The sequence below is a fragment of the Neolamprologus multifasciatus genome, chromosome 16 (genome assembly GCF_963576455.1).
Source record: "Neolamprologus multifasciatus chromosome 16, fNeoMul1.2, whole genome shotgun sequence".
Classification (NCBI taxonomy): Eukaryota; Metazoa; Chordata; class Actinopteri; order Cichliformes; family Cichlidae; genus Neolamprologus; species Neolamprologus multifasciatus.
This window is the reverse complement of record NC_140454.1, coordinates 25,278,683-25,350,771: the sequence shown is the minus strand read 5'-3', so window position 1 is coordinate 25,350,771 and position 72,089 is coordinate 25,278,683. Positions and strand designations below refer to the sequence as shown.

The following is a 72,089-nucleotide window of genomic DNA, read 5'->3' as shown; positions in this document are numbered from 1 at the left end:
GTAAAATAATGTGACAAGTTTATTCTTGGACTGAGCAGTGAAAACAGAGCAAGGAGTGTCATCAGTATCTAGACTTAGTAGACCTAGTATGGACTCATGTTGGTGTGTTTTTTATCAAAAGGATAAACTTGTTATTATATTGTAAGTGATACTAATTTAAAATTCAATGGCATCAAAATCCTTCTAGTCCTGATGTCGAGCGCTCTTTTTCACTAATGTGTTGTTGTTGTTGTTTATAGATTGTAAGAGCAGGATGGCTAAGAGAAAAGCCAGTCCTGAAAAAAAGACCCCCATAAAAAGAAGGAGGGTCACTGAGCAGGCTGGTCCTTCCACCAGCTCAGATGCTCATGTGGTCAGAGGAGTCAAGCGAAAGGTCCAACAAGATGAAGCGGGGACAACCAATACAGCAAAAAAGTGTAAACTTCTTGACCATATGAGCGGTGACAAGGGGCAGGCATCTTCCTGGTTGGACACTGGTAAAGGTAGGCTAATTAGTTGAGTGAGGGGTAGATTAAGTGTACATCTGGTTGCTAGTTTTAAGATATTAGTGTTTGGGAGATATTTGTGTCTATTAAGCTGATGTGCTTTTGGTGTTTTCCACATCTGCAGACTGCAGCATAGAGATTTCAGAGAGCTGCAGTAAAAACAAAAAGGCTGGCAAAAGGAAAGCTGCGGGAGACAGCAGGGACCCACCTAAGAAAAAGAACGTGGACCAGGACAAAAGCAAAACTGTTGCCAAAAAGTCAGTGGCTGAACAGAAACGTAAGTAGCAAGCAGCTTGGCTTTTATATTCAGGTGAAGAGCAAAATGAACATTTAGGGTACAGCAGAGAGTAATTTGTGTGACAGCTGTAGTAAAACCCAATTTGTGTTTGTCTGTTTAGGTGACTTCCGAGCGAGATACGTGGAGGAGCACCGGCTTGGAGAAGGAGGATGCGGAGCAGTGTTTGCTGGCTACCGCATAAAGGATCATTTACCAGTAAGTGTTCAGATGGTGGTAGTAAGACAGGCAGTAATGCAGATAAGGGATAATATCGTAAGCTGTGCTGTTTTACCCCTTTAATTATGTCATACTGAGGAAATGCTCATCAATGCCCTGTGTCTTTTAGGTGGCCATCAAACACATCCCAAAGGAGAAAGTGTACTGCAAAGTGACGGTAAATGTGCAAGACTTGAATTGTTTTTACATTAGTGGATTGCATGCAGCGTTCACCTGTGGAACGTCTGTGCCTCATCATCCACTTTGTTGAAATATTTCAGGATGATAACGGGAAGCATCTGTCAGCGGAAGTTGCCATCATGCTGAAGCTTGCAGCTGAAGCAGATGGATCAGTGGTAACATCAGCCCCAGTGTCTCTGTTGGAGTGGTTTGACTTTGGCAGAGAGCTGATCCTGGTGATGGAGAGACCTGTCCCCGCTGTGGACCTGGACAAATACATAAAAGAAAATGGAGGATTTTTGCCAGAGGACAAGGCCAAGGCAAGTTGACTTGCCTTAGAAGAGCCTTAGACTGTACATCATTCAATCAAAGCACAGAGTATTAGAGAAACATTAACCCATTGATTGATTATTGTCTTTTTCATCATTTCCAAGTAGGGCTGGGCTATATCATACCATTCACGGTAATACCGGTGTAATTTTGGGCAACGATAGGAAAATGAAATATCGCGATAGAATATGAGTAAAACGCGCATGCGCAGTGCCTATGTTTACATACGCACATGGCGGTGACGCAGAATGAGAAGAGCGAAAGTGGATCGTTGAATGAAGCGGATGAACCAGAACTGGTTTGTAAAAATGCTGCAACTGGAACTGGTTTAGCTTTCGTCCGTCAGATACACAACAAAGCACAATTTTTGGTAGAGCATGCTAGCGGGCCGTTGTTATTACCGTGTTGTTTGGAAAATACGGCACACTTAAAATCAATCCTTTGATTTTTCTCGACAGTGCCCCTTATAATCCCGTGTGCCTTATGTATGAATTCTGGTTGTGTTTACTGACCTCGAAATGATTTTATGTACACGGCGACTTTGCTAAGCTACGAAGCCGCACCGCTCGATGGATTGTCGGAGCATTACGGCTATCGTAGGCAGGCGCCTCGCGGAGTGATACGTACTGCGCCTCAACATTATATTACTATATTACTATATTATTGTGTGTGTATAACCTCTTTTTAAGTTTTGTGGATATTATACATGGTTATGCTGAGGATTTCCGCTGGAAATGCCTTTTGGTTAAACTGTCAGCAAGGAATTTGCACTGTTACATTTTTATATAACTTTAATGGACATAAAAAAACAGCTGCTTGTTTAAGTGAAAATACATTGATGGGGTTTTTTGCACTAATAAAGTTGTGGAGTTGTAAAGTATTTTGTCTAGTGTCAATTATATCGTCAGTTATATCGTTATCGCAACTTTTCAAATGTATATCGTGATAAATATTTTTGGTCATATCGCCCTGCTCTATTTCCAGGTCATTTTGAAGCAGCTGGTTGATGCTGCGAAGCACCTGGAGGATAAACACATCTTTCACCGGGACATCAAGAGTGAGAACATTCTCATTGAGACCGGCTCAGATGTACCGCGTGTTCGTATCATCGACTTTGGACTGAGCTGCTTTGTTAAGGAGCGGTCGCAGTACCGCGTCTTCTATGGTAACATATTCTGCTCTTGCTCTTCACAGATGTCACAATTTTCGCCTTTTGTTTTAGAAGAAATTGCAATTGTGTCTGTTTATTAGGTACAGACATTTACTCCCCTCCCGAGTGGTACAATCACAGTTGCTACAGGTGTGGACCCACCACGGTGTGGCAAATGGGAGTGGTTCTGTACGAAGCGCTTCATGCGGGGGACTTTAACACCAGGAGTTTCCTCAACAAGCGCCTGAAATTCAAAAGACATCTGTCCAAAAGTAAGAAAACGTCACACTTCAAGACTGACTAATGGCTTGGACCACTGGAACTATCATCTTCATGTTTTTTCTCTTTCCTTTCTTTCCAGACTGCCAGGATTTCTTGGACGCGTGTTTAACCAAAGTCCCGGAGATGCGGCCGACGCTGGAGGGCCTACAGCATCACACTTGGCTGAGATAAACCTATCGCACACACACACAAACACACACAATTCAGACATTATCATTTATGTGTGATATATGAATGACCTTTCTTTTTTTCTGTTTGACAGGAAATAATTTTTTTAATTGCCCCACTTTAAATTTCAGTGTTTTGGAATTCCTGTAACCCCCCAGCCATCCCAGGAAAGGGGATCTCTCTTTGAATGGGCTTTCCCGAGGTTTCTTCCCGTCAATCTGGCCCCCCCAGGGGAGTTTTTCCTCGTCTTCATAGAGAGCTTGGGCTGGGTCAGGAGCTCCATCAAAACTGTCTTCATTTAATTACTCTAATGTAATCATATACTTTAAAGTAATCAAATAAAAAACAGTAAAAATCTGAAGACTTGAAGTAAACTTCCATTAAAATAAAACTTGTTTAATTCATCTTTGCTGTGGATACTGTGTTATTACTATCTCAAGGATTGTATTTTACCTACCACCTGTATTTTGAAAAGTAAGAAAATTAAAAGGTAAATCAGGTTCAGGTATATACAAAGAAAGTCACACTGCCACTGCTCTGAAGGGGTGGCTGTAGCTCAGGGGTGGCTGTAGCTCAGGTGGCAGAGCGGGTCAGCCACTAACCAGAAGGTCGGTGGTTCGATCCCCGGCTGCTCCAGTCTGCATGCCAAATATCCTTGGGCAAGATACTAACCCCATGTTGCTCTCCGATGCATCCATCGGAGTGTGAATGTGTACGAATGTTAGATACTCAGCACTTAAACTTAGAAGTGCTTGTGTGAATGGGTGTGGTTGGGTGAATGAATTAGCTGTATAAAGCGCTTTGAGTGCTCGGACAGAGTAGAAAAGCGCTATATAAGAACCAGTCCATTTACCATTTACTTGCATCTGTTGCCCTAACCCCCAACCAGTCTTGACAGATTTCCTGGTTCTAGCAGAGGTTGCAGCAGTTTTTCCTTCCCACTGTTGCTGATTGTTTGTTCATAGTGGGCTGTCTGATTGGTGGGATTCTTTCTCTAATATTGTGGGCTCTCTACCTTACGATGTAAAGCGACACTAGACGACGGATGTGATTTGATGCTATAGTTACGATTGTCCGTTCAAGAAAGGAAGTTTGATATTTCTTAATATCCATCTATACTTGGTGTGAACTGTGAGCTGTTTGACTGATCACCTAATGTGTGACAAAAGAATGCTCTGTGATGCTAATGACAGTCTGCGCTCTCTTACCTGTCTGCAAAGGTTGGCCACAAAATTACTGGTGTAATTTATCGGAGATGTGCAGAAGCAGGCAATTTACTGGATTTAAAAATGATGTAATTCATGCAATATCGGTTAAGCTACTGTTAAGACAGCTGTTACTGTTAACGTAATAATTTAACAAACTGTGTTTATTTATTTATTTCTATAAATATTTCTATATATATATGTGAATTCCACATTTGTTCTTTGTACTTTCATTAACCTAAATATTCAACATCCTCACTGAGGACTGAGATTGACAAAAACAATCTCAAAAGCTATATCTCAATCTGAGCTTGGACTGAATTTGCGTGTATGTCCGTTCACTGAATTAGTCAAGTCAGGTGTGACATTTTAAAAACAGAACAGAACCACTGTTGTTAAGCTTTATGCAACAGCTGCCCTAGATTAACCGTATTGGTGAGTTCAAAATATGTCTTTATGTTTCTGTAATAGTTAGATCAAAAATATAATGCTTAAAATTAAGGAGCTTGGAAAGAAAAGCGTCTGGACTTCTTTAAGTTGCTTGAAGACGTTTCACCTCTCATCCGAGTGTCATGGTCTGGGTGAGCAGCTGGGATTTTCCATCAGTGCCAGAGCACCCTTGGCTCCGCCCGTGGGCAGGACTTCCTCAGCTTCAAGCATCTGGAGCTAATTGGGGCAATCAGGCCAAAGAGGGATTTAAGCTCTGCGCTGTCATCTCCTCCCTGCCAGTTCGTCAACTACCTGATGTTGGTAACCGGCTCCCACGTTCATGTTGCTAATCTCAAGTTGTTTGACTCACGCTGTTTCTTGTGCTTCAGGACCTATTCTCCAGTGTCGACTGCTGCTCACCGCTTGGATCTCAGCTCCTTTCCACCTCACTGGGAAATATCTCCAAACCTCACCTGCCTGCCCTCCTGCTCACTCACCACTTTGGATCCAACGAACCCCAGGTCAGCCGTTTCACCTCCCCCTCGATACCACACCTCCACCTCCTGCAAGTAAGTTGAAGAGACTCTCATAATTACCTTCTCTGGTAATCCACTTCAACCCAGCTCTAACTCCGCTCTCCTCTCTCCCCAGTGTGACCAATACTTACCTGCCTAGATCCAGTTGTCCTCACGTTCATGCCACGCTAATAGTTCCACGGCTACGTTTCCACACCGCAGTTTGCCACGTTATTGTGTTTTCACCCATATTATATATTCATCAATAAATTGGCCCTCTTGCCTCCGCTCTGTGTGTCTGCGCTTGGGTTCTGTTCAAGTTGCTGGCCTCCGTCCAGCGTGACACCGAGAAACTTCTTCAGTTCTAACAGTCAAATGGCGGAGAGTCCCAGATTTAAACCCAGTGGGAGTATCCCCCTAAAGAGGGACAAAGGACCCCCTGATGATCCTCTACCTAATCACATGAGCCAAGGTGTGAAAACTAGTGATGGGTCGGTCGCGAACGAAATGGCTCTTAGAGCTGGCTCTTTGACGTGAACGACGCAAGCCGGCTCCTTAACGCGAGCCGTGGTTTGTTTTTTCTTTCTCTCACCCTCTCTCTCGCACCGCTTCACTCCGCACTAGTGATGTGCGATACCACTGATTTCCTTTCCGTTCCAATACCAAGTAATGTCCAGGGTGGTATCGACGATACTGATCCGATACCGATACTTTGTACAAAAACTTATTTTATTTATTGTATCTCAAATTATAGCGTCATAATGATTACAGGAAATCAGATTACTTGTTTTTATCACTTAATAATGCAGAGTTTATCATATAGAAATTAAAAAAAACTGAAGTTGTGCTCTATTTGAACACCTTGTCTGCCTGCAGCACTAAAGGACTCTGTGAGAGACGTCTGTCTCGCCCTAGCAGCACCTGTCCCTGTCCTTCTCTTCAGTTCGCCTCAACATACGCTCGTCATATTCTGTGATATGATTTACCCTGAGGTGTTTGACAAGGTTAGTGATGTTGCCACAACCATACATGCCAACCCTCCCGATTTTTCCAGGAGAATCCCGAATTTCAGTGCCCCTCCTAAAAATCTCCCGGAGTCACCATTCTCTTGAATTTCTCCCGATTTTCCACCCGGCCAACAAAATTGAAAAACCATATTGCAGAATTCATAGCGCAGCCCAGCCAATTCCAGTTTCCAACAATGGCGGCAGCTACTTCGTTTTAATTTTAGTCTTATTTCTCTTTCTGGGTCGCAAAAAAACTTTTAACATATTTTCAGGTGAGAATGTAGCTGTGTAAACTTCAAATATCTTAACTGACTAGTGATGGGTCGTTCGCGAACGAAATGGCTCTTAGAGCCAGCTCTTTGACGTGAACGACGCGAACCGGTTCCATATCGCGAGCCGTCACGTGGGGTTTTTTTTTTTTTCTTTCTCTCAGCCTCTCTCTTGCACTTTTTTTCTGCTTCACTCAGCACGCGAGCCTTGTGCTTTACGCTGGGCAGAGGGGGGAGGGGCGGTAGTTACACTCAGTAGCACAGGAACAGAGCCAGAGGGAGAGAGAGAGAAATAGAGCCAGGGACAACAACATCACATTAGCAAGGTATAGTAATCATCCACAACTATTTTCAGTTGCAGATGATAAAGGATTCAGAAAGGTTATTCATGCAGGCCCATATGACAGAGAATGTGCAGCTTATTTTTTTTCATGTTTTAATTTATATTTATTTGTGTTGTGGTTTTTGCAGTGTTTTGTGTTGTTTCACTTTAAATTTGTAAAAGGAAATAAATAAAAGTATATTTACGGTGGCCCCTAGAGACAAATCACGTACAAACTTCAAATCACGTACAAACTTCAAATCACGTACAAACTCTGAAGCACGTACAAACTCCAAGACACGTAAAAACACATACAAACTCCGAAGCACGTAAAAACTCAAAACACGTACAAAAGACAACAGAAGTGCTCCAGGATGCTAGGGGCAGTGTTGAGCTTTTGTTACCTAGTGGCTACACAAGCCAGCAAGTACCAACGACCGGATTTGGTGTGTGGTAATAACAGGTAAATGAACATTTTTTTAAAAATTATTTGAATATATATGAGTGCCTGTGTATAAATACCCAAACAATACACACATGCTTTCAATTGTGTAATTTAAGTGATCTAGTAGCTCTGCTTTGGAAGTTCAGTTCATGCTAGAAATGTGTTTTGGAGTTTGTACGTGTTTTGTCTCTAGGGGCCACCGCATATATTTATATATAAACATATATAAATAAAACCACTTTTTTACGTTCCTTTTGTTCCACAAATTCCTTTTGTGCATAATTTTATATTATTGTTAATAATAAATTAATTAAAGCAACAAAACAACCTGAAGAGCCGGTTCGGAGCCGAAAGAGCCGGCTCTTTTTAGTGAGCCGAACCGAAAGAGCCGGTTCTCGAAAAAGAGCCGGAAATCCCATCACTACGACCGACACATCGTCTTCAAACCCCCGCGGTAGTTACACTCAGTAGCACAGGAACAGAGCAGGAGGGAAAGACAGAGAAAGAGAGCCAGGGACAACAATGTCACATTAGAAAGGTATAGTAATCATCCGCAACTATTTTCAGTTGCAGATGATAAAGGATTCAGAAAGTTTATTCATGCAGGTCCATATGACAGAGAATATGCATGTTCTTTTTGTTTTCATATTATAATTTATATTTAATTGTGTTGTGGTTTGCAGTGTTTTGTGTTGTTTCACTTTAAATTTGTAAAAGGAAAAAGCTGAAAATTTAAATTGTTAAAAGTTTACATGTGAATAGTTGATTTTTGTATTATATGATTTATTTATTACATTTTATGTGGAGTGAATAAATAAAAGTATATTTACGGTGGCCCCTACAGACAAAGCACATACAAACTACAAAGCACATACAAACTTCAAATCACGTACAAACCCTGAAGCACGTACAAACTCCAAAACACGTAAAAACTCAGAAGCACATAAAAACTCAAAACACGTACACAACACAACAGAAGTGTTCCAGGATGCTAGGGGCAGTGTTGAGCTTTTGTTACCTAGTGGCTACACAAGCCAGCAAGTACCAACGACTGGATTTGGTGTGTGGTAATAACAGGTAAATGAACTTTTTTTTTTTTAATTATTTGACTATATATGAATGCTTGTGTATAAATACACGAACAATACACATATGCTTTCATGCTTTCAATTGTGTGATTTAAGTGATCTAGGTAGCTCTGTTTTGGAAGTTCAGTTCATGCTAGAAATGTGTTTTGGAGTTTGTATGTGCTTTTTGGAGTTTGTACGTGTTTTGTCTCTAGGGGCCACCGCATATATTTACATATAAACATATATAAATAAAACCATTTTTTAAATATATTAGTAATTCCTTTTGTGCATAATTTTATATTATTGTTAATAATAAATTAATTAAAGCAACAAAACAACCTGAAGAGCCGGTTCGGACCCGAAAGAGCCGGCTCTTTTTAGTTAGCCGAACCGAAAGAGCCGGTTCTCAAAAAAGAGCCGGAAATCCCATCACTAGTGAAAACAGGTGTGGATCACAATCAGCCAGGGTTTCAGGTGAGCTCATATTGAAACCTGGCCCCACCCTATCATGTGATATCAGAGAAACTCAGGAAAGTTTTCTCCAAGCACGACATCCCGGTACATTTGAGACCCAGCAACACACTCAAACAAAAACTGGTTCACCCCATTGACTGTAGAAAACATGGACGACGCGACCCCGCCTCCTACCATTGTGCAAAAATGAAGCCAAAATACCCCGCTTGTGGAGGCTGCCATCTTGCAAATTTGGAGCCAGAGTCTGCGCAGTAGGGACTTGAGGTGGAGCGACTGTGTAACGCTCCCGCCCACACACCTGCTGGACGTGACCGCAAACACGCCCCCCTACACTTTATACTTAGCCAGGCTGCTCGAGTTTTTTTGCTGGTTTACCGCAACTGACGAGTCGTTTAATTAAGGTAAATACAACCATGTCACTGTTATAAAAAAGACACACAGCTTATCATCTTATAGTTCTAAAATCATTCTGTTGTTAATTTGTTAGTTAGCTTAGCCGCTAGCATACGCATTGTGTTGAAGGCTTGTTGCTAGCTAGTTAGCGATGCTACACACCTGCTACTCTTAATAGTCTTCAACACTTATGTTTTTTTAATCCATTTTTAGACAGCGATGAGATCAGCTGCACACTCCACAGAGGCCCAGAGTTACTGTTAATATCAAAAATATAATGCTGTCCTTTGAGATTTTGACATAAGACTGTGAGTGTAATGGATCTAAAACTGTTTAAATCTTCAGCCCTCTACAGCCTGGTAACATGGAGACTTTAAAAACATCAGCAGAACGTTTCAGTAGTGTACTCTAATTTGTTCTTTTCATTTAATAATAGAGTCCATATTATATCAACAGCTAAATTTACCATGGAGATAAACTAGTGAGGGAGACCATCAGGACTAAGCTGGGTTTCCTGGGTCCAGAGGTTTGGAGAAACTTCTTCCCTTTCTTTCATCACAGCTGTCCTGTGCCATAAGTTCTGTTGACCCACTGAGAGAGGCATCATTTAAGAAACACCAGGAAGACTGAAGCTCATGGCAGTGATCAAGCAGGACTCATGATCTTCACCAGCAGCTCCCTCACAGGGAAATCTTCAGCACTCCTCCCCAGGAGATGGATAAACCCAGCATTTCATGAACACTGTGATGAGACCTTTGTTTTGTGTAATGTTATAAATACTCAGATACTCACCAGAGGCTCCAGACTTTTACATAAAGATATTATATTCAGTCCTGTAGAAAGTTATATATTTAAAAAATATGTGATCCTCTCTGGTTACTCTGGTATGAATAACTCTGAATCACTTTATGGTAAATAGCACACTATGTGTAAAAAAAACTGTGAAAGAATTCCAGATGACAAGTTTGTAGTTCAACATACAAGTGACGACCTTTGACCTTCATCAGGTTTTATTTAATTGTGTTAGACAAAATCTCATATGCTCTTCGTGCAACTTAGTACATCAAGTGTTTAAAACGGAAGCTGTGCAGGTCTGAGATCAGCAGCTTTAATGCTGATATATAGTGACACAGTTACATGAGTGATTAATCCTTTTGTTTTTTTGTCTTTAACCCTTTAAAGCCGGTCAGAGCGGGCACGCTATGTTTTGCGTAACTATTTTTAAATCCCTGGTAGCACTGCAACCACGTAAGCTAGCGCAATAATTTTTTTTGCATATGAAACTGGAGGAGTTGTACTTACATCTTATGCCATCAGCTTGTCCTAGGTCACAGTTTCCTTCCACATAAAGCTTTGCAAAAACTGCATAAAAAGTGCTTGCAGCAACAAAAACATAATATTCCAGAAACACGCTTTGCCGATCCGATCAGCTGTTTGTAACACTTCTACAACCATCAGCATGAACTATCGTGTGTCCGCCATGACCTGCCTGAAACCGGAAGTGACGTCATTGTTGCGGAAATGTAGTTTTTTTTTTACCATCAGGGCCTCATGAGCCTATACTGGTGTTTTTAAAAGTTATGTTTGACTTTATGACTTTCTGTGTCGTTTCTGGGATGCTTAGGACTCATATTGCACTGCTGGAAATAGTTTATTTTGATGCATATGCTGTTTTTTTGCAAATTTGCAGTATAATATTTATTTTTGTTTTTCCCGCAGTATATAAAAATTGGTGTATTTCAAAAATAAAACTATGAAGACACTCAAAATAAATTTCCTGTGGTGGGAAACTATTTTGTGCAACTTTTTTGTATTTACAGTTTTGAGGGATAAGCCTCTTAAATTTCTCTAACTAGAAATATATGTTAAAAAAGCAAAAACGATTTTCAATTTTTTGTAGTTTATTGCACTTTTTTGCAATTTATGTAATTACTATGCACTTAATGCAGACATATTATTAAAATCACGGCTATAATGGTTGTATTGATGTATAGCAACTTAAAATGCTCCCAAAAATGGCACTACAGCATGTAAAAATATAATATAAGCTCTGGCCGACTTGGTTCTATGGTAGGTCTTAAAGGGTTAACTTAATAAAACAGCTGCATCTTTCACTACAGCACATGTGGTAATTTAACCTTTGCACTGTTTTCATCAGTTCATTTTACAGTTAACATATGAACATGTTGGATGATCTGACTGCTGTCACTCGATGGGGCTGAGGTCTGAATCTGAGGGCAGCTCCTGTAATCACAAAGACAACAGAACCATCAAACTCAGATATAAATAAATAAATTGTATCCCTCAATATTGAAATAACGCTGATTCTTCTGTCCTCACACACTCAGGATCTGAAGTTCTTCTCTTACATTTTTTCAGTACAGTATTACAGTACACTACAGTACTTTAATCCATAGTTCCTGATTAATGAGGAGTTACTGAAGTACAAGCTTTTAAAAAAAAATTGTTACTGTCTTTACAGATGTGGCAAGAGACTGAAAACATGCTGTTGTTTGCACATATTTAATATCCAGCTCTGCACAGGAGCTGAAGCAGGGTGCAGCCTGTTGCTTTTACAGTATACTTATTATACTTATTATACTTGTAATAAAAGTACAGTAACAGTAATTAGTGACTGAGCAGCCCGGGGCGTTTCTCTTGATTTTTTCAGTAAATTCATTCACCTGCACAGATTAGCTAAACGAACCCTGACAGCCGACTGCTCATTTTAGCTAGCTAGGTCTCAGGAGCTAGCTATGGACGGTAGTTACGGATTAGCTTACAAACACATTTAACTTACCGAAAAAGTGCAGCGGGCCCTCGGGTCCTTCTGTCGGGTAGTCCAATTTACTGAAGAACACCTCAGGCTGTCAGGGTAAAACACTCGGTGGTGTTTTCGTAGCGTAAACGCTGGGCGCGTCCTCCCAGAGCCTACGCTCTATCTGCTATTCGTGAACAGAGATACGCAAGTTTCTCCGTGACTGCAACTGTCAGTCAAAGCTCTTATGATGACGTTTCACCCCAATTTAACATCACCGCGGTAAGAATTAGAATCAAACTTATGGGAAAGGAGACCCCTTGAACATCAATCAGCGTGATGAGAACTATTGAAAACAAAAGAAAGAATCTTTGGAAAAAAAATTATCTAAGGAGAATAAATTTATTTTAGTCTGACCCCAGTCCCATCCGCTAACATGGAGGAGGCGGGGTTTATGACCTATACTGCAGCCAGACACCAGGGGGCGATAGAGACGTTTTGGCTTCATTTTTGGGGACCTGTCGCGTCGTCCATGTTTTCTACAGTCAATGGTTCACCCGAAAGACAAAACTCCAAAACACAAACTTAACAATGTGGTGTATGCTGTACAGTGCAGCGAGGAATGACCAGACCTCTACATTGGAGAGACCAATAAGTACACCGTTCCAATGGAGCGGTAGGAACAAACTGAAACACACTAAAAGAAAAGGGTTATTGTTTAAAATTGTGTTTTAATAAATGTGTTAATGTTAATTAAGTGTTCATTGTGTGCTGGAGGTCCTACTGGTCCCATGGTGGAGCAGCTACTACTTCTCCTTTAAGAAACTAGCCTCTGATGGGATACAGATATTTGGGACACATTTTAGTTAGCTCGTTAACGTGTTGGCTGTCCAGCCCCACGCACGGGGCGATCCGCGGTAGCTCGTTAACGGAGATTTGCCGTGTTGTCCCGGGGTAACCCACGTCCCGGGGCTAGTGACTTTTCCAGTCGGGCTACCAAAATCTATTTCTGCCCTGCCCGTCGGCCTATCGTAGGAAGGAAAAATATATGTCAATGCTTTTGCATTCTTTCGGAAATGTAGCTGGGTAATTATGTCATTGGCATCGGTGAGCCACTGTCAATATGTGACATATTGAAATCGCGTTTGAATTTGCGCTTGTTTTTTGCTTTCACTTTGCAATCGCGCGAACTGTGTATAGAGAGCGACAGCACTGATTGGTGAGTGATGATAATTTGCGCACCAATTCCTCTGACATCGTCTTATCAATCGTTAGCTTACTATGCAAACATGACAAGTGAAATCTCCCACAGCAAGCTTAAACATGTGAGAGGTTGATCGCGCAGAGAATCGCTGAGCGTTATGTGAGTGCGTGTGTAAAAGCAGCAGGATATATATTTTAGTTCTGCTGAGCCTAATAAGACAGGTCAGGGTGAAGGAGTGACAGCCAAAGAAAAGCTTACCACAAAACGGAAAAGTTATGACAAATCAGACTATAAGGCAAAAAGAAAGTGCAGCTTTATGGTTTCATGGACAAAAGAATTTCTGTGGCTGCAATATGACGAGCTAAATAACCAGGGCTGCACATAAGTGGTCCGCAGGTGCGCATTCGCTGTCAAAATAAAAAACACGCACAAGATAAGAAGTTGCAACGCGTGCTTGCGCACATAAGATTTTCAGGAGGAGGACAGACATTTGTTTAGAACTCTTAAAGATGTCGAAGAAGCTCCTTTAAGCAATTACTATGATGTTCCTCCACCTCCAAAGAAATGTCAGAAGGAGTCCGAACCACAAAAGAAGCACGTACTCTCGGAAAAGTGGTTGCAGGAGGTGAGCTGGCTTCAAACAAATGATGAACGCACAGAGATGTGGTGCAGAATGTGCCGTGAAAATTTAATAAATGACAAATTAAAAAGGCATGAACATTTTTTTTGTATCGAAAAAATATCGAACTGTGACACCAAAGTATCGAACCGTACCGAACCGTGAATTTTGTGTATCGTTGCACCCCTAGTAAAGACCTTCTCTTCAAAGTGAACGCTGCAAAGGTGAGATGCAAGTTTCAAGTACAGTACATTTCAAGTACATCCTTCTTATGTTAGCTAGCCACTAGTTCAGTCTCTGTGCTACACCATCACCTACAGGACAACTGCAAAAAAAACCCAACAACAACAAAGAACAAAAAAACAAAACATGTAGTTAAGATGATGGTTTTTAATTAGCTGCTGTAAGACAATGTAATAACAATAAATAAATGCAACATGACATTAACTGCTTTTTAGGTAAGTACTATATGTACTTTTGGAGAACTGTTAAATCATCCATGTTTTCTACAATCATTGGTTTGCTGGACAAAGTGGCCCACCCAGAGGTCCTTGCCGTCGACCAGCAAGCCACCCTGGCTGAGAATCATCTGGTTGCCAGGGCAGAAGGAGCAGAGCCTGCCAGGCAGTCATGGAGGTACAGCATTCTAATAAGGTGTCAAGGGGGTATACACCAGGCTTTGGTGGACACGGGCTGCACGCAGCTCCTGGTTCACCAAACCCCGCTTTGCCCCGGGACATTATTGGTGTTGCAGTGGGTGGAAGTTAAATGTGTACATGGGGGCATTCACAGACAAAACATGGAATAAAGGCTGCAGTCAGTTTGTGCCTGTGGCGTCTTCTAATTTTAGGAACACGTTGGCAGGGATTTAATAAACTTCTGGTGCAGTATGTGGGGTTCTGATCACAATATTGAGTAGTGTGTAGTGTCTGCGTGGCGCTCAACGGTGATGCAGGGTTGTCCGACGCCGATTCCGATGATTCGCCCCACAGAAGATTTTCCACTGGTGACACCCTACGCTCAGCCTTTGACAAAGTGATAGAAATTGATGATCACTTCCTGCCGCGTGGACCTACCCTCGCTTTGTACTATTGAATGATCCTAACAGAAAAAAATAGAGTTAACACTGACTTAATAAAAAAGTGTTATATTTTATCTCAGATAAACTAGTCAGTGTTTATTAGTGTTTGCTGAACTAGAAGTCTTCATAGTAGCATCCACATATCAAGTCTTTAAACAAATAATGAAAGGATAATGAAAGAAAGTTTAATGTGAAATTACTGAATTATATGAAATATTATGGCTTTGAGTGTTTTTCTTTAAACTACTTGGGACACTTTTACTGGCAGTCAGTGATGTCACTAAAAGGCAAGGTTCTAATGTTGTGTTGCCATAGTCTCCGGAGTTTACTTTTAAAGCTCACTTACAGAACTGACTTCTACAGCTTAGTTAGAAAAGTCAAGCATCCAGACATTTGAAGGACTATTCACTCATTAAGGCGACATTTTCTATTTTAAAAGTTCTCAAAAAATTAAGATGAAAAAGGAAACAAGAAAAGTTACGACTGAGGCAGATAAGAAAGATCCAGGAGATCAAAGTAAGTAAAAAAAGAAAGAAAATCTAGCTCAAATCCCCCAAATAACAGAATCTACATTTCTAACAATGTTGAGGCTCTGTGTATAAAATGGTTCATTTTTAGACGATTTAAATCCTAGTTTTGATTGAAACTAGCGTAAGTGCAACATGTCTAATCAAAGAAAGGTTACTGGGGCACTTTGTCTTTTGGTAAAATAATGTGACAAGTTTATTCTTGGACTGAGCAGTGAAAACAGAGCAAGGAGTGTCATCAGTATCTAGACTTAGTAGACCTAGTATGGACTCATGTTGGTGTGTTTTTTATCAAAAGGATAAACTTGTTATTATATTGTAAGTGATACTAATTTAAAATTCAATGGCATCAAAATCCTTCTAGTCCTGATGTCGAGCGCTCTTTTTCACTAATGTGTTGTTGTTGTTGTTTATAGATTGTAAGAGCAGGATGGCTAAGAGAAAAGCCAGTCCTGAAAAAAAGACCCCCATAAAAAGAAGGAGGGTCACTGAGCAGGCTGGTCCTTCCACCAGCTCAGATGCTCATGTGGTCAGAGGAGTCAAGCGAAAGGTCCAACAAGATGAAGCGGGGACAACCAATACAGCAAAAAAGTGTAAACTTCTTGACCATATGAGCGGTGACAAGGGGCAGGCATCTTCCTGGTTGGACACTGGTAAAGGTAGGCTAATTAGTTGAGTGAGGGGTAGATTAAGTGTACATCTGGTTGCTAGTTTTAAGATATTAGTGTTTGGGAGATATTTGTGTCTATTAAGCTGATGTGCTTTTGGTGTTTTCCACATCTGCAGACTACAGCATAGAGATTTCAGAGAGCTGCAGTAAAAACAAAAAGGCTGGCAAAAGGAAAGCTGCGGGAGACAGCAGGGACCCACCTAAGAAAAAGAACGTGGACCAGGACAAAAGCAAAACTGTTGCCAAAAAGTCAGTGGCTGAACAGAAACGTAAGTAGCAAGCAGCTTGGCTTTTATATTCAGGTGAAGAGCAAAATGAACATTTAGGGTACAGCAGAGAGTAATTTGTGTGACAGCTGTAGTAAAACCCAATTTGTGTTTGTCTGTTTAGGTGACTTCCGAGCGAGATACGTGGAGGAGCACCAGTTTGGAGAAGGAGGATGCGGAGCAGTGTTTGCTGGCTACCGCATAAAGGATCATTTACCAGTAAGTGTTCAGATGGTGGTAGTAAGACAGGCAGTAACGCAGATAAGGGATAATATTGTAAGCTGAGACGTGTGCTGTTTTACCCCTTTAATTATGTCATACTGAGGAAATGCTCATCAATGCCCTGTGTCTTTTAGGTGGCCATCAAACACATCCCAAAGGAGAAAGTGTACTGCAAAGTGACGGTAAATGTGCAAGACTTGAATTGTTTTTACATTAGTGGATTGCATGCAGCGTTCACCTGTGGAACGTCTGTGCCTCATCATCCACTTTGTTGAAATATTTCAGGATGATAACGGGAAGCATCTGTCAGCGGAAGTTGCCATCATGCTGAAGCTTGCAGCTGAAGCAGATGGATCAGTGGTAACATCAGCCCCAGTGTCTCTGTTGGAGTGGTTTGACTTTGGCAGAGAGCTGATCCTGGTGATGGAGAGACCTGTCCCCGCTGTGGACCTGGACAAATACATAAAAGAAAATGGAGGATTTTTGCCAGAGGACAAGGCCAAGGCAAGTTGACTTGCCTTAGAAGAGCCTTAGACTGTACATCATTCAATCAAAGCACAGAGTATTAGAGAAACATTAACCCATTGATTGATTATTGTCTTTTTCATCATTTCCAAGTAGGGCTGGGCTATATCATACCGTTCACGGTAATACCGGTGTAATTTTGGGCAACGATAGGAAAATGAAATATCGCGATAGAATATGGGTAAAACGCGCATGCACAGTGCCTATGTTTACATAAGCACATGGCGGTGACGCAGAATGAGAAGAGTGAGAGCGGATCGTTGAATGAAATGGATGAACCAGAACTGGTTCGTAAAAATGCTGCAACTTCAGTGGTGTGGAACTGGTTTAGCTTTCGTCCGTCAGATACACAACAAAGCACAATTTTTGGTAGCGCATGCTAGCGGGCCGTCGTTATTACCGTGTTGTTTGGAAAATACTGCACACTTAAAATCAATCCTTTGATTTTTCTCGACAGTGCCCCTTATAATCCCGTGTGCCTTATGTATGAATTCTGGTTGTGTTTACTGACCTCGAAACGATTTTATGTACACGGCGACTTTGCTAAGCTACGAAGCCGCACCGCTCGATGGATTGTCGGAGCATTACGGCTATCGTAGGCAGGCGCCTCGCGGAGTGATACGTACTGCGCCTCAACATTATATTACTATATTACTATATTATTGTGTGTGTATAACCTCTTTTTAAGTTTTGTGGATATTATACATGGTTATGCTGAGGATTTCCGCTGGAAATGCCTTTTGGTTAAACTGTCAGCAAGGAATTTGCACTGTTACATTTTTATACAACTTTAATGGACATAAAAAAACAGCTGCTTGTTTAAGTGAAAATACATTGATGGGGTTTTTTGCACTAATAAAGTTGTGGAGTTGTAAAGTATTTTGTCTAGTGTCAATTATATCGTCAGTTATATCGTTATCGCAACTTTTCAAATGTATATCGTGATAAATATTTTTGGTCATATCGCCCTGCTCTATTTCCAGGTCATTTTGAAGCAGCTGGTTGATGCTGCGAAGCACCTGGAGGATAAACACATCTTTCACCGGGACATCAAGAGTGAGAACATTCTCATTGAGACCGGCTCAGATGTACCGCGTGTTCGTATCATCGACTTTGGACTGAGCTGCTTTGTTAAGGAGCGGTCGCAGTACCGCGTCTTCTATGGTAACATATTCTGCTCTTGCTCTTCACAGATGTCACAATTTTCGCCTTTTGTTTTAGAAGAAATTGCAATTGTGTCTGTTTATTAGGTACAGACATTTACTCCCCTCCCGAGTGGTACAAGCACAGTTGCTACAGGTGTGGACCCACCACGGTGTGGCAAATGGGAGTGGTTCTGTACGAAGCGCTTCATGCGGGGGACTTTAACACCAGGAGTTTCCTCAACAAGCGCCTGAAATTCAAAAGACATCTGTCCAAAAGTAAGAAAACGTCACACTTCAAGACTGACTAATGGCTTGGACCACTGGAACTATCATCTTCATGTTTTTTCTCTTTCCTTTCTTTCCAGACTGCCAGGATTTCTTGGACGCGTGTTTAACCAAAGTCCCGGAGATGCGGCCGACGCTGGAGGGCCTACAGCATCACACTTGGCTGAGATAAACCTATCGCACACACACACAAACACACACAATTCAGACATTATCATTTATGTGTGATATATGAATGACCTTTCTTTTTTTCTGTTTGACAGGAAATAATTTTTTTAATTGCCCCACTTTAAATTTCAGTGTTTTGGAATTCCTGTAACCCCCCCCCCCCAGCCATCCCAGGAAAGGGGATCTCTCTTTGAATGGGCTTTCCCGAGGTTTCTTCCCGTCAATCTGGCCCCCCCAGGGGAGTTTTTCCTCGTCTTCATAGAGAGCTTGGGCTGGGTCAGGAGCTCCATCAAAACTGTCTTCATTTAATTACTCTAATGTAATCATATACTTTAAAGTAATCAAATAAAAAACAGTAAAAATCTGAAGACTTGAAGTAAACTTCCATTAAAATAAAACTTGTTTAATTCATCTTTGCTGAGGATACTGTGTTATTACTATTTAAAGGATTGTATTTTACCTACCACCTGTATTTTGAAAAGTAAGAAAATTAAAAGGTAAATCAGGTTCAGGTATATACAAAGAGAGTCACACTGCCACTGCTCTGAAGACTTGCATCTGTTGCCCTAACCCCTAACCAGTCTTGACAGATTTCCTGGTTCTAGCAGAGGTTGCAGCAGTTTTTCCTTCCCACTGTTGCTGATTGTTTGTTCATAGTGGGCTGTCTGATTGGTGGGATTCTTTCTCTAATATTGTGGGCTCTCTACCTTATGATGTAAAGCGACACTAGACGACGGATGTGATTTGATGCTATAGTTACGATTGAATTTATTTGTTAATGTCCGTTCAAGAAAGGAAGTTTGATATTTCTTAATATCCATCTATACTTGGTGTGAACTGTGAGCTGTTTGACTGATCACCTAATGTGTGACAAAAGAATGCGCTGTGATGCTAATGACAGTCTGCGCTCTCTTACCTGTCTGCAAAGGTTGGCCACAAAATTACTGGTGTAATTTATCGGAGATGTGCAGAAGCAGGCAATTTACTGGATTTAAAAATGATGTAATTCATGCAATATCGGTTAAGCTACTGTTAAGACAGCTGTTACTGTTAACGTAATAATTTAACAAACTGTGTTTATTTATTTAGTTCTATAAATATTTCTATATATATATGTGAATTCCACATTTGTTCTTTGTACTTTCATTAACCTAAATATTCAACATCCTCACTGAGGACTGCAGAGATTGACAAAAACAATCTCAAAAGCTATATCTCAATCTGAGCTTGGACTGAATTTGCGTGTATGTCCGTTCACTGAATTAGTCAAGTCAGGTGTGACATTTTAAAAACAGAACAGAACCACTGTTGTTAAGCTTTATGCAACAGCTGCCCTAGATTAACCGTATTGGTGATTTCAAAATATGTCTTTATGTTTCTGTAATAGATCAAAAATATATATTTTTTCACACCTAGGCTCATGTGATTAGGTAGAGGATCATCAGGGGGTCCTTTTGTCCCTCTGTGGGGGGATACTCCCACTGGGTTTAAATCTGGGACTCTCCACCGACTCTTAGAACTGAAGAAGCTTCTCGGATGAGAGGTGAAACGTCTTCAAGCAACTTAAAGAAGTCCAGACGCTTTTCTTTCCCAGCTCCTTAGACTACGATGACCTGGATGACTGAGAACCTTCACAGACAATGCTTAAAATTAACATTTTACGAAACAAACAGAAAACATTTTAAAGCACAGCATTATTTTTTATGAAGATGCCACATTACATTCAATTACAAAAATAAATATAAAGGTTAAGTGGTTAAATTAGTCTCCGACTTCTCAGAAAAGTCCAATTTCAGCTATAAAAACATAAATATTTGTATTTTCTTGTTTTTATAACAAATTATCTTCTAAATTTGTTAGGCACTGTATGTGAACCATTTTCCTAATTAATAGAAGATGAAGTTGATAATGATGAAAACCTTTACCATTCACTAATACACTGAAATTCTACATTAGACTTAGTCATTTCATGTAACACACAAACAGGGCTTGACCCGTCACTGTGCAAACTGGAGAAAGGACGTGCTTGGACTTGAACCTCACATTTCCACTGTTTGCTGTAATTTTTATGTTTTGGTGGTGTCTTTCCTGGGAGGCTAGATGGAAATCATTTTCGAATCTATATTTTTGAATAGTATTCTCATCCCTGAATGCTCTTAAAACATGAATTTATTAGACCACAACCCAATGTAATCCCATCTAATCCATCATTTTATTACTGATGACAGACATGAAAATATTAATTAGCTGGGTGTTATAATTTTGTGAAAGTAATTATATAAAAAAGAACATGTTTTTCACTCTATTTGGAAAGATAAGAGGTACAAAACCCCGCAGCTAGTTCAGGGTAATTTCAGAGCATTATGGACAAACTGAGCTATATTAAAAAAAGGGAAAAAAATCATTATCGCTGTTTAATGAACATCCATTGTCATCCTGTGAGTTTAATATTTATACAATGTAGCAGTGATAAACAAACACTAAGAAGATTACAGATGATTATTTTTCTCTACTTTGTTTCCTTGTCTAAAAGACTATGCTTCCACAGTGTATGCTCATGACTGCACTGAATAAATTAAACAATAAAATGTAAAAATAAAGCTGTCTTTGCATGAACGTGAGTGACTCGTTTTAGATAACAAGCAATATTCATGTTGATCAGTGAGCTGATGTCATTAATGACATGGGAAGCATAAAGCAGTCAATCTACAAAAAGATATAAAGAAGTAATGGTAATTAAACATATGAGATGAAATTATGTATTAGGGAAATTTTTAATATGTTAAACACTCACTGCATTTGTCTAAGAGAGAGTCTATCCTTGAAAGACAATTGACATGCCATCGATGTTAGTGGACTCTTCGTGTTTTTGGCAAGAGAGTTAAATCCCTAAGCAGTGATGACACTGAGAGATAGCCTGAGGCTTTATCGGGAACAATTAGAAGGAGACTGAATTTTTAAACTCAATTAACAACACCGAAATGAGTGTGACAGAAAGTGCCACATTGAAAGATAACTTTCTCTTACTGCATGTGAATTATTCAAGGAGGATTTTTTTTCCCTTATAATATTGATTATTTTTGATGGAAACTGTAAAAGGTTATTATGGAGGTCTTTGGGGAGTTTCAGAATAAATGAAAAATGTGCCGTGGACATTGAATTAATCTTGATTATAACGTTGCTACAATGACCTGTGAATGGGGCGGTCAGGATTTTTTATTTATTTATTTTTTTACTACATTCACTTCATTCCCTGTTGAATGGACTTGAATTTAATAGTGATTACATTTACAGTTAGAAACTGTTCTGTATGAGAGATGTCAAAGTGTAAAAAATGCTGCTTCGTGATCTACTATTAGGCTCTTTCTATGACAAATCTTTAAGCAGCATTGACTTATGCACCCACTACAAAGATAACATATTTCTGAGCGACTGAGACCTAGAAATTTATCAGACAGGCGTTAAACTTTTAAGCTTTAATTAAAGACACCATCAACAAATGCAAAAGGAAAATTGACCCACGTAAAAGTTGATGAGAAGCAACAGAGAGAACATCATTGTGTTATAGGCCCTTATGTACTTTATTAGATTATTTAAAAAAAAAATCAACATGCTGTAGTAATCTTCGTGTTATTGTTATACTGGGAGCGTGTATCCTGCAAAGAAGGCAGGATTGTGGTTTCCTGCAGTGCGTTTTTTGCCCTGCTGTTCTGTGTCTGGTAGAATTATAATTTAGACAGATTTACACACAGTGTGACACACATACAGATGAGTGCAGTTTAGTGATTTCTAAGATATTAGTGAGTCTGCATGTTCCCTCCAGCTAGCTGAGCTGACAGTATTGTATGGTATTCATTTGAAGTTCAAAGGGTCACAGGATGTAGATAACAAACAAACAAACAAACAAACCAACAAATAAGTGTGGATCACCCAACTAAGGCAGAAAAGTCTAACAATCTAAGAACTCATCAATCATTGTGTTTTTTCCTTGTGTGCAGTTTGCCATGTCAACTAATTCACAAGCTAATGAGGGATCTCTCTGTTTACAAAGTCCAGACACTGACATGCTGCATCATTGGTGGTTTAGCTCTTCTGAACTTCACAGGAAACTCAGGGTGCTTTTAAAAACCAAGTGTTTATACGTCAGTTATTCATGTTTTGCCACCGATGGTGTCTGATGCATGAGTGTTGTCACTGTGACTGCTCATTTTTCGGTTAAAGCTTAAATGCTTAATGTGGCCTTGCTGGAACGATACTTGGAGAAATCAACACTCATCACTGCTTTCATATGAATGTAAGAGATGAATATTAATAAAATATTATTGATATCAGTGGTGTTATTGTTTCTGCTTTAGTCACCTTCTTTATCGATTCCCTTAGTCACCCTAACCCTCTGTTACTGATTAGATTTCTGTGTGAGACAAGAAAACGTATACAAGCAATGTTTGTATTATCTTTCAGTCTAAATACTGTTTGGAAAAAGCAGGAAAAAAAAGGCCCCAGTTCTACAGTCCAGAGTTTGATTTCATCATCACTGTTGTGCAATTCCCTGTTGTCAGTAAAACATGCCAGAATTGATAAGAATTAATAAGCTTGGAGATGTACATTTCAGATGGGTTAGAAAATTTGGCATCAAGTTGAGATTTGACATTCTGCATTGTGACACTTATTTGTCACTGCAGCTCTAAAGCATCTAAAACATTAGCTTTTTCTTTCAGAGTTGAGTTTTCTGATATACTGTAACTCCTAATTAAGACATGCAGTATTAACCATAAAGAGCTATAAGCAGGGGTTAAAGTGGGCCTGAACGATCCGGAACGGCATGCCGCCACCTTCATTTAATGAGTAATTAAATCTGATAGGCAGGTTAATGCATATTACTATTGAACGACTTAATTTTTCATGTGCTGCAGCCTGGCATTGCTTTCAGTGATGGCATGGAGATACTTGCTCAGTAATAAGAAAATAATGACATCCCATGGCCTGCTTATAGCCTGAACACATCCTTCACATCCCTGCAATGCGTTCATGGTGCATATGTAAAGTTGCATTCGCAATGCTTAAGCATCTGGCTAGCAATACAGAATATGAACAAGCATAAACAGAGTAACCAGAGTAAAACATGTCAGTGAAACATAGTGTTTCTGCACAATTTGTCACGAAATGTGTCTATGAGCTCAACGTACAGTTGTTTCCCCAAAAATGTTAATGCTAATACAGGACTGACAGATGAAGAAAAATATAAAAACAGAACAGAGAAAGGATGATACATTATTTTCAGAGCCAAGCACAGCTCAACAAGTGACATGAGACTGGAAATGTAAAGCTCACTTGTAATGTCTTCATTCATTTTGAAATCAGATATTGGATCTATAGATGATGTGACCCTTAATGGTTTTGTAAAAAATCATGCAAAACATATTTGAACACCCTGATTTCTGCTAATTGGAGGTTGCATGAAAATACCAGGCAAATAGTGGAGGAGTATACTAGTTTAATGCATTAATGTGATTAATTTTAAAGTGATGTACTATTTTAGTGCCTAGAGGTTGGAAATCAGGCATTTAGCGTATCTTGTTAAATTCAGATGGCTAAATCCACAAAGATCAGTGGATACAGGAATATAGAATTTACTGGAGTTCAAGAATCAAGAATTATTTTTATTTTTTATTACTTTGTTGGTAAGTTATTTCTTACATGTAAATTAAGCTAAATCACTGTCAGATGCTCTATTTTAGTCTACATCATGGCTATTCAACTAAGAAGTTAGTTGAGCCAGATTTTCAAACCAAGGAATTTATCTGGGCCAGATATTTTTTTGCAGCCAGTAAGCAGCAGATCATGATCAGTTTCAAACCCACACAACTGTATTGAAAAACAAGTAATTTTTTTAATTCCTTTTTCCCCTGTAAATCTGGTGACCTCACACAAATGCACACCAAAAGGTCCATTTAAAAAAGGGGAACTATAACTAAACTATTTTTTTTGCACATTTGAAATAATAATAATTAAAAAAACATTTTGATAATTCCCTTTCAAATTAAAATGAATATTTTGCTGACCACTCACTTTTCCTGCCATGGATGGAGCCCCATCCATCACAAGTATACAGACACGCTTCATATCCAGACCATTTTCCTCAAAAAGAGCTGAAATCTTCTCAAACATTATTTCGCCAGCTGTGTGTCCCTCTAACGGTAGCAAGCCGAGCAATTTCCCATCCAAAAAAACGGACATATATGCACAACTGTGCATTATCAGTTCTGTCTGTGAACCCATCTCCTGCTATAGATATTACATCAGTTTTCCTCAGGTCATCTAACAGCATTTCAAACTCATCTGACGCCAGAACTTCAACTCTACGAACTGTCTGACAGGGGTACGTTTTTAATAGCAGATGTCACACTTACTTTAATTTTTTCGTCACTTATCACTAGGGATGGGTATCGTTTAGGTTTTATCTGATACCGGTGCCAAACCGGTACTTTTGAAACGGTGCCGGTGCTCAAACCGGTGCTTAAATAATGGAGAACACAAAATTGGTCCAAAAACCTCTCATGTTCAGCTGTTTTTTTTTGTAAAAAGATAACAATGTTAGCCTTTTCTGCAGCTATAGGGCATATATGGTATCACTCTTGGCTGGAAGCAGTGCTTAAACAATGGAAAAAACACAAACTTTGTCCAAAAACCTCTCATGTTTAACTGTTTCCCACTTTTTATTTGGTCATTTTAGCCTTTTTGGCCAGGGTGAAGGGAGTATCTGCCATCAAACAAGAAGACAGCCGCATGTAGCTATGATGATGTTTACTAGTTCACCTTACATACATTAATGTAATAACGTGGTTAGCCTACTCAACGTAAATTATACACGAACAACATTAAGCTACTCACACAGAGAAGAACGGCTGCTGCTGCCATCATCATCCTCATCATTTCTGCTACACTGGCAGGGCTAGGGGCCAGGACTCTACTCTTCAGCTTTTTGGGGGATGTTGCTAACTCTTCGTCCGATAACAGGCACCACACCTGCAGTAGATGCGCTCGGTGTGAGGTCTCGCAGCAAGCTATCAAATACGGCGCATTTCTCGGCTTTTAAAAAAAACGCTATGCGTCGCCAGGTGTTTCATCAGATTCGAGGTGTTACCTCCTTTCCACAGTATCACCTTAAAGCACTTGTTGCAGGCTGCTGAGTTTGCATCTTTTGCTGTGAAGTACAGCAAGACTTTTGACCGCTTCGCCTTGGGCATTTTTAACCTGTAGCTCTGCTCTAAAAGAACGTACGTACCTGGACCCGCCTACTATCCCCGGAAACGTAAAATGATTGGCTAGAATTCAAAGTGTATCACATCTCAGGAAAAAAAAGCACCGAAATAAAGCACCGAAATGTGCGCTGCTTTTCGGTCTGGTTACTACCGTTTATGTCAGAACCGGTGCCATCATGGCACCGGATACCGGTACCCATCCCTACTTATCACCGCATCCACCACGGCCAGCACGCAGTATTTCACTGTTTCAGAATCTGTGAAAGGCCTTTTCTTCTTCGCCAAGAAGCAAACACGAAGGGAAGCTGCTGCAACTCTCTCTTGGACTGTACAGGACCCTCACCATGGTAGTACAACTCCAGTTGTAAGATTATTAAACTCGCAGTTAAATTGTACTTTTGCAGCCCTCTCCTGTGATTGCTCTGGAAAGTTTGTGTAGAAAGTCTGGTGTTGGTCATTTGGTACCTTCGTAAGTACAGCAACACACTCACTGCAAATTAAACACATTGGTTTGGCTTTTGGATTTGGCAGTAAAATGAATAAGTATTTGTCAGTCCAGGCAGGGTTCATTGTCAATTTGAGAAAGACGTGCTGTTGTCGCATCATATATTACGATGATTGTTTAATATGTTTACATCACAGTGCATTGTGGGTTAAATATTGCTAGGCTACTGAAGTGTTGCATTCACAGTCTACACTACGCTGTAGGATTTTTTAATTTTTTAACTTTTTAAAAATTAATTAACGAATTAAATTTTTGCGTTTTCTCTGTGTTTTTGCCAGGACCACAGGCAGGGCCACTCGCAGGTTGCTTCTGGGCCGCATTTGGCCCGCGGGCCGCCATTTGAATAGGCTTGGTCTACATCGTGTACTTTATGAATGTTTCCAGGTCTGAGAAAACTTTCAAGACTTCATACAAACAAATAACACTTTTTAGATTTTAGGTTAAATTATAATTCCAGATTTTGATGTTCAACACATCCACTAAGTATTTTGTATCAGCATTATTAACTACACACTGTTTGTAAAAATTAGATGTATCCACTGTGCAGCACTGTGCTATCAGCTCAAAATACCACATTCTAAACTTTATTCACTGAAGGTTTTAATCTCTGTTTTTAATGGAAGTGGCATTAAAGCACAGTAATTGCGAAGCTGATACCTACCTGATATCTAATATCTGGCATATTTCAAAAGCAGGTACTTTCTTATTTGCATGGGTTGTTATTAGAGACCTTTCTCAGATGTGTTTACCATTTGCAATAAGCCACTTTCCTGTCACTGCATGTTCTGTGCCAGTAAACCTCTGAGCTTCTGTTATGTACTCCAGATTTGACACTTCATAGACAGAACCCAGCTACTTGTTATGTACAAGGATGGGGTGCTCATTGTCCTTTTCATTTTAAAAAGGTTAGTGAGTGTCATTTACTAGAAAGCCGATTATGGCTTACAAGTTACTTAGATATGTTCAGAGATATATTTAGTTGACTACTGTTGTAAATAAAAAACAAGACATTACTCTAACTCAAGTCAGCCTTAGATATGTGCATGAGATTTGAGTTAAAGCAGTGTTTTAACTCAAATCTCATGCACATATCTAAGTGTAATGGCTGTGGTGTAGTTCATGGTTTAGTCCCTACCTACAATATTTTTTCATGCCGGTGCTACTCATTTAAAAAAGGCTCATTTGTTTGATGTCTTTTAGAATGTAGTGGACTTACATGGAATGAACATTTTTACTTATTCAGGTGTCACAGTGGCAAACCAGAGCTGTAAATAATACCAATAGTGATGGCTGAATTCCAGTTATCTCCTTCAGTTGTGAATCCTGGCTTACTTAGTTATTTTTTATATTGAAATTTTTACTTGATAAAGTTTTCATACTGTGAAAACACAGTTTAATGACACAGCAGCAAGAATGCTTAATGTGCTTATAGTAGAGATGGACCGATCCAATATTACGTATCGGTATCGGTCCGATACTGACCCAAATTACTGGATCGGATATCGGTGAGAAATAAAAAATATAATCCGATCCATTAAATATCAAAAAAGCACCTCACAAAACTTGCTACACAGCGTAACTCGGCTCATAACCGTAGCACGTTGCAGCAATATGCATCACGTGATAGAGAGGCTGTGTGTATTTGTAGCCTTGCTAGCAAACCAGCATTTCATCTCCGAGGAAGTTATCCCAGAGAGAAGTAAAGCAAGTGTGTAAGTTCATCTCTGAATGTCTGTAAAGCATTCCCACGTTAAGCTTAACAACAGATATTAGGAGCGACTGCCTCTCTCTCTCTCTCTCTCCTGTTGCTACTTCAATCGTGAAACTGCTTAATGATAATGCTAATGCTTAGCTGATCGGCTTTTCTGTCCCGAGTCCGTCTCTCTTCTTAGTTTTTGGCCCACTTCTCACCAGACAGAGGAAACCAGCGGCTGAACAACAGCAGCACTATTAAGCTTGATAAGCTGTTGTTAGAATTTATTTAATATTACTTTGTACACCAGGATCTTTTTCTACGCAGCTGACGGCTGGTAACTGTGCAGGGGCGGATCTAGCAAAGTTTAGCCAGGGGGGCCGATAGGGCATGAACAGGGAAAAGGGGGCACAAAGACATACTTTTCTTTCTTATTCTCATTTAAAATGTCTAGCTTTTAATAAATAATTATCTGAATCTTACACCCAAAGTTTTAATCTGATGTAAAATGTATAGAAGTCCATTGCTGTATATAGTAACTGTTAAGTCTAATATACCCTAGTAAGCTATACTACTTTTTCCTTTGGGAAGATACCATCTGTGCAGTCTGCAATTCTGTTGAAGAAAGATGTTGAATCTATTTAATTATTCTTGAAAAATAATTTATTTCTGTGCATTTTTCCCCCTGCATCAAATTAAATTTGATTACATCGATTAAGCATCATGAGGTGGAGGGTGGTTTGTTTGTTTTTTGCTGGGAGTTTGCAACCCTATTAGTTAGGTTGCTTAATATTTCTGCTAAGTACTCTTTAAAATACCAGAATAGGAAGGATTGAGTAGGTTTAAGTTTATTAGATTGATCAGTGTTGCTGAACTATGAAATATTTTGGGCGCAGTGTATTTTTTACATACAGGTATAACAGAATAGCTTTAGTGTTGTTATTTATTTAAACTTGAGTATAAACTTATACAAAATGCAGCAAGATATTAAAAAAAACGTTTTATTGATTAAAAAACACACTATATCGGATTCATATCGGTATCGGCAGATATCCAAATTTATGATATCGGTATCGGACATAAAAAAGTGGTATCGTGCCATCTCTAGCTTATAGAGCACCAAATCACAACAGCAGTCACCTCAAGGCGCTTTATATTGTAAGGAAGACCCTACAATAATACATACAGGGAAAAACCTAATAATCATGTGACCCCTTATGAGCAAGCACTTTGGTGACAGTTTGAAGGAAAAACTCCCTTTTAACAAGAAGAAACCTCCAGCAGAACCTACACCTATTGCAGCATAACTAAGGCAGGATTCAGGGTCGCCTGATCCAGCCTCAACTATATGCTTTAGCAAAAAGGAAAGTTTTAAGCCTAATCTTAAAAGTAGAGATGGTGTCCATCTCCTGAATCCACACTGGAAGCTGGTTCCATAGAAAAGAGGTCTGAAAACTGAAGGCTCTGCCTCCCATTCTACTTTTAAATTTATAAAGTGTAGTTATGAATGTTGATATTTCTTATTATCGAGACAGTTCCCCAAGATGACACACATCATGATTACAATTACACTTTTTTTCTCTACAGTGTCTTAGGGCCACTGTTGATGAGGTGATTCAGCACTGTTAGTTGGGTATTTTGTACTAGATGGACTGGGCTGAGTATTTCAGATTATGCTGGGATTTTGGTGAGATTGGGATTTTTCCAAACAACTATTTCCAGCATCTTGAAGAAGATAGGATAGAGCGGCAGAAGAACACAATGGCTGCCACCACTGGGAGCTAAGGAAACCGAGGTCACAACTCACTCATTAGATTTGGACAGCAGGAGACTGGGAAAGCATTTCTTGGTCTGAATTTCAATTTCCTCTGTGAGATTTGGATAGCAGTGTCAGATTGGGGGGTAAACAATATGAAAACTTGGATCCATTCTGCATTGAATGAGCAGTTTAGGCAGCTGGTGGTGATGTAGTGGTGTAAGAGATATCTTCTTGGCACCCCTGAGTATCAACCCATTTTCATTTTAACACCACACCCTGTAAAAGCACTTTATTTTTTCTGACAGTCTCATCATGTTGTGACCACATTGTGCCCGTCATGTGATGGGGACTTTCAGAAGGATAACACACCATGTCACAAAGCTCAGATCACCTCAACCTGGTTTCTTTATTATCACAATGGGTTCACTGTATTGAAATTGACTCCACAGTGACCAGTTTTCAATCCAACAGATCACCCTTGAGATGTGGTGGAATGGGAGATTGGCATCATGATGTGCAGCTTAAATTATAGAAATTATACTGACATATGTTGGGCAGTGGGACAGAGAGGATACGTGCTCTGGTGCTATGACCCTATTACCTTGAAGGAACTATAAATCACATGTGTACAAGCATCTACTGATAGAGTCATGTTAATGCATGTTAGTTCTCTAAACCATTAAGACAGAGTTATACTGCCATTGTTTCCAGAGAAAACAATTAGGGCATAATTTTGTTTTGCTACAGTGCTTTCAGACTAAAACAACATTTTGAATCCTCAAATTTATTTCCGCTCTGGCAGAAAAATTATACTTAATTGTCTATCGAGTGAACTTTTATCTTTCCTTTTTATCAACACCAGTGAGGGGCAAGTTGCATTAGAAATTCCTCTCTCATTCAGACAAAAAAAGGCTTTCAATGTGAGTGTTCATTAACTTCCATTTTGCATAAACTTTGCTTTTATTTGTTTTATAATGGGCCACGTGGACGTGAACTTGGCTTCCTGTTTGCGTGAGATGGATAGTTGATGAAAAAGGTTTTGTTATGGATAGAGATAATGTATTTGAATGGAAATGCCTTCTTTCTTTGTTTTGTGCAGCACTCGCTCTTTCCTATAAAAGCACTAGATTCCACTTCAGGCTTGTTAGATGATTATGAGCTGCACAATAACACATTCAGCATTGAGGGCCTGGGGTGAAACGTACCCAGTGTCAACTCCCTGCCCCAAACATGTTGACATCAGTTCAGAGGAAAGGGAGTTTGCAGCAATTTGCCAGCGAGACCTCTCTACATGGTGTGGGTAATGTTGTCGACAAAGGATCCTCTAGGGTCCACCATTACCTCTGGACATTTTCTTTCATTGGGTGTCTTTTACTCTTTGTCTGCTACAGCATTAGTGGGATTGTCTACCTACTTTGAGTTCCATCATATCACCAAACTTGAAGAAATCATAGTTTCTGGGAAAACCTTCCCTGCTATTACATCCTGTAATATAAATCCTCTTAGAAAGTCTAAACTCACTGCCTGCGACACAGAACGTCTGAGAGAGATGTGGGGTATACCTGCAAAGCTTACAGGGAACATCACAAGTTCTGTGTATGAGATGAATAGGGAAACTTTGAAATAGCTCAATGGGACCAAAGCAGTGCTTCCATGCTGCGGCCAGTTTGACTGGGAAAAGCTGTACGACCGTTCAGCTCACCGCCTGTGGGACATGGTGAAGTCTTGTCGCTTTGGAAAGACCAGCTGCACAGCTGAAGACTTTGAGTCTGTGAGTAATTTTCTCGCTTGCCTTTGAACTTAATCCTTTCAGTAGAGGTTTTGGCCTTAAGGCTCTCACAGTTGTATGGGAGATATGAATAAACCAAGAAATATGCATATAAACCACAGTGTATTGAAGAATCAAAGACTTTCACCCCTAATTTTTTACCTGGTTTCAGAGTGTGATTGGTTTCATAAGAGATGGACAGTAGAGTTATATACACACCTTTTCTTCCAGTATAGCGAGGACATGCAAATTGCCTCAATTTCGTCAAGCTCGCCGGAGACTTTTTTATCTGTGAAGACAGTAACTAGACATCAAAGCGGATTTTTTTTTCTGTTTAATATCTGCATCGTACTGTAGAATTTCCCCATTTCTCCATTGTATTTTTGGTTAGTTGTATCAGACCTGTGCTGGGTGCATTTTGTATATTCTGGAGCATCAGAATTTCTTGTGTTGAAGCTACTTTCAAAGTCAAAATGTCATATCTTTGTATATTTATAAGGCCATATTACTCCCATTCTGTGCAGAGAAGTATTTTATCTATCAGCTGCACCAGTCTGCTAGTACAGTTTGCCTCTCACCTGTGCCACATCCTTCGTGTGTCCAATTACTGAAATTCACCTAATGGAATAAACTGGAGTATCTTTTATTTAACCTTTTTTGATCTTCCTCATCACTCCAAGTTCTTTAAATTACAAGCCACATTTAACCATAAAGTTCTTTGTTTTACCTTACTTCTTGCTGGATACACATTTCATTTGATAATCACTACTTATGTGGAGGAATTGTAATACAGTAAGTTCTGATGATTCTTTTAAGTCTGTAGCTTTTATGAAAATCTGTTTTGCATGGAAAATTTCCACATTTAATATTTTTTTTCTTTTTTGCAGATTAAAATATTTGTATATCAAAAGGAGAACGTTAGAGAGGAGAAACATATCAACTTCTGGAAATAGTAATAAAGCATAGTGCACCAAGATATGCACGGGGGTGGTGCTAAATTTGTTTAAAATGGGAAATCTAATTGACGAGAGCTATTGCTTGAGAAGCAGTAAAAAAAAAAAAGGTTACTCAGCTGCTATGGGATTTGTTTCCCCAATACTTATTCTGCGCCTGCAGTCCTCTCTACTAAACTAATTGTATGGTTGGTACCTCATTGTATTTTACTCAGTCTACTCAACTCATACCTACAATAACATAACAAATAAGTGGTGGGATAAAAAAATAAATAAATAAATGGAAATGCACCATATGAGATTTGCTTTTTCTAAATTATTAATGGGTTTTTAGCAGCACTTAGTAACCAAAGTAATAGTCCCAAATGAGTATTTACTACATATGCTCTAAGCCCAATTTGTTCAGATGAACTCTGTGTGTAAACTCTGAAAGTCATCTGACTCTTCACCACAAAGGTTGGGTGGATTATTCTGTGGTATTTACAATCTCTTCCCATTTGATTAGAGATCTAAGAGCATCAAGGAAGATTAACTGAGCCCCTATGGTGTAAATAGCCCCACAAACCTCCTCACATCCACGGCAGCAACTCACAGGGCATTAAGTTGTGAAAACTTTATCGATAGGTTCTGTCTTTGTGGGTTTAATTAAAACCCTTCTCACTTAGAAGGCAGTGTCACTGCTCTGAGATATCTTCGTCTGAAAGGGATTCGGTTTATCATCATATTTGTCACAACCCCATGTTAATATCTGCTAAAATCTTACTGACAGTGACAGTTTTGCAAATCATGTGGATGACAGCCATATCTTAAAAATATAACACTGAGGAAAGTGTTATATTTTGCCAGCGAGAAACACCGAATCTTATAAAAATCTGTGCTTTTTTTGCTTACTTAATTTAATTTAAAGATGTTAAAAAGTTTGCAAAACACAGCAGCAGATATTTCAGAGAAAGAATTACAGTGATGCATGGAGGTGTCACCCTTTAGGGGCAAGTATAAAGTGGAAAAATTGTAAGTTTAAATTATTACTTTGGAGAAGTCGCATCTCATACTCCCCCCGAGCCAAGGGGAGTATGTTGCTCGACACTTCCCATGTTTAAATATACTACATGGGTATTTGCTTCTCTGACCTTGTGGTCTGTGGGTTGTAATATACCTTTTGGTTCTTAATGTGAAGTTATCTAATCTTCAATTACTCAGATGAAAATTGTGTGCCAGCTTTTTTTATTCTTCTTACTTTCTCTGCAAATTGCATGTATAAAACCGTATTATATAATGAAAGATGGTGACTCTGATAGAACAGTTCGAACATCATTAACTAATGTACAACATTCAACAGATTAGTATCTGTGATGTGAAAAATGCTTTTTCCACATTGCATAAGCTGCAATAAAACCAAGCTTGAATGTTTGAATATTTCACATTTTCTTTATTCTACCCTCTTAATTACCCTTTAAATTACCCACTGATTGTTGATCAATAATGTAATTATAACTTACTGAGACAATATGATCTAATTTGAATTTAGCTTGAAAGGTAGGCAAGCGCACTTAACAATCTGGCAATGAGCAAAACTGGAAGGCTACTGGGCAAGAGAGATGAAGGATCATTTTCCTGTAGGCTTGGATACAACTGGACATCCTTTTCGAAAGTAGAGGAGTTGCTTCATTGTGGCCAATAGAAAGAATTCGGGTTCCTGGCAATTTTGCATAGAGTCCACTTTTCACATTCAGATTCTACATCTGTCTTTTAGACAGTGTGTGAACACACCCTCTTGGAGAGTCAAACTATTTTGTAGTTGACTCGGGGTGAACCACTAAATTCAATTTTAAATACTGATTTGATCACTGATTCGGTGAACATGGGGACACTGATGAGTTACTGATTATCTGTGAAACAATTTCAGAATGTGTGAAGAGGAAAGATGTGAGGTTTTTCATCCCTGAGCAATATGTGACACTAGGAAATTTGATTTACTGTGTATTAAATCACTTGAGACAGGTTTGTTAGTGCAAGAAAATCTAGTCATTTTAGAAATTAAGTTAGAAGTGTGAGTGTGCTGAGGGAAGAATAAACATGGCATTGGCTATGAGGTGCTATATGTGGCACTACATTAACAATTACTTAATTGACCAATGCTTGAATTTGCTTTGGTTTTGAAAACAAACAAATTACTTCAGTGTAGGTTGGTGTTTTTACAAGACATGCTGGTCCCAGTTAACTAATGAAGTGTTCTTTCAGCATCCATCACAGCTGTGTGCAAGATATAGTTATGAAACTTTGAAAGTGAGAGATTAAATTAAAGCTCAGGTCAGATTTATTAGTTTTGCATTTGCATTAGATGTTTTTCCATTTATTTCATTGGAGCTTATTGGTTTTAATTCAGTTTAGTTTCAGTTACTGTCCAGACTTTATTTTCCTATTTTAGCATTTTTTGTTATTTTTGGGGAAAAAAAGTTTCTGTTTATTTATTGTATGGAGGACGTATGTCAGAGGCAAGATTTTGGAAACTCACTAGAGGTATTATAATAAAACATTGTTTTTTGAAAACAGTTGTCTTGACACCCAAAGTTTAAAAAATATGTCCATCAATGGTTCATCAGATAATTTGTGATAACAATTTTGTTTTGCCAGACTTACATATGCTAAAACTATTAGCTCTATATTGTAGCTCTATATGAAAAAAAAAAATCTTTTTTTTTACGTTGTTATTTTAGTTAACTGTAATGCTTTTTTAAATATGTGGTTTTTGTTTTTAGTGTAGTTTTAGTAACCTGTAATATCCATGGGTCAGACCTGCGAAGTCTGACTAACACGAGGTTGAAGTAGGGTGGCAATAGCGGATCAATAAAATAAATAATAATTATGATAATAAAAAAGGGGTGACACCAGTCCAAAATATTTGGCCAGCCATATCGGGGCAGGATTTGTAATTCGCAATTCCTATATATTATTATATAGGAATTGCTTTTTATCATCATAAAAAGATAATGATTTGGGTGCTTAAGTTAAGCCTCTAATTCTTTATATACAGACAAACATTATGTCTGTTAATGTCATGTGCTCTCCCAAAATGAAAGCACATAGTTTACCACATATACAACAAAATCCTGCTGCTGAATATTCAGAAGAAATCCATGTGTCCAGCTTCACTGGCAGGTAAACACAGATGTAATGAATACATTTAAAATGTTGTCATGCTGGGTAAGCATCGCTCTTTCCTGCTCAACAAGTATCCATAGCAACTCTAATTTTGCAGGTGGAGCCAGATCACTGCTGGTAATTGCTTCAAACCGATGCATACTTTTACGAAATTGACCTTTATAAAAACCTTGAGACATATTAATCATCTGTTTAGCCCCCACTTAGGCTATATTCTGTCTTTGTTGAGTCGTATTGATTTATACAGCCGTCTGCAGGGAGGCACCAGACAAAAACTTTTCAAATAAAGTTGAATGACACCATTTGGTCCTGTTCGTCAGAGTGAATAAATAAATAAATAAACTGGTGAGATCATAATAGACGTTACTTTAAAGGCTTTGCTGTATTATATATGATTTTTGCACTTCAAATTTCAACTGAAAACACTTGGCTTCTCTTTGAATGCTTGTCAGAATCATCAGGGATTTTCAAGAAGATCCCATCCAACTCTTTTACAGTCATTACCACTTGTACAGGCTTTACTGAATAAAAATCCTTGATCTTTTGAATTGCATAAAAATGACAGAATGATAGCATAATAGAATTTTTACTGTAAAGATATACATCAGGAATTAATTATCCTAACAGGACTTACACTATGTTAAACTGATTGCCACTTGGTGTACTGAGTCCCACCCAATACTTCCACCAGTTGCATCATCTAGGACAGGAGTCTCAAACTCCAGTCCTCAGGGGCCGGTGTCCTGAAACTTTTCCATGTGTCCCTGTTGCAGCACACCTGAATAAAATTAATAGGTCATTAGCAAGAGTATAGAACTTGACTGCATGCTGAAGTGGCAACCCCCAACCCTACTCAGGTAATTTTAAGTAAATGTGTTTGGAAAAATGTACTTCTAAAAGTACTTTTATTGCACCATGTTCATTCACTCATGAGCTGCTGTAACATGAATCAAATGGCTGAATTGCCACCTCAGCATGCAGTCAAGTTCTATAGAGTCTTGCTAATGACCCACTAATTTTATTCAGGTGTGTTGCAACAGAGAAACGTGAAAAAGTTGCAGGACACCGGCCCTCGAGGACTGGAGTTTGAGACCCCTGATCTAGGCCTTTCTCACACCAAGACTAACCAAAGAGGCTCTGCCTTGTCAAGTCCGGGAGCAAAGTCAGAATCTTGGCCATTTCTATGGGACCTGCAACACCACAGGTAATGTTGCCAGTCACATGTAGAGTTCAGAACAAACTGACTTTTAGACAGTGGAGGCAGAAGCAATCAGCTGGATATACAGTATACAGTAATGAGGAGCTGAACTAGTGGTTTTGAATCCGTAAAATATCGATTTAAGCTCACTGAAGAGCTGTTTGTGGTGTCCACAAGTGAGCAGATGGCCACTGCCACTTTCTGCTGCTTAAAGCAGGTTTTTCCTTACAATGCTTTCTAAATAAAACTGTCTTTATTTAATGTCGATTTATTTCCTGTTAGTTTGCTATCATGTTGAAATCACTATGTTCTGATGACGGTATATTGTTAGACAATGGCCATAGGTGTGTGTATTTACATGCACATGCATTGCTTAGACTGGGCATAGTTAAGACTTAATTTATCTTGATGGAGACAGTATAACATCCATTATAAAGACAGGTCTTAACAAAGACTGATTTAGCAGTTAGGACCAGGCTTAGTAAAGGCCAAATGGTACCAGACAAGCTAATTTAATGAATTTAGACAATATTGTGCATGACCACAAAGATTTCCTGTAGTTCAATTGATTTAAAAACTGAGTGTGTTGTTTTTTTTTTTTTTTTTGTTTTTTTTTTTTTTGTTTTTTTTTTTTAAATCTAGTCTTTTTGGACCTTCAAGAAGACTTTATTTCTTTTCTGTGTGCACATCTGCATGTGCTGTCTCTAACCAGCTTTTGCATCCTTGTGTTTATCTTGTTTCAATGCTCTTGAAACTATTACAGTTTCCCAACACAACATTAACTCTGCAATTGGCCTGTGACCATATTGGTAATTTGCATGACTTGGATAACTGTTTTGTGTTACACAGCTCATTGGATGTTGTTATTTAGGTTTTTTGTTTGGTTTTTTTTTTGGGGGGGGGGGGGGGGGAGGAAACGCATGTTCTCAAAAGCACAAACTATCCTGCATCCATTGCTCTTCAGTGTATAATTAGATTGAAATTCTGTTTCTGATCGTTGACAACACATTATCCTCTGTGTCAGTCCCAAAAGCACCATTAGGGCGAGCGGCCCTGCTTCATTTGCTTGTCTTTTTTTCCCCTTCGTCTTTAGCTGTGACCCCAAAGCTGTTTGCTAAGCAGAGGAATCGAGAAAGGATTTACTTAGATGAAATGACAGGCTAATAGTGTTTAATGAGCTATTTTGGCATGATGTCGTCCTCCCGAGCTTGTTTGTGGAGCAAGGCTATCTGACACTGCCCATCTGCAACTTCCAACTGTGTTTATGTGTACTACTAGTATGCTTATATGGCTGTGTGTGTGTGTGTTACCGTGATCAGACAGAGACAGGCTGACACAACTAATGGAGAGAGATGTACAGTTGGAGGACCTGGCAGCACACAAGAGGCTTTCAGCTCCTTAGCCTTGATTCAGAAACTCAGGAAGAGTAATGGTCTGCGAAGACCCTGGCTATGCTAAAATCACAGACAGGATAAGAGCTCTAAATGTGTTTCCAAGAGGGAAGACATGATTTGAGTGAGATCATTATTAAGTAAGATGAGAAAAGACCACCCACGCACCTAGCCAGCAAGACCGTAGAGGTCTCTAAACTTGGAAACGCATATAAGTACATCAGAAAGATTCCCTTTTTAGCTTTAGGGGTGATCATTTTTCATAAAGGCACAACTACTGCGCACTTCCATTTGCATTTTCTATTCTAGACTGATATTTGGATGACAAATCACCAACTTGCTGAACACTCGTCATGAGAGAAAATGATTCATGACTTTTTCACTCAGATGACTTGGGTACATGTCCCATGGGTGGAATTCTTCGTGTTTTTGTTTACATTTTTAGTCACGCTTTAGTTAGATTTAAGCAATGAAAGTGCACGAGTAAGTTTCAGAAAAGATTATGATTTGGATTAAATTATCTTTCACATCAAGTAAATGTGAGGAAGTTCTCCTCGAGTATCTTGGTTAGCAGGGTGACGTATTCTGCACAGATGACACTGCCGCTTCTGTGTGAAGGTGACATTTCTCTGGTCTAAGTGATATAGTCATATTTCTCTGTTGTTATAGTTTAAGAGGCAAGACAGAAGCTAGATTTCCATAAAATGTTGTATACTTGATACTCGATCCTATTCTTGTTGCACAAGCTGGTTTCTTTTTACCCTTTTAAGTTTTGACTGAAACACAATAAAAAGTGATCTCTTCTTGCTCTCCCTGCTTAGCTTTGCTTGGCAGGGTGTTTCCACTGTGGCATTTCAGGAGTTATAATAACAGGCTTGCTTACCAATTATTCAGTCATGTGTCCTTTTTCATGAAACAAATAATTACACCTGTCCAAAGCAGTGTGCAATAATTGTCAATTATAGACTTTACCAAAGAAAGCCTTTGTGGATGAAGTTTCTGATCTTTATTTTCTAAAGTGAAAAAGGTTAAATAGTAAATTGAGTGAACAGTAAATGAAACGGAAAGTTTCAGGGTTTATTAGACCGGTTCAGTGGTAAATTTTAATCCTCCAAGTCCACACTAAAAGCATTTTGAAAGAAAATAAAGAGAATCATTGTACCTTTGATTGTATGAGACCATATCACACAGGATATTGCCATTTCAGGATGATTTAATGCTTAATCCCAACAATAAAAAATATTTTTAGCAAATTGACTGTCTCATTTATAACAATCATGTGGACATTACTTGCAACATTCATCAGCCACCCTGAAAATAACAGCGCTGCAGTTTTATAGTAGCTTATTCACTGGGCTAATTCTGTTTGTCGTGCAATTAAGGAAGTCTGGCAAACTTAAATGTTACAAAAAGCTATGCTCTATACCTGAAATTAATTTCCACGACCACAGTGAACTTTGAATTTTAATAAGCTATTATCTCATAATCTGCATTATAGTTAAATGGTATAACTACTACACACGCACACTCACAAAAAGAAAAGCCTAATGAGGTTTGCATGACTTATTGTCGGTCTTGCAGTCAGCTTCATTTATAGCCATGCTAAACTGATTTCGAAAATATTATTAAACCTACTGAACCATCCTTTCTCTAATAATTAGAGAGCAACCTCAACATTTTTATTACTATCTATATATATATATATATATATATATATATATATATATATATATATATATATATATATATATATATATATATATATATATATATATATATATATATATATATATATATATATATATATATATATACACACACACACACATTGATGCTTTTTCATTCTGCAACCCAAACTAAACCTTTTGAGCCTCTCTCTCATCTCTGTGCTGCATGCCCAGAATGTTAAACTGCTAAAGAATGGAGCCTATTTCTAAGGTTTCTTTCCCCTTGTGTTTAAACTGGAAAATCACCATACATCCACCTTTGGCTGATGTTAAACTCTGCGTTGAGCAGCAAAAAGGATAAAGCCCAAACAGCTTTGACATCCAGAGGCGATATTGATATATTTCAGACCTTTCTGCTTTTGAAATACTGCGTGACACTTTACTGCATAAATATTGTTTGTTTTCGCATTTCTCTTTCTCCAAAACAGCCCACCAGACAAAGAGTTTCACCGGTAGTATTGGTGCTGCCGATTTTCACGCCATGGTTGTGCATTTAAGTCTCAACTCTCTGAGAATACCTTAATCTCTGCCCCAAGCTGAGGCTGACAAAATAGGTCATATTGTATCGAAACATTAAAATAAAATGTTGTTAATTAACAAAATAATTAAAAATAGAGCATAACAATCAGTGTGTGTGTTTTCAGTCACTGAAACTATTCAGGAGGCTGTTTCAGGTCATTAATCTGACTCTGAAGGTTTTTCTTCTTATAGTTGTAAAACTTCAAAGGCTGGAATAGTGATAATGTGAATGTTATGCATGTTATTATAACACCAACATTTTATCTGCCATTTCAGGATTCAGTGGAGTAACAGTGTCTCCCTGTGTGTGTGCTACACTGTTCATTGTTTTTGCCAGTCAGCTGCGTATGTTTGTGCTGGCCCTCCCTTTACTTATAAAGAGACAATAGTGAAGTTGCAGAATGTAGTCCAGAACGTTCTCTAACAAAGCCAAAAACCAATGTGTGTATGATATTGTGCGCTTCCAAATGTATCATTTTAGCTCAGAGTGAGATTCCCTTCGACTGTTTTGCTGCTTTCATCTGGCCTCTGTTTCAGTGTGTGCACGTCTGCTCTGTACTCCTCAGTGTCATACACACACGAGTAAAATATTTTGAGTTGTCTACAATGAACATGCCAAGTTGCCAACAGTGCAGCAAAACATCTTTTATACATCAACTGGGGTATTGTGCTATCCATTTTGGCTGAAAGCAGTTTTTCTTTTCGACAATTTCCTGCATGCACCTGCACTACTATTAGTTGTGTCTGAGCTGGGACCTCGTGTCAGCTCTCCATCAATCACTTTTCAAAATAATCACCTATAGACAGCTTCTTTAAAACACGATAACAGCTAAATGGAATCTTTAGTCCATCACTGTCCAATGAATGACATATTACACATAGTTGTAGAATGAGGTTAGCTGCACATGAAATAATTCAATTCAGTTGGACTGGATTTATACAGCTCCAAATCACAAGAACAGTCACCTCAACGCACTTCATGTTGTAAAGTAAAGAGAGAAAACCCAGCAACTGTGATTAGCAAGCTCTTGGCAACAGTGGGAAGGAAAAACTCCTTTTTAACAGGAATAAACCTCCAACTCAGGGAGGGGCTACCATCTGCTGTAACCGGTGTATAAAATTTTAAATCTTGCACTTCCGCACAAAATGATAGCCACAGTCTAAAGGAGCGGTCCCCAACCGTTTTTGTGCCACGGACCAGTTTATACCTCACAATATTTTCACAGACCAGCCTTTTAAAGGTGTAGTGGATATATTCCTCTAATATTCCTATAATTCCTATAATATAACAAAATAAAACCAGTACTGGTACCAAAAAAATAGAAGATTTATTTATAACACTCGGGAAAAGACCCAGGGAAATGGAGTTAATGATAAAAACGATTTAAAAAAATAATGCTAGAAACCCTGAAAACCATGAATTTCACACCCGAGCCTCAACTCTCGCAGCCTGGTACCAAATGACTCATGGACCAGTATAGGGCTGTGACCCGGGGGTTGAGGACCGCTGGTCTAGAGCCATGCTATAGCTTGTTTGAAGCTTACTAATATTACATTATGTGTGCAACAACAAACCTACCCAGATATATTAGATAAGTCTGCAGTTGTTTAACGTATCTCTGCTGCTCTGTCAAAACAGTTGAACTCCACTTTGTGACTGCAGGGGTGGTAAATCCTCATGCGTTAGTACCATGGTATCAGATTACACTCTTGACTTGATGATAGGCCTCTTGTATTCTCTTGCTTTAGTTGAACTAGATTTTGTGTGGTCATGGAGTGTTGATAATTGTGGATAAGGCACAGGTTGGCTGTGTAATTCAAGGGGATGAACATTAATTTACACTGAAAGACACTAGCTGTGATTTGTTCCTCTTATCTATATGGATCTCTGTCTGCATCGTGTGCACTATAACTGGCGCTGCTGCCATCATTATGCTGCTATGGAGACAGGAGGGCGGACAAGGTCTCATCCAAATCCATCAGCAAGTCTGAGTTATTCAGCCCTGCCCTGCTCTGGACAGGCTCAACCGTAGAGTTCATACCAAGGGAGGGGTGTGGGGGCTGCTAAATCATTCTGCATCAAATGGCAGCTTTAGAAAATCAATGCTTCTCCGTTTTTTTTTTTCGTTTTTTTTTTCGTTTTTTTTTTTCTTTCTGCAGACAGAAGTGCATGGGGTGAGCAGAGGAGGATGTAGAGTGATGGAGGAATACTGTCTGTCTATAAAGAGAGAATATCATCTTCATGTTAATGAAGATGAAAGGGTCACAGAGGCAGGGGCAGCAAGCAGGAGCCAATTAGAGGTAACCAGACTTCATCAGCAGGGGCTACTATATAGAAATGGTATACAACATTATCGCAAAGGGCAGCCATCACATTGAGTAACACGCTTCATAAAGCAAACCTAGTGCACTTACATGAGTGGGGGTCATGCTGAGCTTAGCCTGAACTATGACCTTGAAACACAGGCTGTTGTGTGGCTAAAAAAAACCCCACCTGGCCTCGTCTACTAACCAGCTAAATGCATGAAATGGAACCCAGGAAGAGGTTTCCTATTTTCTGACTTCCATTTGTCTATAAAATCCAACAGCAGAAAAAGGATCTCCCGCATAAGGCTGAGCTGAGGACAGATTCAGAAATGTTTTAGTCCCATGTGCAAAATGAAAACTAAAACATTAAACCAAATGATTAATTTTTCTTGTAATTGTTTGTTAAAGGAATTTTCAATAGTAAAGCGTGGGCCATGCCCCCCCGATTAGAATAATAAGGTGGTACATGTGGGCCTTGAGATTTCATTTCTATTAGTACGTTCCTGAAAAAGCCATCTGTTTCAATTCATGTGGTGTTCATTTATCCCACCGGTTTTTGATCCAGAACTATTTTGTTGCTCTAGATTGTAGGAATTGTAATTAAGAGAATACCTCATTAGTAGTCGCGAAATTCAGCAGTGAAGCTCAGGTGGTGAAAGAAAAGCTACAGATTGAGAATCAACACCAACAACTGAATCGTCAAAAGAGTAAGAAACTGTTCGGGACAACAAAATTAAGTACTCGCAGAAAGCACTCAAGTGAAAATAGGAGCTATTTCTGAGACTTAAAGCATGCGACCAGAAGACATTATACTTGTGTGTTGATTAGAGATGTAATTAAAAGTTTATGTGAGCTAAAGAAGAAATTCCAAAGTGGTCTGCGGCATTAATAAGTGTTGGGCTGCCTGCATAGCAACAACTTCACTAGCCTCGGCTGTCTCATCCTTGAGGTATAACTGTTTTTAAAATTCCTGAATTTTCTTCGTCATCTGAAATACCTTCGCCCCCTATTTCTATTAAACTGACACTAATATTGAGGTGATGCCTTGTAGTGCAATGTGCCTCTTTCTCTAGGCCAGCTGGAGGATAAGGCAGCAGAGTTCAGTGAGCTGTGAAAAGAACCAATTGTGGTTTAGATTTTTTTTTAAATTAGTAATAAGTAAAATGGAAAATTCTTCTTCAGCTGTATCGTGATATTTTCAGTTAAATCCCATTGATAAGCGTCGACATTAGACACATTGCTGGTGGCGCAATCACCAGCAGCTCAGGGTTTATTTCCTTACCCACACTATGTGGGAGTTGGTCCCCAGAGTGCCATCCATTTATAAGTGCATTGGTAGAAGTGATATAGTGTGAGTTAACACAAGAAACCATGAAACATCTGTCAGCTGTCAGGAATAGCATGGCCATGGGAGGGGACAGGCAGTTCCCAAAACAACTGAAATGGATGAGCGCATTTTGTTTTGTAATTGGAGAGAGGGGACTCGTGATTCTGCTCTTTCAAGTGTCACAGGACAGTGAACTTTTAGAAGAAAAGCATCCCGCTGTCACTTTACGTTTAGGCATCATTATCAGGTGCGCATGAAACAGTTCACCTTGTCGCTCACCTTGCCTGGCATATTATTTGTGCAATTTGCTCTGAAGTCAATCAGTCAATCAAGCTTTGTTTGTACCTTTCACAAAGACCTTTCACAGAGGTTAGTGCGGGTCAAAGTGCTTCACAGCCATAACAAGAAGAAAAAAGAGAAATCATATGCAACAACAAAGAAAACCTTTAAATGACCAACCCCCCCCCCCCCCCCCCCCCCAAAAAAAAAAAAAAAAAATTAAAATTAAATAAAAAATCATAAAAAACTTCCCTATAATAACAACTAGTATGTTATAGTGTATTATTTTCTGACATTTAGAAAAAATGACATTGCCATTATTTAGCTAATAAGTAATGTGTGTGCTGAACTAAATAACATTTTTAAATAAATAAACACATAAATATATATATAATTTATGCATGTGTCTGTTTATTTTGTAAAAGTAGATTGATGGTAAATCAAAGTCAAATCACAGCATGAAAATATTTTAATTGTTCACAAAGCTTGGCCCCTGAGAAGGGAAGCTGCTGTATTTGTCTGATTTAAATACACAGAAATAACAAAATTGCAAAATAAATCACAGCAAAATGTAATATTTGCTTAAGACCGACCTAATGATTCAACGATTTCATTTCTTATGCCGCAAAATGCGCCATCCATCCCACCATTAACAGTGGAAGTTTCCAGAACAGTGCTGAACAGTGCAATTTTGTGCTGGGTTGATGTCTTCCAAAAAGAGGAGACAAGACAGATGAAGCCCAACTAAAGCCCAACAACCTTTCCAACATTACCTCTTCTCTCAGCCCCTTTGTGTTATTAGTATCACATCGCTCACCTTGTCTGCCATGACTCAGAAGTAGATTTATATCCTTGGTTTGGCGCTCAGGCCTTCTCAGGTGAGTGAAGGTGGAGACTGTAGTCTTAGTAGTAAGGAAGAGAAATAATGGACCCGAAATGGTTTTCTGCATCAGATCATGAGTGATGGCACTTCCTCACTGGTGAGACAGGTCTCTGTAGTGGCTTTCATACTAACATGCTTTTCTTTTTTTTTTCTCTCTCTCTTTCTTTGTAAGTTGAAACCTAAGAAAAGTTGAAGACTTAAACAACAAAACTATCATTCTAAATTTATTTTGTGATCTACAGGGGTGCTTCTGTGCAGATCTGTTTAACTGCTTCTTTTAAAAGATGCCAGCTGATTGCTGAGAAACTGAAATGTACAGTGTTTCTGTGCATATTGTCATAAATACAGAAGTAAACAGACATCTTCTGTGCCTTCTGTCCCCCATGGGAGTCATGCACGCTTCATTTTAACAGACGAACCAGATGGATGAACAGTTTTTTGTTTTATTTTGTTTTTTCAGCAAGTACTGAATTTAAAAAATGGAAAATATCAGAGTGTCTGAAAAGTCAAACTAATGCTACTGTCAGTTTCTCAGTCTGATACCCATATGGAAAAGATATATATAAATCTTATAAAGTTTGTATCTGTCTTGTGTGAAACTTGTATGAAAAGCATACAAGAGTGAAAACAGATATAAGATCCCTTGAAAAATTATATAAATGAAACTTGTATGTTTTGGATACTTACTAAAACAATATATGAAAGTTGCCACTCTCATGAGTAAATCATATAAGCCTTATATGATTCACTACATGAAGTAGGCCACATCTGATGAAAGTCTTTTATACATTTTTTTTTTTTTCTATTTCTTTTCCATATGGGTACTTACGCAGTTTGTTTTTTTTAAAGTAAGTTGTCATATTCATGCTTTAGTTGTGAAATAATCTGTGATTACACAGTATAACAAATGTGTTAACTTTAGCTACAAAAGAATTGATTTGTGTAAAAAAAAAAAAAAAAAAAAAAAAAAAAAAAAAAATAAAACTAAGTCATTATCATTTCCATCAGGATCAGTTTGTTTCCAGACTGATTCTTTAGACATCTGCAAATGTGAATCCTCTGCAGTAGAGATTTAAGTGTATGTTACAAAAGTGTTCATGGTGTTCTTCATGATATTTTGCTTTCATATACTGAAAGCAAAATACCAGTTATTATAAGCAACAGATGCTTACACACTAAAAGTACTTATAATCGAACAGTACAGAATCTGAATATAATACTGTGCAAAAACAATCTCTCAATCACTGAAAGAAATATTAAAGCAGCTGCACTAAATATTAGATCTCTATCAGGGAAGTCTCTCCTAATCAATGATTACATCATTTAACATGATATACATGTTCTCTTTCTTTAAACTTTAAAAAGGTATCGCTAGGTGAGTTCAGCACCTTTGAATATTTAGCTACTGAAATAAATGAACCAAAAAAACTTTTATTTCTGAACATATATAGACCACCAAAATCTAATGCAAACTTTTTTTAATGATTTCAACGACCTTTGCTCTGCAATATGTCTAGACTATGACCAGATAGCAATTGTGGGAGATTTTAACATTCATACTGACAAGCCTCAAGATAGCGGAACAAAAGCATTAAATGATGTCCTCCATAACTTTGATCTAATCCAGCACATTAGTGAGCCAACGCATAATCGAGGACACACTCTGGACCTACTTATTAGCAAAGATCTAAATATCTCTAACATTGCCGGTACTGATATTGCATTATCTGATCATTTCTGATTTTCATTTGATAGCAACATCTTAGCCAATATACCTAATCAGAGTAAGATCACTGTTAAAAAACGCTTCCTTAAAGAAAACTCAGCTGCCTCTCTCCCCTTCTGTTCATTCTGTACACAAATGAGTGTCGCGGCAATTTCACGAACAGACACATCCTGAAGTTTGCTGACGACACAGTAATCGTCAGTCTTCTAGTGAGGGATGAGTCGGGCCATGGACAGGTTGTAGTTGATTTTGTGAATTGGTGTGATGAGTCCTTCCTTTCACTTAATGTGTCTAAAACTAAAGACATGATTATTGATTTTAGGAAGTCCTCTTATAGCTCATCACCTACTATCATTAAAACTGCCGATATTGGGATCGTTGAGTTATAAATATCTAGGTGTGGTACTTGACCATAAACTGTGTTTTTTGAATCTCATGCTGATGCCACTACTAAAAAAGTTCAACAAAGACTGTTCTTTTTAAGGAAAATGAGATCTTTTAATGTCTCATCTGAGATGTTGTCCTTGTTTTATAGAAGTTTTATCGAATCTGTGATGTCTTTTTGTATTGCTGCCTGGTTTGGTAACCTGACCATGAAGAATAAGAATCGGTTGGGACTTCTGGTAAAAACTGCTAGCAAAATTTCAGGGTGCTGGCAAGATGGACTTTTGGCCATTTACAATAGAAATGTGCTTAGAAAGGCTCATTCTATTATTAATTGTGTGAACCATCCACTTCACAGTGAGTTTGAGTTGTTGCCTTCTGGCCGCCGTTTTAGAGTACCTCTGAGGTGGACTAAAAGACTCCAGGTCTCTTTTATCCCTACTGCGTCTTGTCTCCTTAATGGCAAATAATTGTCCTTGAACTTTCTATCATTATTATTGTTATTATTATTTTATAGTATTGTTCTGTTTATTTTTATCCTGCTGCTAAACTAATTTCTCCTTGTGGGACAATTAGGAAATAAAGAAATTGAATTGAATATTTTAAACTAATGTACACTTCCACCTTGTTTAAATCACCAACATCCACCAACACACATTCAGTAAACAAACTGACAGATGATTTTCTATCCAAAATCCTAGACATGATGGATAAGATTGCACCATTCAAGGTTAAAACTGTCTCTAGTAAAAAGAAGTCTCCGTGGAGAAGTGATCCACTGGTATGTTATGAAAAAAGAGAGTGCCGGCGTGCTGAGAGAAAATGGCGGAAAACTTGACTCCAGGTTCACTGCGAGATATATAAAGAGAGGCTGAATAAGTATCAACTGGCCCTGAAGGATGCAAGGGAGTCATTTTTTCTCTGAGATTATTCATAGAAACAACAATAATGCTAGGACATTATTTGCTACAGTGGCGAGATTAACTACTCCTCCAGTGGCAATAGCCCCTGAACTAAGCTCCACCAGGGCCTGCAATGAATTTGCCAGCTTCTTTATTGAAAAGATCTTGAAAATCAGGAGATTGATTGGCACATTAGTTTCAACCCCAATACCGACGTTAAGCCCAATTAGCACTTATGCAGAGAAAATGACTCGCTTTCAAATCAATCAAGCCTCGATAAAATTATTGAGAATCTAAGCTCTGCCACCTGCTGCTTGGATATATTACCGACAGGTTTTTTTTAAAAAGGTCCTCCCAGCCATCAAGGAGGATCTGATCCAAATAGTTAACGCATCCCTCCTATCAGGTGTCTTTCCCAAAGCCTTAAAAGCAGCAGTTATCAAACCAATATTAAAGAAAAAGAACCTAGACAGCACATTAATGCCAAACTACAGACCAATCTCTAATCTTCCATTTATCGGTAAAATTATTGAAAAAGCTGTTTTCCAGCAGTTAAGCAGCTTTCTCACAATGAACAACCGCTTTGATATTTATCATTCTGGTTTTCGTAGGCACCACAGCACCGAGACAGCCCTTGTCAAAGTGTTTAATGACATCCGTATAAATACTGACCGTGGGAAATCCACAGTATTGGTACTACTGGACCTTAGTGCTGCGTTTGACACCGTTGATCATGATATATTACTGGAACGTCTAGAGAGCTGGGCCGGACTCTCTGGTACAGCACTCGACTGGTTCAAGTCCTACCTTAAGAACAGGAACTTCTATGTGTCAATTAGCCAATTTTCATCACAAAATATAGAAATCACATGCGGGGTCCCCCAGGGTTCCATCCTAGGGCCCCTCTTATTTAGCATTTACATGCTCCCGTTAAGCCAGATTATAACCACCAATAATATTAACTACCACAATTATGACGATACCCAACTTTATATCTCAATGTCACCAGGTGATATTGAACCTATCCAAACTCTTAATAAATGCATTGAGAAAATTAATAATTGGATGTCTCATAATTTCCTTCAACTGAACAATAACAAAACTGAAGTACTTATCTTTGGACCCAAAAAAGATTAAATATCAGTAATCAGCTCAAACTGGTCCAACTAGAAACTACCAACCAGCTAGAAATTTAGGTGTAATAATGGACTCAGACCTGAACCTCCAGGGCCACATAAAAGTTATGACAAAGTCAGCCTTCTATCACCTGAGGAACATTAGGATTAAAGGACTGATGACACAAGGAGACCTAGAAAAACTCATCCATGCATTTATCTCTAGCCGCCTTGATTACTGTAACAGTATCTTCACAGGTTTACCCAAAAAATCAATTAGACAACTGCAGCTGATTCAGCTGCTCGTGTTCTCACTAGAACAAGAAAATAGAGCACATTACTCCAGTTTTAAAGTCATTACACTGGCTCCCTGTAGCTCAGAGAATAGACTTTAAAGTGCTTTTATTAGTTTATAATTGTTGTTTATAATTTGAATGGGTTAGCACCAGAGTACATTAGGGATCTGCTATCATGGTACAAACCATCTAGATCAGTCAGGTCCTCCAGCTCTCGTTTATTGACCGTCCCTAGAACCAGAACTAAACATGGATAAGCAGCTTTTAGTTTCTATGCTCCTCACATCTGGAACACACTATCGGGAGAATGCAAAGCTGCAGAGACACTGAACTCTTTTAAGTCTAAAATTAAACCTTACTTATTTAGACTTGCTTATGAGTAACTGATGCTATTATGGCTCTCTACCTGTTTGTTTTAATTTTTTCATATAAATTATTGTCTTGATTATTGTTTTATTGTAAATGCTTTCTTGTAAATGTTTTCTTGTATTTTACTTTTATAGCGTTTTATGTTTTATTTTTTGTGTTTTATTTTAATCATGTAAAGCACCTTGAATTGCCTTGTGCTGAAAGTGTGCTATACAAATAAAATTACCTTGCCTTGCCTTCTTGTCCAGTCACCTATACCTCAACAAGATTAGTTTGTTTTGTCTCTAAATTTTGTAGTAAATTAGCAGCAATGTGTAAACTTCAGTGAAGCTCTCAAGCGGCTTAATAACAAAAGTGAGTGGACCGCTGAGTGCTGTAAGCATATGGGTGACTGTTTTACAGCAGGCTTTTTGGGCTCTGCAACACAGAAATTGCTGTAGGTGACCTATCTGAACTAAGTCTCAAAGGCCATTATTGGACAGTAAGAGAGATAGCTAACAAGCATGTGGTTACAGCAAAAACGAAGGTCCCCACTGATGTGAGGTGCAGACAAAGTGTCAGTTCGGGTCACAATCTGTCTTTTTATAAATATATCTGGACACAAACTTGCAACTTTCATGTAGCAGAATTTTAAAATATGAAAAAAAAAACCAACAACACATTCTCAAGTGGTGATATTGAACAAGCCTTTAAAAATAGAGTTGGACATTGGCTGTTTCCAGCTATAAATCATACACTGATGAGCCATAACATAATTACCTCAGCTGCTTAATATTTGATGGCAAAACAACTCCAAATTACTTAGGCATAGGCTCTACAGAACCTCTTAAGGTGCCCTGATTGATCTGGCATGAAGATGTTTGCAGCAGTTCCTTTAAGTTCAGTAGTGCATAAAACCTTACAACATGTCTCCCTGGATGACTATAAGGAGGACTCACCAGTGCTGACTGGAAGCATCCCACAAGCCCTGCCATTTTTGGAGATGCACTGACCTAGTCTTCAGTCGAGAACAAATAGCTGTTGTCAAAGTTGCACAGGTCTGTTAGTTACACATTTTTCCACCTGTTTTCAACATAACTTTGAAAACTCCAAATCTAAAATATCCCCAAACTTTGAATGCTCGATTGTTACAAAACAATTAGTGTCATTGAAGACCTGACAGCAGGGATGGACTGGCCATCTGGAGTAATACGATTTCCTCTCTATTGTTTAAAGCAATCCCCTCTCATCTAATAACACTCACTGTTTTAATCATCATTTTCAATAGTGGAGTATTTGTATCAGATATGTGAGGTGAACAAATGAGAGATGTGATTAAAATGTCCAATTCTGCAGTAGACATGGTCTAACCCTCAGTTTCTTTGTTGGGAATAGCACTACTTAGTGAAGTAATAACATTTATAAGTAGGCACATTTATATAAGAGAATTGAATGAAAAGCTATAGCTTAACCACATACATTGTATTTGACTAGACGTCTTGAAATAACTCTAATGCTTGGTGTTTAGGCAAACGTTAATGGATTGTTAAAAAAAATTCCTCTCCTTTCTGTTTCTGCTCTTTTCTCTTTAATGATAGCTTGGCTTTGCACAGGGAGCCTCTAATTGCATTGAACAGTAATGACGGTAGCCACTTACGAAACCCTCCACTAAAGTTCAAGTAGCCTGAGACTTTTTCTAGTCCCAACAACCCTGACCGAGCGAAACATCTTTTCTCTCGGCTACAGCTGTGTTTTGATCTTGCAAACAGCAAAGTGTGTCAAAGAATCAGCCGGGCTGATTGTACAAATGAAATAAATAAATAAATCAAATAATTTAACATCAGAAATTCAAGACTTGTTAGGTCTGTGAAGGTTCTCAGTCATCCAGGTCATTGTAGTCAAAGGAGCTTGCAAAGAAAAGCGTCTGGACTTCTTCAAGACTTGTTAGCTTAAAAAACCCAAACCAAACAAAACCCAGAATGTTTCTTTCTATAATTTAAAGTACATGAGGTGGATCAATTGGACAGTTTCATTTTGCGGTGTTATATGCTATCATTTTCTGCAAAGCAAATTTACCTACGGGTGTAAAATGAAGTAAGCTTGAACCTTGTTATATTACATGTTTACAGAGCTGCTTACATAGATTAGCTTACATGTGAACAGTGCATTTATCTACATTTTGATGCAAATTTGATATCACACATAGAATAACAAAAACTTGATTGAGCTGATGTTAAAGTTTCCCATAAGTTCCAGTTTCGGCGCTCCAAAAAAAGCAAGCAACAGTATTTGCTAAAATATTCTCTCTGCAGTCATTATTATGAGAACATTATTACAGCCAAATTCACCCCAAACCTTAACCTCTGTCACTTTGACATGTGTTTACACAAGTAAAATGTGAGGAAGTAAAGTGGGCCAGGAACCCGCCTGTCAACATGCACCTCCCGTGATTAAAGCCTTATTTACAGTCATCTCCCACAGCTCTTGATTGATGGTAGCCATCTCATTAATGACAAAGCAGTCCAAGGCCTCCTAACATGTCCAATAGACACATTTTCCCTCACTCAGGCAGTTGCACTGCAATTAGAAGTCCCCTAGAAGCCAACTGTACTCCAGAAAAAGAGAAATGGCTAGCTCTTTTGCAGCTTTGATATTGTTTCAGAGGGCAGCGAAGAAAATGTAAAGAAGCCAGTGGGAATGAGGCATAGAATTGAGGTTGGAAATAAGGTGGTGGTATCATGTGAATGATTTATTAATGTAGCTGGACACTTAATAATTACTTAACACACACATGCATAGATCACCTTTACAGTATTTCTGTCAGGCAAAGGTGCAAGAATGGAAATGATATGTGATTGATGCCAGGAAGCATAGGCACAGCCCAGGGGGAAAGCAGTGCAAGGTCTTACTTATAAAAACATCAATCAAGGAGCATGGTCTGTGAAGCCATGGGCTGTGAAACACCAGAGGTCCCCCACCCCCACTCTTCACACTGTGAACAAGACTTGCCTCAAAGGGAAGTAGGATTCCTTTGCTCGGTTAATGAAGACATTGACGCCATGCATGGCTGCTACATAGAAAGGAAACATCACAGTGAGGATGACTGCAGTGTTGCACGTTGCACAAACCACAACTCAGTGTTGACGGTTTACTGCCCCTCCAAAGAAACACACACCACGCCATGAAATGGGCCGTATTACAGCCACAGTGCTATTTCTGAAAGTGAAGATTAATGCTAGTATATGACAAAACACGTGCAAGCTGAAATAAAGTAATAAGGTAGTGTCCATTGGTGTCCTCACTTCTTCTCCTCCGCTGCACCAAAACACACTTTATCACAAACGTAGGAGGGGTGACAGTTCATTATGTTGTTTTCAAATAGGACCAGATTACAGTAAACCAACCTGCTATGGAAACCTGAACCCCACTGCAGGGATAAGATTAAATTTTATTCAGGTAGCATATATGCATAGTTAATTTACAAAAGGCAGGTCCACAAGGTAATTACTTTAAAAAGCTTTTAATGTTCAACTCTTAGATATGGGGAAGTGAAAGGGCATCTTTATGGCTCTGTTGTCAATTCTTTTAGCTATAAATACAAAACAAATCCTCATTGTTGTGTAGAAGTGGGAGGATTTTTAACACTAGCAAAGAGGGATGTTATAAAATGCATCAATAGATTGTCTCGAGTCAGATATGATGTGAAGATATGAAGTTGTTGAAGAAACAAACAGCTTTTGTTGCATCACTGTTACCAACTTATAAAGGCCTTAAACCTTACTGGCAAATCTATTTTACACAAGCATTTCAGAATACTTTACTGTACTTCATAATCCAGTCGGGTATCTTTTCCCACTGTATACACAGCAAATCCAGCATGTCCAAATTAACACTGTCAGATTTGATTTCAACACTTTTAAAGTGTCTATATGGGTCCACACCAGAGAGTGTTAATTTAACTCTTTTTGGAGAGTTGGTATGTTAACTCTGATTCAGTGTTAAACACCAAATCTCTCTGGAGTTGATAATTTAACACTTGGTGTTAAGAGTTTATATATTAACTCTCAAAGAGTATTTTAGTTTAACTACGTAAGAGTTATCTTCTAATTAATTCTTAAAAGCGGGAATTTTACTGTTCTGAACTTCTAGAAATTTCTTTTGGAAATAAACATTTACTAAAAAGACGCAATGGTTTTTGAAAAACATTTATTCTGAACTGTGCACCACAATTTCAAAACATTTTCTGAAAGATGTAACAGTGTACATGTTCTCACTTTCATTAGAATTTCGTTTATCAAAAGGTCTGACACAGGTGAGCTGGTAAATGCAAATAACAGCATTCTCATCACTTATTTCAATAAATACAAAATACAATATGCATGTCCTTCATTCATCATTTTGTGGAACTTCAACGCACTTCTGCTCTCCCCCATATTCCATCTTCACAAGCATATCCTATGTGGAGAGTGAATAAAAATTAGTTGACACTAATTAATGGCACAAATCAATTGCAGCACAGTAAAAAAAAAAAAAAAAGGAATCCTTTTTGAGCGATTACTTGTGTAAAGTATTTTCCCAAAAGACAAGGACACAGGCAACATGTAATACTGAACTAAATGTAAAACCTCAACCTTTTTCATTTTTACCTAAACCGTGTGCACAAAACTCTGGAGGAATCTAAATGCTAACGTAGAACTCAGTCGGGACATCTGCTACTGCTGTTTGCTCGTTTTTTATGGGAGATCGTTTTCAGGCTTCAAGTAGCACCATTATATCAACATTTCACATTCTAGACATTGTTTTAAGTGTATTTGACCAAGAAATTTGACTGAAAATTCACATGCAAGCTTTTTTTCAAGGCTGTGGTATTTGCCCGCAAACAATACCTTTCAGCTAGCTAAAACAGAATATTATGCTATCACCGAGCAACATGGCTAATGCCTTTCACACAGCTTTGTCTCAACTCCAAAGAGCCACAGAAGTAAAAGCTAATAATAATAATTGAAACAATCTTTGAAAACATGACTTACCAAGCATGGCAAACAACTCAAATATGTAGAGCAAAATGTTCTGAAACGGCTTCACTTCAGCTTCGATTGGAGCCGTGCTGGGGGCGGAGTCTGTGAATTTACTCTATTGGTGTCATAGCCCCTGTAGGAGTTCAGAGTTAAGAGGTCAAGAGTTAATGTTTCCATTGTAACACCTCCAGATTTGAAATAGAAACACTCATTTCTAACACTCGATTTTAACTACTATCATTTTACACCTCAGAGTTACATTAAAAGAATGTGACTCTACTTAGAGTAAAATTAACTCTAAGACTACTAACACCAAAACATTTAACACTTTTGAATTTGCTGTGTAGACACCTCAGGTTTTAAGAGACCTTAACAAACTGTACATAAAATATTAATTTGTTTTTGAAGATATTGGATTTTGTGCTGCAGCCTAGCTAAAAGAACTGAGGGTAGCTCATTTCATTAGGTTTCTTCCACGATATGGAAAAGGTCATGTCTGGACAAAAACACGAGCACTCGGAGAGCACAACCCCCTAAAACTTTGATGTTTTATGCTGATGTTGGCATTGCAATATGTTAATCTTTTTTGTGTAAAAATAAAATTTTAAAGAGACAGCAAAAAAGAGAGTGACAAAAACATATTAATGTCACTGTTGTAACCATAACTGTTTATCTTCTGTTTCTCTCTTTTCCCCTTTGTCTTCTGTACGTCCCATTTTTCACATATGGATAATTTTCATTATGCTGGCTTGACTTGTCGCTGCCTTCATTTGTGTCTCTTCTTCACACTTGAGAACCTACCAGCCAAGTTATGAGAAAGATATGGAACGGTGTGAATATGCAACCTTAAGAGCAAGCACTATGAAAATAAACTGTCTTACATAGGGGGCTGTGGCATATATAGTTCATGTCACTTGATAAAACACCTCTGTAGGATACACCTGTGCTTTCTCAAGCTCTGCTAGTCCAGAAGCCTCCTCTGTCCTCGACTTCATCAAGGTGGATTTTCTGCTACAGTCACTCCCTTCAGAGTGTCACAATGGCAATAGTTTAGCAATACAACTGAGTTAGTCTGCTTTCAGTTTGAGATTGAATAGGCTCAAGGTGGCAAGTACATACAATCTGTGATAATATGGTGATTAAATGTGATCAATGAGAAATCTGTCTATATATCGTTGTGAACATTCATACTAAGTATTGCATCCGCATTCACATGAATTTGAGATTCACATTGTGCACAAATGTTTTGAGGGACAGCGATTTAACTACAAAATGACACAAGCGTTTGGTAACCTCGTTTTTTTTTTTTTTTTTTTTTTTTTTTTTAAATAGACCAGAATAAAACTAGTTGGCAGCCAGTTCAGCTGAGTCACTTTTTGCAAAGAGATTCGTTGCAGACGAGTTGCTCTTATCAACAAAGATTATAATGTGTTCAAAGTCTGTCTCCTTTGTTGTCCGCAAAACTTTGCCAGTGAATCTGACTCAGACTGCAACTGTTTGGAGACAAGTTGTCTCCCACCAGGTGACTTGCACAATCATCCTGTGACTGGAACATTGAGGATGTTGCATGCTCAGTGTCTGACTGACCAGTTAGGCCCTCCAACTACTTACAATTTGTCGCTAAATGTGGAAAAAAAAATGCTATACTCAGCCAATCACTAATTTGTTTTCTTTTTTCTTCTAGTTGCAAGGAAGTTGATGTCCTATTCTATTGCGGCTGACCACTAAGAAGAAGGACGCGCTTTCATGTAGATATGTGTGGGTATGACGTCTGTGTAATGGAAATAGAAGTAAGAGAAAGTGTCATTTATATAACAAAGATCTCCTCTGTGTCAGTTCACCTATCCCTATTCGTTATCACTTCCTGTGGTATTTTTATTTGCCATCTTCTAATTGTTCCTGCCCCTTATTATTTCTACCAGTTCCCAGTTGCTCTGGTGTAATTAGCTTTTTGTTTCTCTAGTTGTCTTTTTTCCTGTTCACCATGTCTTTTTTCCTGTTCGCCCTCTCTTCCTACTTGTGCCTGCCTTGCTCGCTGAGTTTTGGTTATGCAGCCTGCAAAACTGCTCTGCCCCAGCTGCCTTATAGTAGGACCAAATCCAGACATTGGCGACCAAATTAACTTAAAAGAAAATATAGGGGAAACCTAAAAAAGTTAGACACTGCTGTAATCCCATTACATTTGTCTGTAATATACAAAAGTATCACATTCATCTCATTCATTCACTGATAAAATATTTATTTTATTTCTTAAGTCTGTACTGAAAAAACGACAGAGTGGGCTACAACTGTGCAGTTGTGTGTGGAGATATGTACATTACTTAGAATGTATGGCGTAAAGGACAAAAATGTGTGAGAAGCATACAGACAGTTGCCAGGCCAGACACAATTATATCCACCACATCGCTCTCTGCCCCTGGAAAGGCAGCGTACTCACACAACGCTTTTAGCTAAACGTCTCCAGAGTGACTAAATAGTAGCATCATTTAGTTAACTTCCACTTAAGGGAGAGATGTTCCTTTTTCATGGGTTGCTCACAATTTGTGCAACGTGAAGAAAATGTTGTGCTATAAAAGTTTAGGTTCATTGCTTTGTATAATTTAGGCCAAAGCTGCCTCAAACATTAGTTTTCCACATTTGTCTTGTGTTTTTATGTACCGGGTGCTTTTTTTTTTGCTAGCTTGCTTCTGCACTTCCTTCACTTGCATGTCTTAATCATGCTTTAACGCGTACCAGTGAGGATGCGAGAAAGAGATACAAGGGCTGAAGCTGCCAATTATCCCGATATACGACCCCACAAGCAGTTTATTCACAGTGCGAATAAACTGTGTTACATGTGGAAGTGCAGCATACGCAGTTCATGCAACTCGATAAAAGATTTCAGCTTAGGATATACCTATGTTCCCTAACTCTTAGCTCCTCCAGAAGCACTCTCCTTATCTCCTCCAAGGTGGATTTAAGAGATTGGAAGAGCCTTCATGAGAGTGTGTGTGGGTGGGGGCATGGTTTCCACATTATGGAAGAAAAGGTAGCACCAGGAAGCAAAATATAACATGCTTCCTGTTTTTATTTTGATTTTACAGTTTCAGTCCTCCAGAATTTATTTGGCAGCATAAATACCTAAATAGTTAAAATGTAACATACAGACATTTTAAAATGTGAAATGTTATTCTGGTTTTATTTCCACCAAACACTACAGCACCTACAGTAAGTTGTCTCTTCTACGCAGATGTTGATCAGTGTGGAGATGTGAGTCAGGAAAGTCTGAAATTTTGAAATGAAAACTGTGCAGCTATACCCCGTATCATGGTTTGTCATTTAACAGCAGAACTAATATGAGTGGTGCCTGAAGTCATGGAACCTTAGTGTTGTGCTTTGGTAGAATTATTTACGGGCCAGTCATTATTTTTACCTTCAGAAAGGTCATTTGTCAAGCCTCTTTTAATTGGGTTATTTTTCATGGAACAAACACAACTGTCTGGAGAGTATTTCATTTAAAATGTTGATAAGCAGCCGATTGTTCCTGTGCCTGTCATCTGCATTATGATGTTGTAACGCCAGGGCAGTGGTGAACTGAGGGGCTAGAAGTGTGCTGCGTTGCAACATAAAAATTAGCATATTTTTTTATTACTACAGCAGAGAAAAGAAATTCGCGTTAGAGCCGCATTACGGAGCGCATTTCTTTATAAATATGGCCACTTAACACAGAGCATAAATTAAGCAGGGTTTTTCCATTTGCGAGAGCATTTGTGGAATTAATGGTTTGTTTTTTTCCTTTTTCTGTTCTGACCATTTCGTTATTTCCTTGAAGGAAATGTGAAAGCACTTAGGTTTTCCCCTGCTACCTATTTGCATTGCATTATGGTGCAGGTGCAGTGGCTAGGGAAGGGTCTGGAACCATGCTAATGAACAACCTTGTTTTAATTAACTTCAAGTTAAAATGGCGTGAAATTGAAAATGATTATTGCCAAAGTAAACATCCCTAATTAGGATATAAGGGGTGTAAGTAAATTATTTGATAACTATTGTTTATGTGGAGCTTTGCATCACCTGGTTTGGGTTAGGAATTAATCTCCAAAGCACAAACCGAATGCACGAGGGCAGACAATCTAATTCTCTGTAAGTGGAAGAAATTATCATTAGGGCTATTCAATAATTTATAGCTCTTTTACCATTTAGCTTACTAATACATATTTTACTTCTTGTAATTGTTACAGGTTGGGGCAGACCCAGCAAACAGGTTTGCGCAAGTGGCATATTTGCTGTTGGCACAAGTAAATGAGATAAAATAATCAGTAAAAGTCAAATAGAATTCTTCATGAATTTTTTATTGTCACCCTGTCAGTGCTTCTACATAACTCAGGATCACAGGAAAAGGCTTCCGTAAATTCAAGTTAACAACTAAATAATACTTAAAATACTGAGATTTTTTTCCAAAAAAAAACCGAAGTTAATTGTGATTTAGATCAAAAAAGTCTCACTGTCCCGTACTTGTCATATTTCAGTCAGTGCAGTGCTGCAGAACAGATTGAAAGGCTGGCACTGACGGGAGGGAATGTGCCACTGGGTGATGAATGAGCCTGTCAGATTAGAGACAATTTGATCATGTCTATTGACTCCAAGTTTAATTTCACTGATCGCATCATGACCAGCGATGCATGTACAGACATATGCTCACTCATTACAGCTCGGACTGGCTCCTCTCCTTGCTTGCTTAAGATTTCTCTCTGACCTGTAGTCTGCTCGGATGAAAGCAAGTGTGCATTTTGACACCTGTATCTGCATTTAAGATTCATCCATTTGGGAAATTTTTTCAGTAGCTAAGTCCTTGTGATTTTTAATACTGCTTCCACTGGCCAGTGACTTTAATCCTGTGCACATAACCCTCCAAACAGTCCAAGCACATCCTCTGCTGTTAGAAGTTTGAAACCATGACTCATTCTCTGCTTAATCCAGAGAAGAAATATGTGAAGTAATTTCATTAAAAGCAGATAGTTTGCATTAGCTTTTAGCAAAATAATTGTAAAAATAATTGTCCCTGTCAATTAAATTAATAGAACTTCAGTTTGAAATCCCTCTGTAGACCTTGATTCAATACAACAAGGCTTTCAACTGTGTAACGTTTAATTAATTCAGATTGTAGAAAACGAAAAAAGGGAAATATATTGGCAACTAAACCAAAGTATTATATCCAAATCCATTTCTAAGTGACTTTGGCAGCAATAAACTTACAGGTAGTGGTTATAATGTGCTGAATTACCCCAAACAGCTAACCCATGGAGCACCAACAAACCAAACCCGTAACCAACCTGTTCTCATAGATATACAGTACATGGAAAAAAAGACTACAGCCTTCAAAGGGCAACTTATGTGGTGGTGGCATGTAATGTTGGGAAATAACAATCTAATCGACAAAGATTTCGACAATGAAATGTTGTCATTTTGCATTAATGTAAAATTTGCATTTTAGTAGGTTTAGTCATCTTTATATATTTTATGTATTTTAATTGGAGTCCACGATTGTGTCAAAGATTGAGTTCTGTCAGCAATCTAATAGTGGCAGTGTTGTGTGTGTGTGAATGAATATTGAAGCAATGAACCTGGATTTACCCAGATTTGACTGAGCAGTAATTAAATCCCACACCTGAGCCAACAACAATTTTCCCAAATTCATGTTATTAAGTGTAATTAAAGATAAGCGAATCAATAAAAAAATCATTAAAACTGCACCAGCTTTTTTCCACCGTTTCACCAAACTCAAGTGGTGCAGGCAGGCTAGCCTGTGGCCATCCTTCCTACTTGTTCATGTTAATGGTGCAGGTGGCCTTTTATCCACTTTGGATCACCTTTGTGTTCAGAAATTCTCTTTATTTTTGAGCCTTTGAATCTTCTGTAATAAACGGTAGTTTAAAAAAACTGCACTGCTGAGTTGTACATTTCCAACGAGAATTAGCTTCCTAACAATGAACAACCTGAACGTGCTTTCAGAGATTAGGGTGGCTTCGCTTTCGCGAATATTCGGTTGTTTTCCTGTTTTTACTGAGATTACCTCAGCGGTGCACTTTGTCTTTTAAATGCATGTTTAGGATCGGGTATTGGAGGGATTCTTATCTGTTCGTTCATGCTGAAATTACTTTTACAGATCAATACTAATTCACCCACAGCGATTTGAATCTTTGTTCACTTTAATATGAACTGTTTAGCTTTGTGATTTGGGGGTTTCTAATATTAACACAAAGAGAAATTTAAAGTGACAAAAGAGTGACACTTTGTATATTGATTAATGTAAAGATAACCCATAAATTCATCAATAATAAATGACCTGTTGCTGTCTAATTATTTGGATTGGCCAGAACAGGAGTTGTTAAAATTTCAATCACTTTATGTAAGTCTGAGGACCACACATGAGTAATACACAAAAAACCACACACTCTTAAGTGTTTATGTTGGTTATTTTTATTGCTCTAGTCCACTAAGTAAGTGGGATGAGTTGAAATTGAAGACAAATGCTGTGGACAAAGGAAATGTACCACAGTACAATGTTTTCTTGTTGTGCTCAAGTTACCAAAACCTGCTGTTGGACCACAGGACACACTTTGAGAACCTCAGGTCTAGAAATTGAAAATGAAATAAAATCACAAAATATTAGAAGCAACACCTAGGCACGAGGTAAAGTGCTGTGAAAGGTTTTTATCTGTGATAGCTTATCACTCTGTGATCAACCAGTTGTTAAAAGCACCCTGATTTAAGCTGATAATGACGGTGGATGATTACAGGTGTATCGGAGCAAACTTTAGACACAAGCCTTTGAATCCCAAGAATTGAGTGAACTGGTAGCTTTAACATTTGTAGTTTTCTGAGATATATAAGCTTATATTAAGATTAGAAGAATTTTTTTCATTGTTTTGATGTGCGCACAGATATTTTGGCATTGTGTCTGTCTAACCCGTTTCTTTGTCTAAGCGTGTATTTTTTTAATAATTTTACTCAATGGTTGGAATCTTTGCATTGCTTTGCTATGTGTCATTGAAGATGATTTTCAAACTATAATGCCCGTCTTTAAAAACACTAATAACTGTGTTTGTGTTGAAATGTTTTTTCAAGGTCTAGAATAAGTGGAATTTCGTGACAGAAAGAAGGCCAAACATGTTTGTTTTTTTTTCTCCTATCAGCTCAAATATTTGAGTGTACTGTTGCTGCATCGAGGCTGCATTAAAATGCACAAAATAGGCTTTTACCGCAGGAAAAACAGACAGGCTTCAAAATAGAGAACGCTTAAAATACAACAGAAGTGAAAATTATCTTTGCAAGGCAGAATTAGACTCATATTTGTATAAACATTTTTGCCAGAAATTTGCTGCATGCTGTTTGTGCTCTTTGCTCAGTTGTTGACCTGACGGCTTGCCTGAATTATGGTATTACAAATGCTTTCTGCAGTGCAGATGCGTTTTGTCAACACAAGATGCACGTCCTTTTTGGCTCACTGCAAATTAGTGACTTCCTCTTCTAAGAGAAGGTTGCAGTTGACTGTTTGTACACTCTCTGGTCCTCAAAAAGTAAGCACATTACAATCCCCAGCTGCCAGGGGAATGCCGCAATCACAGCCAAGGCGATGGAAACATGCCACTGGGAGCATCCCCCCCAAAAAAATATATAGTGTGCTCTCAAATTCGGAATAGCCGTGTGTGATTTTTGAAAATACAGCTCAGGGACAGTCACATTTTATTAACATCATGCAAAGCAGTTAAGTCTTTTTAGAGCTGCTGTCTGCAGTGCTGTATGATGAAATAGTCTTTTTCATCTGTTAATTTGGCTTTTTCCACAGTTGCTAACAAATGCAAACAGCAGAAATGGCAAGAGATGGCTGTAAAGACTTCTTTGGGTAAAAGAAAAACCAACCCTAAACACACAATGTTCTTTTTAAGGCTATACCAACCATCCCTGTAACCCACTTTCATAAAACCCTTTGAATAGTCAAACCCAACATCAAGATTGGGGTTATCTCTCTTTTAGATACTTGGATAACGTAGACATGTGTGCTCCTGAGTATCCAAACTTTTTTTTAAAAAAAGGGGAAAAAACGGAATTATTGGCTTTAATACATCAAAAAATGCTGCATTTAAAATAAAACAAGAGATAACTGGAAGAGACCATATAAGCATGTATATTTATTTGTCCTCACAGAGTCTAAGAGGAGCTAAATTTTACATTCACAAAGTCTCACCACGTTACCCTGAGCAGCAGTGATGGAAGAGTGTGTAAATGCTGTCATTGTAGTAATTGCTAAGCAGCAGTCCTGTCATTAATGACACAAATTTGGCAAAACAACTGTCATTCACTAAAAAACAATTTTTTCTGAATTTTCTTCCTGACGTTCAAAGTCTCATTTGAAATGTAGTCAGGGCAAACACTTGTGCTGCAAACATTTCGTACATCATCATTTATCATGGAAATTCGTTGTGATATGAAAATTGCTCTGGGCCCATTATTATTGTCTTATAATTATGAATGCACTACGTTATCTGCACTGGGAGAAATTCTGTCTGCAGCAGCAAAGTACTCAATGAGCAGAGAATAGTGAAACTTGAAAATGTGACATAAATGGCTGCAAATCAACATGTTTCAATAGAAGCAACTTTTACCTTTCAGACGAATGGTCTCTGTTTATAGTTTGCATCACATGTTTTCAAGTTCACAACCTCTTGTCGAGCAGTGGGCAAGCATATGCATAGAAGTCAGCATCTTCCACTCAAACTACGTGTGATGGCAATACCCTGCAAGAAGTTTTAGTTTAGGGTGCTGCACTGCAGTGCATACATTTTTGTGCCTATTCGTCTGACAGCAACCTCCAGCAACCACTCGCCAACTAAATGGGGAATACACATTGTCCTCTAGAGACAAACATAAGAGTTACAATAGTTAAAACATAAAGTTGAGAGTCATACATGGAGATATGTTATGTACTTTCTGCATTAAAACAAACTAAGGTTTCTGTTTCCTGTATTTAAAGACTCCTGAGGTGATTATTAGCCAATACCAGCCTGATGTAAAGCATGTCTTGTTTTGGCCACAGGCAGCAGATTTTTAGGTGCATACATTTTTGTGTCTATTCGTCGGACAGCAACCTCCAGCAACCTATGGATGCCAGTGGGACACTAACCAGTCTCTATCTTCTGTGTGAGTTTCTGTGATAGTTTTCCCTTGGAAGCTTCACCCTTCTATTTAAACATATCAGTGTCCTTTGGTCGTCTCTCATTTATCTTCTTGTAGCATGTTGTTGTGTAGAAACATATTTTGCTAGTTATGTCACAATTTCTTTGACACTAAGCTGTGTTGCTCTTGGTAGATTACGATCGTCACTATTTAAGAACCCAGCTGCATCTTAGTGTATAATTTAGCACATTGTTAGTAGATCACTTGTAAAGCTTTACACCCCTAGTGGTGTATTTTTGTGATTGGCCTGCATATTAAAGCTTGCTATGAATATGTTAATCACATGGTGTTTTGGTGATGGTAGGGTAGAGCGCCATTTGTTTGGGTTGAGATATGTTGACTGGATATAATTCAGGTTCTTTTTCATCACTGACCCTCTTGTGCACAGTGGATGGGGGCATTGTCATCATAGAGGAGACCTGTCAGGTTTACAATGGATAAAGGTCATCACTCAGAGCAACTTTGTATGGCTTTCCAGTGACCCTTCCTTAAAGGGGAGAAGGGGGCCTAAACCATGCCAGTAAAAATGATGATGGTTTTCCTTTAATTTGTCACATTGGGCTAAGTCTAGACTGATGGGTTTTCTTTTAAGATGTGCAGGACTTCAGGAGGTTAACCTCAGAAGTTAGTTCATTTTTGCACCGGAATCCTGTTTGATAATCAGCTAATGTTTTCAGGGCTCAGCTCCACAAAGGCCAGATCTCTGTGGAAAATATTCCAATTTAAACGAAAGAACAGAGCACTGGCAAAAGCAGAGAGGAAAGCCATTCCAGCGTGCTTTAAATTGTGACAGAGTGACTCTTAATGTTGAGTTTCTTCACAGTGTCACAGAAAGCACTCTTGAAATTTAGGAACTGGTGATCAAAAGCATGAGCTTCAAATTAAATGGTACACTTACTTTTAAGTATTTGATGTCCCTTCATTTTATGGACATTTGCAAGAGTAAGATGGGAATTTTAAACATTTGATGCATTACAGGGCATTCTTACTTAGGCTGGATGTCAAACTCAGCAGATAACCTTTAAAATCCAGACTGTTGTCAGTCATTAAAACACAAGTGACAAACACAAATTGCATGGTGTTGCTATGATTCATCCTTTCTTGTGCCTTATGCCTGTTGCATCATATATGACAGGGTTGCAGCTGACAACGGGGATAATGATACAGGGACATCCTTACTCCCTTACAACTGTAAACCGGCAGAAGTTCATACCGATGGAATCGGTGGTACAAGGTGTAATTTCTCCACAACCTGCACTGTATTAACGAAGTGGAATAAAGTCTAATTTACTAGACGGGTTTTTTCTTAAGTTGTTCCTTCTTTAGTTATCTGACACTCCCCTTTTACTCCAAGAATAATATGACAATGTTGTATATATTTCGAATGCTTAAACTATCCTTCGTTAAATCGCGTGCCAGTAGGTAAGCTCGGAGAGGATGAAGAGCTTTGTTGTCAAAACACAAACATGCAACTAGAATGAAATGCTTATTTTATGTAAAATATGGCCACCTTTTGAGTACAAGTGTTTGGGTTTGAGAGGATTTCTTTCCTTAAAATCACAGAAATGAACTTGATCTGATCAAACTGAATTTTACAGAAGATTTGCTGCTACATATCAAAGGGCTTTGCCTGTCATGGGTTTCTTTAAGTCAAATAAAAGACAAATTTGGTGGTTGAGTGTCACTTTAAACAGTTTCTAATTAAGCATCAAACCATCCAATCTCAGTATTTTTATATATCACTGTGCAGCATCATGCTACCAAAAAGTCCATGTGATGTATAATTGAAGCACTTTTAGCACTCATGGTGGATTGTCTGTAGTGCAGAATACAACCTTAGGCACTGTTATGTGTCTAAATATTACAACAGTGACTGAAGTGTCAATGCCGAGTGTAATTTAGTGGAGCTGTAATAACACCCTGTTGTGTGACATTTCAAAATGGAAAAAAAAAGGGGGGACGGAAAGAATTAAACAAAGAACACTGAAAATTGATTAATCTTGAAAATAAATTGATTACAAGATCAATTTATTTTCAAGATTAATGAGATTATTTCAGTTATGACTCAAAATGTTTAATTTACTGAATGCCAGCTTGCACGTTTAAGTTGTGCGCAATAACACTGTGAACTGTTATTGATCTCCACAGCTGTCACAGTTCTCTTCCATCACCATATCCACAACTTAGTTACTCCGATGCTGTCCAAAGGGAGTTATGTGGTTAAGATTTATTTAAGGAACTTTCAAGTAATTCTTGAATGTTCACTAAGGTGAATGCAAACTGCATATGCAAGCAAGAATTAAACATTTTTGATTGTATGACAGCTGCTTTCTCTCTTTACTGTTTTTGTTCACTGTCACGAAGCATTATTCAGTAATATATGCAGAGAAATATTACACACAGCTACGCTCATGCTCGGTACTTTCAATATGCCTCCATTTACAGGATGAAGGAGGAAAAAAAAGAAAAGAAACAAAAACAATGGTGTCTAAAGAGGAGACCAGAAAAGACATATCTCCAGAAACTCTAACAGAACAGCAAAGGAATCAACCGGAGGATGAGCAGCACCTAATCTATCACACCGACATGAGATTCACTACTTTTGCTGACAAACAAAATCCATATCATCCAGCATCCATATGATTGAAATTAGACTGTAAGTGATATCATCTAGCAAGGATGGAAGTAACCTAATGAATGATTCAATAAGAAACTCCTGTATGTCTGTCTTTTTTGTGTAGTATTAAAAACTGATCTGTGTTCTTTTAATTGTCTGGAATTTTGCTAAAACTATTTATTCCTTAAACCTTGCTGTGCCATGTCTAGCAGTGGATGCTTATCAAGAAAGGTAACCTGAGTTTATTTACAGATGTGTTGCATCACTGGGAATGAGAACTATTGTATTTATGGCACCATGTTTAACCAGAGGAAGCAGATTCCTAACCCGTTTAAAAGTCATGGTAGACTACCTGTTTCTCCAACCTAACAACATCAGCAATCTGTTACCTCTAGATAAGAAATAAAAAAGGATCAGTTACTGCATATTTAAATGGAAACTGAAAAATGTCATCCAGTCAGAATACAGTCAGTGCAGCGATCTAGACAAAACTGGACAGCACAGCAAAAGCTTTCCATTTGAAAAATCACAATGTAATATTAAGTATGGCAATTCTCATTTGACATGAAGGAAAAAAGCAATAACTTGGCCTCCACCACTACCACCACCTACTAAAGTCTGAGTATCGGATCCATCATTTCAGATCTCCCGTCGTAAAATGGCATCGTTAAAATAGTGGCTATCACACAGAAAGCGTCGTGCAGCTTATCCTCCTTTGATTTTTCATTCATAATAACATTTTGACACCCCCACACTGCAAACCGATTAGTGCAGTACAATAGCAGCCGCCAAAGTGTTCAAATCAATGATTTCAGACACACAGTGTGGAAACAAATCAATTATTGTTTAAACACAAGGCTGTGATGTCCACTAATCAAAAGATGAGAAGTTAAATTGAAGATGCTCTGTGCAATTCTGAGGCTTTTTTTTCCCTTTTCTTATTTTGGATTGCAAAAATAATACAGACCTAGTAACAATCACCGATGCTAATAGACTGCTGTCATTAAATAATAAATTGTGGATTTCAGAAATCAATATTATTTACTGAAAGGGAAAATCAGGCAGTGCTGTTGCTGTTAAATGTACACATTTCTGTGCAGTCATTATTGTTTTCACTCCACTGAATAAACTATTATAATTGTTATCTTTCCAAGATGTGCTGCAGTACTGTGCTGCTATCCTTTTGCCAGTGATAAATAACTTCTGTCATAATGGATCCAGAACTGTGTGCGAGATATTAACATGCCTTTGTTATTTCTGTCAGCAAATCTAAAGCTGTTATTTATATTATATAACTACATAAACATTCGTATGCTCTTTGTGCTGGAGTAAGTGGAGTTGACTTGGCGTTTTAATACTTTCAGAAGTTTATACAGTCACTGGCCACTTCATTGGGTACACCAGATACACTCTGTTACTAATGGGTTGGACGTCATTTGTCATTAGAAGTGCCGTAGATTCAACAATGTGCTCTAAACATTCCTCAGATTTTGGTGCATATACAGCTGATGCGTATCCATGATGTTATTCTCCAATTACATGGATTGAAACTGGTGATTGTTGCCTTTCTAACAGGTTAAAGCTGTAAGTTTATTCTCCTGTGACCTCTGACATCAGCAAGGTTTTTTCACCCAGAGAACTGACTCTCACTTCATATTTTCTCTTTTTCTGACCATTTTCTGTGAACCCTAGAAGTGGTTGTGTGGGAAAATCTCAGCAGATTCTGGAACATTCGAATGAGTTTATCTGACACCAACAATCATGTCAGGTCACATAAATGACCTTTCTTTCCCTTTTTGATGCTCAGTTTGAATGCTAGCGGGTCATCTTGACCACGTCTGCATGCCTAATTACATTGAGCTGCTGCCATTTGATTGGCTGATTAGATATCTAAGTTAATGAGAAGTCAAACATACGCTTAATGAAGTGGCTGGTGAGTGTACATGAAGAATTTAGATGAATTCACAGTTTTCATTTCACGTTTCAGAATAACGTATTTAAGCTTCTCCAGCACTGTCATGGGTCTAAGTTGTCATTGCCTCCATAAATTGGAAAAGCAGTCAATAGCACTAATAGATGAGTGGGTACAAAAATATGTCTGTACAAACTATGCATTTGTACATGTGATGTGTTTCAGAAGAGAAATGTCTTGATTTAAATGTTTATTTAGAACAAATCTAATCATTTATATTTTAAAAAGTCAGTATGCCAATATTATCCCAATTGACTGTCCATTGAAACAATAGCAATATCTGTCTAATTAATTAACTTTTAAGTAGACATCACCTCAACTACTATAAGCTGAAATAAGGTAATCAACTGGAGATGTTCTGAATGAGTAGTCATGGTTATTGTGTTTTTTACCAAATTAAATTAAATTCTGCATTAAGATACATTTTTAAAGCCTACACTGTGGGTACTACTTACTGATATTGCAAAGCTGTTCTTAGCATTCCTCGTGTGTACTGAAAAAGTAAGGCAGAAAATGACCTTTTCTTGTTTTCAGTGCTTTAACTGATGTAATGCAAGAAAAAAGGCAGCGAGCAACTTTACAGCTCTCACGTGAAGGTCATTTAAAAGTAACTCTATGCCAATATGGTCAAGAAGTTATATGTATAGAAATACCTAACCATCTCGTAAATCTGAATTTCTTCTATTTATTTTTGGCCCAAGAAATAAAAAAACTCTGTGGTATTCCTTTTATTTATTTTTTAATTTTTTATGCTTTATCATTTTGGTCAAAAAGAGCTGAAAAAAATCAAGTTCACGGGCTGAAGATTTAGTTTGCAATTGTTAGTTTGGCTGCAAGTAAACCCTTACATTTTTGGAATATTTAAAACATTTCCTTCAAAACAGTGACTAAATAAAAAAAAAAAGAAATGATCCAAAATTTGGACTGCCACACTCTGGATTTCTGGATTATGTCTGTAATTTGGAATATGAAGATACTACGTGATGAACTGCTCTTTCACAGTCATTACTCCACCGTCATGCTGTCACTCAAATAAATTGCGACAGAATTATCCATGATTGCATTTGAAATGCAAAACGAGGCAAACATTTTAAGGCCGTTGAGCTGCCAGCAGTTGCAAGGTAATGCAAACCTTAACACAAAGGTCCTATTTGATATTTCTAAATGTGCACCTGTAATAATAGGAGAGCGCACAGCAGGCTGTCATCTCCTGTATTCTGCTTCTACTATTAGAACGCATCCAGCAATTTCATTAATTACTTCTTTAAGTCACAAGGCTTAAGCAGGGGGTCCAGTCTTTATATTTGATGACTTGCATGAAATGAAAGCTGGTGATTCTTTTCACACTGTTCACACTTTTTTTTTTCCCTCTTCCTCTTCAGTTCGAGTCATTTCGTGCTGTGTTTTTTCTCGACTGCAGCCAGGCTGTGCATTATGTTATTCATCAGAAGCCTCCTACCTGTGATGTCTAGTTCCAAGCAGAACAGCAGGTGATGCAGTTGACACCCTGAAAACTCAGTTGAATCATGCAGTGGTGCAGCTGCCCTGCAGCAATTATGCTTATGAACCTATAAATCACAGCTTAATAGGAATGAGAGCTAAAAGAAGCAGAAGCTAAAAGACAAGTGGTACCTCCGTGGAATTGTCGTCTCAAGTCCATTGCTAGTTAATTTATTAAAAAGAATTCCTCACAGATATCATAGTCAGACTCGTAAAGCACAGATGAAGTAGATGTAGTAGCCCTCATAAAAGATAACTTGTAGTGGTTGGCCTATTTTCATAGTAAAATGCGTGAAATCATAGGTGTTACACAAAACCTGTTCTTTTGAATCTATCATTTCAATGCAACGTTAAAAAAGTCCTTGTTTTTCTTTCTTTTTTTGTTTAAATCAACACACTTGCCCACCAACAACTTTACTTCAGGTCTTTATCTGGGTTGCAGCACACTTAAAAATTAAGTGAGCATTATATGGTGGCATTAATTATGTAGTAATTTACACCTGCAGCACTTAGACTTTGTACCATGGGTCTTCCTGTAGGAAATATTTATTACTATTTTCATAGGATTTATAACTTTATTAAAATACTTAATAATGGATTGGATTTATATAGCGCTTTTCAAGGCACCCAAAGCGCTTTAAAATGCCATTATTCATTCACTCTCACATACACACACTGGTGGAGGCAAGCTACAGTTGTAGCCACAGCTGCCCTGGGGCAGACTGACAGAAGCGAGGCTGCCATATCGCACCATTGGCCAACACCAGTAGGCGGTAGGGTAAAGTGTCTTGCCCAAGGACACAACGACCAGGACAGAGAGACTCGAACCGGCGACCTTCCAGTTACAGATGCGCTTCCCAACCCCCTGAGCCACGGTCACCCCTAATCTGATATTAATATTGTTGTTAAAACTAGTCATGCCTATGTAATTGGGTGGAATGATGGTGCAAAGGTTAGCACTGGCGCCTCGTCTCGGTTGGAATCTGGAGATTCTGTGGGTTTTCCACATTCTTCCCGTGCCTGTTCGGGTGTCCTCCAGGAGACCTGCATATTAGTGTGATTGCTGTCTCCAACTTGGTTTTGTATGTGAGTGTGGCTAGTTGTGGATAAAATGCATGAAGGGATGACTCGCGATATTATTAGACAATGCAAGTCTGTCTTAAACATATGAAGAATTACCAATGTCTCTAAAAACGATCAAAACAAAGGTGCATACAGTTACACACAAAGCTCCGCCTTGCAGAAGTTTTGCACCTCTTGGTAAATGTTTGGTGGTTCTTTTTTATAGTATTTTTTTAACATGTTGGAGATTTCTCTGTCTCTGTGTTTTGCTTTCTTCGTGGTTCCATCTGTTTGAAGTGGAAACAGTCATCTTAAACAAAAGCTCTGGTCTGTTCACTTATATCTGTTCAAAGTTTTACAACTTAAGATATAAAATTACTTTGATTGTATGCACTAAATCTTGTTCTGTACAGTCATACGGCTAGAAAAAAGCCAAGCTAAGGGAATCTAATGGAAGTTTATTGTAGATTTGCAAACAAGTAAATTGACAGACTTGAAAAGAAGATATCAGCAGTT

General features: G+C 38.4%; 3 protein-coding genes and 1 long non-coding RNA gene across 4 annotated transcripts in view; all 4 read left to right on the top strand.

Moving 5' to 3' along the window:
* The window catches only part of LOC146500923 (serine/threonine-protein kinase pim-1-like), a 6,919-nt gene extending 3,423 nt beyond the window's left edge, over positions 1-3,496 (top strand). Inside the window, exons 4-11 of the mRNA XM_085136037.1 lie at positions 240-482; positions 610-762; positions 884-978; positions 1,109-1,156; positions 1,260-1,478; positions 2,473-2,653; positions 2,740-2,910; positions 3,000-3,496. Coding sequence (XP_084992163.1) covers positions 240-482; positions 610-762; positions 884-978; positions 1,109-1,156; positions 1,260-1,478; positions 2,473-2,653; positions 2,740-2,910; positions 3,000-3,091 — 1,202 coding nt within the window. The 3' untranslated portion in view covers positions 3,092-3,496. The remainder of the gene's footprint in view (positions 1-239; positions 483-609; positions 763-883; positions 979-1,108; positions 1,157-1,259; positions 1,479-2,472; positions 2,654-2,739; positions 2,911-2,999) is intronic.
* Positions 3,497-4,555: 1,059 nt separating this feature from the next.
* Positions 4,556-6,542, top strand: LOC146500922 (uncharacterized). Its single transcript, XM_085136038.1, has 3 exons — positions 4,556-5,039; positions 5,112-5,291; positions 5,374-6,542. The coding sequence occupies exons 1-3, from the start codon at positions 4,866-4,868 to the stop codon at positions 5,395-5,397; spliced, it is 378 nt and encodes a 125-aa protein (XP_084992164.1). The 5' UTR covers positions 4,556-4,865; the 3' UTR covers positions 5,398-6,542.
* Positions 6,543-15,084: 8,542 nt separating this feature from the next.
* Positions 15,085-19,102, top strand: LOC146500921 (serine/threonine-protein kinase pim-1-like). The gene is made up of 9 exons (XM_085136039.1): positions 15,085-15,395; positions 15,823-16,065; positions 16,193-16,345; positions 16,467-16,561; positions 16,699-16,746; positions 16,850-17,068; positions 18,073-18,253; positions 18,340-18,510; positions 18,600-19,102. The coding sequence occupies exons 1-9, from the start codon at positions 15,335-15,337 to the stop codon at positions 18,689-18,691; spliced, it is 1,263 nt and encodes a 420-aa protein (XP_084992165.1). The 5' UTR covers positions 15,085-15,334; the 3' UTR covers positions 18,692-19,102.
* Positions 19,103-35,319: 16,217 nt separating this feature from the next.
* Positions 35,320-66,932, top strand: LOC146500920 (uncharacterized). The gene is made up of 3 exons (XR_014869901.1): positions 35,320-36,993; positions 56,894-56,999; positions 66,868-66,932. It is a non-coding gene; the product is annotated as an uncharacterized LOC146500920 (long non-coding RNA).
* Positions 66,933-72,089: the final 5,157 nt, after the last annotated feature.

Bases quoted from the DNA above. Each gene is read 5' to 3' on its own strand.
- LOC146500921 (XM_085136039.1), top strand. From the start codon at position 15,335: ATGAAAAAGGAAACAAGAAAAGTTACGACTGAGGCAGATAAGAAAGAT. The intron at 16,562-16,698 runs GTAAGTGTTCAG...TGTGTCTTTTAG, and splicing joins GCATAAAGGATCATTTACCA to GTGGCCATCAAACACATCCC. The intron at 17,069-18,072 runs GCAAGTTGACTT...CTCTATTTCCAG, and splicing joins TGCCAGAGGACAAGGCCAAG to GTCATTTTGAAGCAGCTGGT.
- LOC146500922 (XM_085136038.1), top strand. From the start codon at position 4,866: ATGGTCTGGGTGAGCAGCTGGGATTTTCCATCAGTGCCAGAGCACCCT. The intron at 5,040-5,111 runs GTTGGTAACCGG...CTTGTGCTTCAG, and splicing joins CAGTTCGTCAACTACCTGAT to GACCTATTCTCCAGTGTCGA. The intron at 5,292-5,373 runs GTAAGTTGAAGA...CTCTCTCCCCAG, and splicing joins CACACCTCCACCTCCTGCAA to TGTGACCAATACTTACCTGC.